This window comes from Lygodium microphyllum, chromosome 8 (assembly GCF_053477565.2).
Source record: "Lygodium microphyllum isolate KBCC chromosome 8, Lygodium_microphyllum_v1.1.10, whole genome shotgun sequence".
In the NCBI taxonomy this organism is placed as follows: domain Eukaryota; kingdom Viridiplantae; phylum Streptophyta; class Polypodiopsida; order Schizaeales; family Lygodiaceae; genus Lygodium; species Lygodium microphyllum.
In genome coordinates, this window is record NC_141142.1 from 21,678,771 (window position 1) to 21,750,859 (window position 72,089).

Here is a 72,089-nt window from a genome sequence, read left to right on the forward strand (position 1 = left end):
AGAGATCCCTTCATCCTTGGGGAGAAGAGAGAGAGAGAGAGAGAGAGAGCGCTTCGTCCTCGCATAGGAAGAGCATCGCCCACAGAGGAAGAGAGAAATGACAGAATCCTGTGGGACGAAATGACGAAAAGAGCAGATGATAAAGCACACTTCTGTGATCTCTTTTGCTTGCAAGGAATAAATATTCACTCCGAGGAGGTCACAAAAGTGCTGCTAGGTGGGCAAGCGTATCTTTCTATTCTTTGTAGTTTTTAGATGCAGCAAAGAGAAAATAACAAGTGGAGGGACACTTGGAAGTTTGAATGACAAGTGTCTTGCGCTTCTCCACTTTCCCTCATTACACTTGAGCCTTGTTTTCCATTAACGTGACCCTCAAATGTATAAAAAAAAGACAAGTGATGGGGGGCAATCCTTGTATTAAAGCCCCCCTAGTAGAATGGCATCTCCCTCCCTCAATAACTCCCATATATACTCATCTAGGGCTATGTATGGTGATTGCCTCTTGGGCGGGGCATATACAGATTTTGTGAGGCAGATCATGGGGGGAAACAGCATATAGCAATGTAGAGTGTATGCTCTTTGCATTGCACTCTCACCCACACATATCTGACCAACTCATCCTGCAAGCTACCTAGATTATATGTTGTAGCTCCTCTTTGAACAACACTCCTCCACCTAATCTGTAACTAATTTGATTTATGTGCAAGTCTTTCTTATATGTTGACTCCCATCTATATCTTGTCACTAGTGCGAATGTAGCATGCAGCTAATGTGTCTCCAAGTAGAATACTATGTCTCTTGCTCTAAATGTCCCCTCGAATCCTCCCACATCTAATGACAAGGCTCCATTACAATTCCAAATTGTTATTCTTAGGCTGGTCCCATTGTGTCGTTGAGGATGGTAGTCATGGATATAGACTAATTGTTTCCTTTCTTGGCCACTAGGATTCCTTGCTCCAATTCTTTCACATGTTTTTAAGCTTTTTTTTAGTATCTCTGCACAAGAAGTGGCTTCCTTGTTTGTTTCCCCTTTCTTTTGAAGTTGATGTACTTTCTCTTTGATTTAGTTGATCTCCTCACCACATTGGGCTGGAGTTCTCCCTCCTCCAACTTGGAGCTAAGTTAATAGCTACAAGGATTATAATAGATGCCCTCACATGATTAGTCTCATAAATACATGGCCTACAAGATCTACCCAAAGATAAATATACATGACTGGCTCTTGAGTCCTCCCAACAACTTGCCAAAGAGGGAGATACCTCATGTTGGTATCCACATATGTCATCCTAGTTTGAGCTACATGGCTTTAGCATGGACAAATTGCCCCCCTCATAAATCATGTCTCCAATAGCCATACAAACATATCCTAAAAATCATGAAGGTACGGCTTTGTCTTCGCTTTTAAATCTTAGACCAAAAATCCCATGGCACGATGCTCACAAACATGACTCGTTAGTTACAACACATACATCATCACAAACATAAGTCTCATGCAATGTAGGACCATCATGGTTACCATCATGTATCATCTCAAACTCACAACCATTAACTAGAGCCACTTCAAGGTGATCCTCACCCTACAAAGCAAAATCATTTACATAAACCAAATTACTATGATTACACAACAATGCATTTTGATCCACTTGATCACCATCAATCAATTCCTCCCATACATAAGAATCCTCAAGCATAGTTACATCACTCTTAATATCAAGTACATCATCCATCACATTAGAGAGCAAACCTAAACCTCTTTCTTCACAGGAATGACAAGCATGATTACTTGCATGTACATCAATAACATTTGCAAGAATCACATCCACATGATCATTGATACTATCAACACAATCCTCATGTGAATCCAAATCTCTTTACAACTCATCTATAACACATTCATGTACTTGTAGCTCAGCCACAGTGACATCAACATGCATATCCAAAAGTCAAAAGTTGTCCAAAACAAATCGAGATCCTTAATGGAAGCACCAAAGTTGTTTTTTTAATTCCTTTCCCTTTGCCCTGACAACTCCTTGATTGTAAAGACTGGTCAGACATGACATGAATAGTAGAACTACCATTTTTACCAGGGAGAATTCTTTTGTACAAAAGATATTTCATACAAAATATGTTTTCAACTAATGACCTTAATCCAATATAGTAATCCATGTATTTGTTGATCTGTCTCTACATTATATCTTGTATTTTTTAAGAATAGTATATAATAGTCCTATATTTTCTAATTTATGGAAATCTATCTAATATCTATATTAATGCAACATAGATCATGATCGATCACATCCAAAATAAGAGCAATTGGATGGGGGTAAAACTTGATATGATAATCCATAAAAAAATTCTCGTGTCAAGATCGACTAAAATAACATATTTCTCAAAAGGTATTAACAAGACGTTTGAATGATAGCAAAATGGCTCATACAAAATGTACTAGAGAAGGCAAAGTCTCTCAACAAACCCCAAGGCCTATATTAAGCATTGTTACTACACAACTCCAACGATTTACGAGGTTTTAAGAATAAAGGTACAAATATTTCAAGATGTGAGATGATTCTTCTTCCTCCTTTCTCCCTTATAAAGCCCGCATGCTTTTCAATACTCCCTTGATGCACCATCCCTCACTTTGAGCCACTCAAAGATTGGCATGATCATTAGGGTGAACCTCACTCAACTGGACACTAGGAGAACATGGTCACCACTAGTATAGAAACAAAGATGGCTTTCTACCAAGAGCTTCTTCTGCATACTACAAATGATGGCTTTATTGTACACTCAAAATACATGGACACCCACCTTTCACATGGGATTAGATGTGTTATCAACCAAATGTGCACCTCCTCACATCAATTAGAGATTGAGCTTGGCAAATATAGATCTATACCACCAAAGAAGCACATACATCAAATATGCTAGCTAGAGCCAAGACAAAGGAGCATTACACATGCCATTGCCGAGACGCTTTCATTATCTACTTACAAAAGGGTTTGGGCCATTATCGAGTTGTAAATTACTGTTATCAACAATGCCTTGGTCGCTTGCTCCTAGGACACTATGACTTAAAGAGAATCTGTACAACCCCAAGACACAGAACCTATCAAAAGGCATCTTACAAATTTCTTCACAAGGGAGATCCAACAAACCTCAAAACAATCCCAATCTTAGTCTGAACATGAGATCAAGGAAACCTCAACATTCACACAATACACAACCACACCAAGGGCATTGATTGATCGAGCCATCCAACTTGGCCAATCTGTAACATCCTAGGCTCCAACATACACACCAATGGCACATGCACATGCAAATACATGAGGTCATTGCTCAAGCTAGAGCTGTCCTTAGTACCTCCATTATTCCTTATCTAGGCTTTTTCACCTCAAGTCTTTTCATCCTAGATCGTAACTATAATTGTAAGTTTATGGCTTATAGCTTTCTTCAACTGCTCATTTACATTTATTGTCCTTTTTTCAAATAGTTGTATCACCACACAAATGGTTATTGACTCATGGTCTCATAGGTCATTTCGGCATTCAAAGTCATGTCATTTCGATATCATCATTGTTACATTGTGTGGAGAAGATTGTTGTGATCATCGAGGCACAACACACGTTGCAAGTCTTGTTATCCCAACAAGCATGAACGTTACAAAAATGATGCTTAACCTCGTTATCCAAACAAGCACCCTATTTGAGACAATGGACTGTAACCAAGTGCACATAAATCGAAGGGCTGTGACCCAATATCCATGACTTTTTTTTCAAAAGCAATTAACTTGTTGGCAACAACCCCCGTCCTTGTTCTATGACTATCTAACATAATATCCAAAATACAAGATGATTCACCTTGCCATCAACCATTGAGTAAATGCTTGCCAAAAATCTCATAAGCATTTAAAGACTTGCATCACATGTGATGCCATCCAAATGGTATTCTCATGCAAATGAATAGCTAGTCAATGCAGGTGTTACAAATGCTTGAATCAACAAAGACCCCAACTCGCCAATGAGTCCATGCATTTGCGATTGGCCTTGCCCGCGTTGAAAAAACCTCTATAGCATAACTTGAGAAACTAGGGATCTATATTTTGTGGTGTGCTATGTGCACAGCACGAAAAAAGACATGCTCTGAGTGGACATGCATGTGTGCGCAAAGGAGAGAGTGGCATGAGGGCCCATAAATTAAGACATGCAATCTCATTGTAGCGAAAGCATGGGGTATCTTAAAACGCATTTAGGTATCCTATTTTTTCAGCAGACAGCAAACACTTGATTATATTTTCTTAAAAATGACTAATCTATTGCTGATCAGTTGCTGATCCAACAACCTTAAGGACATGCTGAGATCTAACTTAGTGCGTAGTGCATATTGCCTCTAGGTTTTCTAAATCAAGTCCATAAATATGACCACCAACTATTCCCATCATAGAAGATGCAGAACAATCAAATATTACTATCAGCTAAGACAACTTTAACTAAACTTTATTTATAGGATTCAAGATCGTGTATACATGCTTATTACAATCAACAGATGAGGTACAAATAATATCCATCAAATCTTGGATATTATATGAAAATGACGAGAATGTTATTACTTATACATACAGCAAAGAATGTGAATAAACTAAGGCTATCACTCGAATGCTCGGTCATTGGCATGTCCAAAACAAAATCTGACTGCACTACCAAGACATACCACACAACTCCCAAGCTAATATCTGGTTTCAGTGAACAAAAACCCAAATGTCTCCAACAAATTATACCTCTACACCGTTACACCACTCATCACTCCCCACATATGTAAGGAAACAAAGTGAATTTCCTGCATCCACACCAGCGAGCAGCAATTGCTCATAGAATGAAAGATGCCCCATCTAGCTGAAAGCACTCCATGCATCTGTACTACGTTTAGGCGTCTGCCCGCCCCCAAAAGGGCCAGTGCCTGAGAAAGGGTCAGACTCATCAAATGACGTGAAGCCTCGAGCTGGCCCTGAATCTCGAACACTGCTAAATGAGTCAAATCTTGCAAAGCTACCACCATCAGATGAGTGACCAAAATCATTAGCATTGCTACTAAATGAATCAAACCGAGCAAACTGTTGATGAGTAGGTGTGTAGTTATCAAAGGGAGCGGCACTGGAGGGACGAGCTGAAGTAGCATTCGTATGCAGAGGGGTACTTGGAACAGATGCATCAAAAAAGACCGATGTTTCCTTTGTGCGAATAGGCCCAAGGGAAGGAAAATCTTCTGGAGTATCAGTGTGACGAGCTGGGCTTGAGAGCATGTCAAAAGGATCACCAAAGGCAAAGGATGCAGAGGTGGACTTTCCTGCTTGAAAACCAGTTTCAACAGCACCCTGTGCACCCAAGGAAAGAATAAAATAAGAGTCATTGACCTCAAACTACCTCTCAAATAGGATTTTATTAAGAGTATAGCTTTACCTTATTATCAGTTGTTCCCCAGGATACATTTGAATCCAGGTCATCACTTCTGTGGCTGAAAGCTGGTGCCCAATCACCTCCATTGTCACCAAAAGCATCAGCAAAGTGTGAGGTTTCATGATCATCACCACTGCAGCCACATCAAAGACATCAAGTAAAAACATAATGCATAAGCTTCACAAATATGTATGCAATGAGTTGGAAAGGAAAGAAGTGTATAAGATCCTAAATCTGTAGCAACATGTTTGTGCTTTCTTCCGAATTCCTGTAAACCAATGCAAAGCACGATCTACACTTTACGAGGTACCACAAAAGAATCAAGAGAGCACAGAGGTCAACTTCCTGTGAACCTTGAGAAGGCATAATCTTGATCAGACAAATACCAACACGAATAGATGCAGCTAAGAGGACAGACTACACACCTATGCAACTCCTTGCTATTAGCATTTGGATTGCTAAATATGCCAGAGTCTGAATGCTGAGGACTAGAAGGGGATGCATCATGATGAGGACTACTGTCACCATTCCTGGTAGTTTCATCGTCACTATCTGCTCGAGGGGATGCGCTTTCGACATTCCCATGAGGCTGCACTTCTTCAGACCGCACCTCAGCATCTGAAGAAATGTCTAACCCATCCTCAGTCATTCCATTACCATCCCAGGTAGGGACACTTTTTGGTTTTGCAGCAACACCACCTGCCGTTCCTTCCTCCATAAATTCTTGGACATAAACAAAACCTGAAAAACAAGCTGGAATGAGAATTCAATATCAAAGGAAAATCGAACTAAACTTCAGAAAGATTCCACCAGAAAAGAGTTCATTATACTCCAAAACATTTGTACATGTTGAGGAATCACAAAAAACAACATTTAAGGGGGAATACTCTACAGGACATCTGATGAGGACTTTGATGTCTGTGATAGAAGATTTCAACATTGTATGTAAGCAGTGTTCTGAAACTATGTAGAAGTAAATAACTAATTACAACATTCAAGTAGAAATAAATACTAATTACAACATTCAAGGCATGTGATTCTTAAGACCATGTACATACGTATAGAAAGACTTAGACAAACAAAGAAGGTTCAAGCACGTTTAAAAAGGATCCAAGAAACGATACTTGTCATACATAACTACACTGACCTTCATGCTAGAAAATAATAAAATGGAAAGTAAACCATATTCTAAAAGTATATATATGGGAATAACTGCCTACACCCTCCAAGACATGTGACGCTGAGGACTACAGAGACAAAGACTCAGACAAACAAAGCCAGTCCAAGCCGGTTCAGAAAGGATCCAAGAAACGATACTTGCCATGCATAAATGCTACACTGAGATTAATGTTAGAAAATAACAAAGCAGGAAACTCAAAGAGCTACATCACATCAATGACTAAGCCCTAAGTAAGAAGAGGATGGCTATCTATCTGCACTCTAGAGCACAAAGATACATGGGAAAAACATTGCAAATACAAGTATCTATATGGGAATAACTAACTACAACATCCAAGAGGTGTGTTGCTTAGGACCATGTACCTACAGAGACAAAGACTTAGACAAACAAAGCCAGTCCAAGCAGGTTACAGAAAGGATCCAAGAAATGGTACTTGTCATACATAAATACACTGAGCTTAATTTTATACATAGGAGGAAAATACACAGGAAAGACATTGCAAATACAAGTAAGAGCTTGAAGGAATTAACAGTAAAGACATCAGAAAGCCCTGATGAGAATTTGTAGGCTAATAAGAGCAGATGAACTTACCTTCATCTTCAAACTTGTCCCAGTCTTCATCCCATTGTGCGGCGTTCTCCTGTATGCCTGGTTGCCATCCTGCTTACAAAAGAGTGTAATCAGCAACAGCAAATTAAGAATATGTGCATCCAAGAAAGTTTTATGTGAACTCACCAAACGGTAACTCAAGAATAGACATTGGCTTGATGCGCAACCTCAGTTGTTTACATTTTGCATTTAAAGCTTTTCTCAACTCATCCAAGTCATTCTGTAGCCGGTCTGCACGAGCCTGAAGTAAAGAAAATTTCAGGTAACTTGTGAACACTCTTGCAGACATTCTTATGAGACAGCAGTAAAGAAATCTTAAGGTAATTTGTGAACACATCTGTGGACATTCTTTGCTCTATCATCTTCCACAAACATTCTTGATTCCTCATTATGGAGTCCTATGAGGAGCCAGATGACAACAGTTGAAAGAAAACCATTAAAACAGCATTTACAGGATTATCATGCTGTCTAGTATAATAATCAAAAAACATACATTGAGCCTTCCTACAAACTAGGACTGTATCACTTTTAGCACAAGGAAAGAAATTCCTATGTGGCTTTCAGCACAGTATTCAACCCTCATTTCAACTGAAGCAAGAAATTTGAAAGAAATTTGAGCAGTTGTTTAGGAAACACCAGCTCCCAAGACCAAACAGCCCACCAAATGCAAAACTGATCCCAGGGAAAATTGTAAAGTAATGCACATTACGATAGATGAGAAACATAGAGGCAGGGAGATAAAGCAAAAGCTTGTAAAAGCTGAGATTACTTGGAGTAGTGCATTGGTGTCCCCGCCTTGTTCCATCCTAAGTATCGCATTGTACAGTTCTAACCTTCGCTCCTGCATGTCGTGAACCAGTTTAAATTTCACTCATTGGCATTGAATCAACAAAGTGCTCAAGGTTGTACTTGCACAGGTCCCAGTGACGTTAGGACAAACCTGGACATCACGGAAGGCAGCCTCATCTGTGAGCAAACGAGACTGAGATTCCCCAGCCTGCTTGAATTTCTCATCATAACGCTTTGCTAATGATTCGACCTGCAACAATTCCCAAAAACTCCATTGTGATCCAAATGTTTTTGTAGTACATTATTTCTTGAAAATGAAAATGCAACAACCTCCTAGAGGAAACTTAAGAAAATCAATATCAACCTTGATAGTTTTATGTTAAGCCATCAATACACTTCCAGAAAATAATGAAATCCAAAAAATATTCTGACTGCTCCTGCTCCCCAGAAGCTAAAACCACTAGATTAACTTCCTTCTAACCGTAAATGCTATCTATCATAGACCTATGTTTATAACACTCGTCATTTGGCTGACAAATAGTTATGAACATTCAAAACACATGAAATCTCAAATCTCAGCATCAAACAATGCAAGGTTTACAGGCCTGAACTCAACCTCACGCTTATCAGCAGCTGCTCTTTCTGTGATTTCCGCAAGGCGATTGTCACAGCGTGTCTTGAATAGGACCTGCATATATATTGCACCATCAACAGTAGTCAAAAGCAATAGTCTCTTGGAAAGAGATAATGCATACTGAACAGAGAAGAAATTCAGACATTAAAGTATTAAAGACACACAATGTCTTGTAACTTGGTGCGATAGTACTCCATCTTCTCTTTGGAGTCCATAATCTCTTTCTCCAGTTCCTGAACCTGCTCATATAGGGTAAAAACTCCATCATCTCCATGCGATGGGACTATCTTAAATCTAAAACAGCCATACTTCCTTTAGACATTAGAAAGGATGCCCAATAAACAATATTTAGAAAGTGAATCACAGCACGCATCGAATAAGAAAGTCGTTCTTGGAATGCTCAAAAGACAACGATCAGTATAATCTGTTTCAAACTAGCACAAGATACTTCCTACTCCCAGGTTATACCTCATATCTAGAACAGCCAACGCTTCCTGTAAACATCAAAAAGAATTGTCTAAGCAATATATACCAAGTGAATTAAAGAAATTTTGCCAAATTGAGAAAGGTCATTCTTGGAAAATGTCAAAGATGATGGGCACAGGTCAAAGTAGCATATGGCATTTGTATAATCTACACAAGCAGCACCAACAATAGTATACTGTGTTGTCATTGCTTCTTTTCTCATTCTGGGGATGTATTGCTCTAGAGCCTAGCGAGCAGGTAAGGACAGCCATATTTTTTTGTTTAGGTTTCCACCCTCGGTTGTCTCTAACTGCTTCAGTGGCTGCAGTTGATTATCGTCTAATTTTAGTTTGATCAGCAGTTCACATCTGCATTTCAGTCAGCCTTCTACTCATTGTATTTACATTAAGCTTGCTTGATCAGCTTGTCAATTTGCCTAGCCTTCAAGGCTCGGTTCAGTTGTAAAAGCCTTGTTCCATTTGTAAAATGCAGCTGTCACAGCCTGTTTTGTTTGCTCCAGACCTTCAATGGCCACCACATCATCACTCATTGCTGAAAGCACCCTAAACAATGGAGCTGCTTAATGATTAAAATATTTGCTTATTTCTGTGACTAACCATTTGAAGCAAACGAAAAAGATAAAAACCTGAGGCTCAGTATGACAATTATTCAAAATTAGATCACATCCGTAGATACATAAAGATGTGGAGACAAACTAAGGGATACATAAAGGTGTGGAGACAAACTAAGGGTTGAAGATGGGCAAACCACCCTCCAAATAAGGAATATCTTTCTGCTCAACCCATGTCCCTTCAGGCTGAGCTCAGTTACAATAACTATGAGTGAGGAGAACCACTCTCACACAAGACCATGCAAAAGATGTGCACATGCAAGCTGCCCTTCTTAAAGCACATCTATGGGGACAGTACTTCATAAGCTCCTTTATGCCTTGAGGGCTCAGACTTCACCGGATCTGTGAACTTGCAGCATATGACATCTATGTTGTTGGAGCATTAACCTGCAGTCAAATTACAGAAGAGGTTGCCACCTCAAGCTAGCAACATGCATGTTTGAGCTTTTGCAGCTACAATGGTGATATGAAGATGGAAGGGAAGTGCTACTTCTACAACAAAGAGAAATCTCCAAAAGGATCCCAAGAACCTAGCAGCTTTGCAAAAGGAGAGGAAGCACCAAGACAACTCTGACTCGTCATCATATTCAGACTGCAACTTCCATTCCAATTACGCAGCCAATACTGCAATGGCCCAAAAATCTCTCTTTTTGTGTTCGAATCTATGGGAGTAGAAATAGCCTTACACCCCTCCATCTCAATAGTCAAAAGCTCTTGCACATACCATTGTTGTAAGTCTGGGGAAGAACGTGAGAATGACAATACTTTGAACTTAACCAACTTCATCAATTATCACCATGAAAAATCAAAAGATAGAGAGAGAGAGAAGAGTAGGCACCACATTAAGAAGGGAACCAGCCTCTCCCCCTTTTCAAGAATTTATTGAAACAAAATCATATACAAAAGGGCTACAAAAGGGCTGATTTGTTACGATTCTGAAAACTAAGGTTTTGAAACCCTAATTTCTACAAACTCCAGCTAGCAAGTTGATTCTCTTCTTTAGTGCTTCAATCAAATCAAGCTAAGTAGAAAGCATTTCTTAGATGAGAGATAGATAGGAGAGTACAATGCATTCCATTGAAATTTCAACATGAGAGCTTGTTTCAAATGAAAAGAGAGATCTCCAATATAAAGGTGTGGGGCTTAGGTGCTCAAAAGTAAAAATTAGAGGCTATAAATTAGAAGTGTTTGTTGAAAATGACAGGTGTAGGTAGACACACTTGTCTCTTCAATGTCCTCTTCCAAATGCCACATGTCACTTTTCTAAAGAAAGAAGCTTCTAAACCTTCTATTCTAAAAATCTCTCAAACGGTTAAGAATTTGAGAAAGCTGATGAAGACAAAATTATTCCTTGTAAAATTCGAAAGCCTTTGACGCCAACACAATTTCCATTTGAGAGACTTTTAAAAATAGTAACTTCTTAAATTTTAGAAATTGCTAAATTTAGCTTTTAGAGAGCTTCATTATATATGTTCATTGGTTCATGGTTTATTTCTTCGATCACGAGCATCTAGTTTCACTTTCCGAAATTACTCATTATATAGACTTCTAGTCAATGTGACTATCTGAGTATAAAAGTCTTAGTCGTCTGAACTTTTTCGTCAATTTGAGCGCCCAACTAAAACTTTTAATTTCTTTTGGGCATCTGATCAATGACAACCCAAGTATAATTATAGGGCATTCTGGCCATTCACCACCCTTATCTAAAACGATCAACATTTAATCATATCTTAAAATACTTAAATAATACAAATTGCCTTTCAAACTACATCAACATCAAATTGATTTGGAATCATTGAGCCAATATGTCTTGGTAATAATTGATATATAAAAGGTTTGTGACATCCCTCTCTCTTTAAATCTATCTTGTCCTCAAGACGTTGCTTAAGAGTATTTTTTATCCTATAGCTTCTTCATAAGCTACAACTATTTTCGGATAGTCTTTAAAATACTCTTCTAACATTCATTTAGAATCTAAATGAGAGTAATTTTTAAATTTCAAAATGAATTTTCTAAAAATATTTCTTCCACGTTTTCTGATCATATGAAAGACTATTTACTCCGGTTGAAGTATATCCTCATGTTCATCTACTTCAGATGGATCCTCTATTATAAGTTCCAATGGTGAAGGCCCTTCATAAGGCTTCAGAAGATGGATATGAAAAGCATTATGACCTCTCCAATGCTCTAAAAGTTGTAGCCTATAACAAATATCATCAATATTTTCAATGACTTGAAATGGCTATAATTTCTTACTACAAGCTTAGTGACTTGAAATGAAGGCTTATTAGAGCTTTTTAGACGAGCTTTGTCAAATTTCAACCACACTCAAGTCTCCTTTTTGTAAAATCAATTGTCTTCAATACTTATCTACTACTTTCTTTTGTTTTTCTTAAGATGTTTGGATAGCTCGTCCAACTCAGGCAAATGTTGTATCTATATCACGTATGAACTCATCGGCATGTAATATCCCCTCGGTTTTAAGAATAGGTAATAAGAGTGGTTTTTTATATATGATCTCAAATGGTGCTTTACCTATAGAAGTATGAACTGTGTTATTATAGACATATTCTACCAAAGACAAATATTTTTCTCATTGTTGGTTGGCTTCATGGCAATAGCACTTTAGTATATCCAATATTATAAGATTAAATATCTCACTTTAATCATCTGTTTGAGGATGATAAAATAAGAAAATGTAAGCTTTGTACCCAAATTTTCAAACAGAGCTCGCCAAAAGAGACTAGTGGTTCGTGGATCTTTATCACCCACAATGGATTGTGGCAACCCATGATACTTTAAGATTTATTGAATAAATATTCTAGCCATATATTAAGACTTGATAGTCTTTTTGACTGGAATAAAATAATCATATTTGCTAAACCTGTCAATAATAGTCTCTATGACATCATTGCCGTTTGCTTATTTGACAAGCCAAAAATTAAATCCATAGCAATGCTTTCTCAAGGTTACCTCCCAATTAGTAATGGTTGCAAAAGCTTTGCAAGCTTTTGGCGATCAAACTTAATCTTTTAGCATACAATACATTCTTTGATAAATTGCACAATGTCTCGTCGAAGACTTGGCTAAAAGAAATATATTTCAAGAGCATTGGTTGTGGCCAAAATACCACAATGAGCCATGTAGGGTGTCGCATAATATTCTTTCATTACTTTAGACCTGAAAACTTTAATAATGCATAAATTATTCTCCATTATAAGAAACTCATCTTTAATAACATAAGAGTTTACTCATTTACCAAGTTCTAAATTCTCCCAAATGATTTTAAAATCTTCATCAAAAGCATATATATATCTCATAGTAGTGAAATTTGTATGATGAATCATAAACATTGTATCAATCTGAGATCTTCTTGATAGGGCATCAACTATCTTGTTTTACTTTCCAAGAATATGCAGTAGTTGAAAGTTAAATTGTACTAAATAATTGGCCCATTGAATATTTTCAGAAATCTTTGGTCAGTTGAGAAATTCTCTAAAACTATCATGGTCTGTCTTGATGAGAAATTCTCCACCTAAAACATAGTGCCTCAAATCTTTTAAAGCTTAAATGATAGCCATTAACTGTTTTTCATAGGTAGTAGCATTTCTTTTTGCATTTTGCAACCTTCTATTTGCATAAGCAATTGCATGCTCTTCCTGGTTTGAGATTGCAAAATGCAATCTCTTGAAGTATCACATTCCACAAAGAAAGATCTTGAGAAATTAGGTATTATCAAAATAGATCATTTATTGATATAGAACTTTAGAGTTTCAAAAGCTTCCTTCTTTAGTTAGGTCGATCCAAACACCATTACTTTCTTGGTTAAATCATGCAATGATCTAGCAACCACTACCAACCATTTAATGAATCTCCTGTAATAAGAGTATGATCCCAAGAAACTTTAAACTTCATGAATACTCGTCAATTCTGGCTATTCTACAATAGCCTTGACTTTTTTTTAATCCATCCAAAATTTCATATTTGGATACAATATAGCCCAAGTAGTGAATCTCTTCTCTCTTGACATAAAACTTGTGTTTACGGAGTTCTTCATACATTATTCTCAAGTGTTGCTTATGCTCTTTTTTATCTTTTGAATAAATCAATATATCATCAAAGAAAAAACATGTAAACTTCCGATGTGACTAAAGATTCTTTCTATCATTCTATTAAAGGTTACAAGAGCATTGGCAAGACCAAATGGTAGCACAAGAAACTCATACAAACCAAAAGTTGTCATGAATGCTATATTATGAATATCCTAAGGAGCAATCATTTTATCTAATGGTAGCTACTCTTCAAGTCAATCCGGCTGAATACTTTGAATCCGTCCAATCTATCCAAGATATTATCAATTCTTGAAATACAAAACCTATTCCGAATTGGAATTTTATTGAGAACCATGTAGTCTACACACATATGCTAAGATCCATCTTTCTTTTGCACTAAGAGAACTCGAGAGTAAAAAGATGAGAAACAAGGTCTTATTAGATCCTTCTCCAAGAGTTCATTCACTTGCTTCATGAACTCCTCTTGCTATGTTGAACTCACACGATAGGATGGCCTATTTGAAGGTGAGCTCCTAGGAATGAGATCAATGTGATGATCTTTTGGCCTCTCTAGTGCTAACTCGTCAAGTAAAGTGTCTATAAAACAATCTTTATACTCCTTTAAGAAACTCATTCGGTCCTCATTCATATCTAAGATACATTCTTTAATTCTAAACTCTTTGTTAGAATCTTTAATAAAAATAAAGTATGAGGAAATAGACTTTTTCATTGCTTTACGAATTTATACATGGGATAAGACGAGAATAGAGTTTCCTTCTACTGCCACACCAAAAGATACATTTATACCCTTGAAAGGGAATCTAAACTTATTTTGATTCCAATCGATGACTCGATCTATTCTTCTGTGCCAAGGTATTCCTAATACAACATCACAATGACGAAGATCTCCCATGACAAAACTCTCATTATCTACATAATCTCCTATCTCGATTCGTAGTTTTCTAAGAACGACAGTAACTTCAAAATCCATTCCTTAAAAAGCAACACCTGACATTTTTGGTATTTCAAACCTCTCCTTTGGTAGATGTAGAGCCTCAACAATTCAAGGATGGATATAATTATATATAGCCCCTATATCAAAATAAATAAGATTGATTAGCAATCTTGCCCCAAGCCATAAAAAGCTTCCTTTCCTCTAATGGAGTTTCATCTTGTTGCAAGCATTCCTTATGTATAGCATTTGCTTGAGACATCTTATGGGACTAGTTTTCCTTCTTTACCTTATTAGAGCATTGCCCAACCATGTGTTCTTTTTCTCCACGAGAAACATCGTTCTTCTCTACTGTTGATATGTTAGCTTCTTTTTGGATGGCAAAGATGGTAAAAGTCAATGTCACTATCTGAGTGTAAAAGTCTTAGTCATGTGAGGTCTCTAGTTAATCTAATTGCCCGACAAAAACTTTTAATTTCTCTTGATCACCTCGTCAATGACGACCTAAGTATAATTACCCTCAACTAGAAAAATGAGCACTTAATCGTAGCTTGAAATACTTAAATAATATAAATCGCCTTTCGAAGTACACAAGCATCAAATTGATTTCGAATCATTAAGCCAATATATCTTGGTAATAATTAATATATAAAAGGTTTGCTGCAATTGTTGGGAGATCAAAATCCCCCTTAGAGTCCACCAAATCTCATGACTTGGAAGGAAGTGGATAAGGCCCATATCCGTCATCTCGAACATCTCGTGGAGTGCCTCCTTGGTCTGCTTGATCTTCTTGGGCATGATCACATGTCAAAATGAGATCATCCATAAAGCACGAACAATGCATATCCTTTGACTGAGGTATGGATATACAACTAGGGATCAGTAAAAAAACATCGATACTCTTAACTTTCCTTGGAGAAACAAGTCTATCTTCTCGTACCAAGCACGCAAACTTGTTTGAGGCCATAAAGGGCCTTCTTCAATCTATACACTTTGCCATTCAATGAGAAAAAGCCAAGAGACTGCTCAACATAGATCTCCTCCTTTAAATCTCCATTAAGAAATGCGAACTTTATATAAGCTCATAAATCGGCCATCTTCTATGTGGTTGGCTAAGGCAAGAAAGGTCCTAGTTGTGGCGATCTAAGCAGTAGGAGCAAAGGTATCATGGAAATGCACTCCTAGCCTCTACGTAAATCCTTTAGCAATGAACCACACCTTGTCATTATCCAAAGTTCCATCACTATGGTACTCGATCTTAAAGACCCACTTTATACCAGTCACCTTTTGATGAATGAGGTAATGCACAAGATCCCCAGTGTCATTCCGCTCAATCACATCCAACTCCTACTCCATAGCCTTCTTCCAATGATTTGATTGCAAAGCTTCCTTCACGAAGGTAGGCTCCCTATCCTATATGGCATGAGACATCAAATAGTAGTTAGTACAAACAAGCTCAAAAGAGTCTGCCTAGTTCTTCCAAGACCATCACGAGTCATCTTGCAACTACCACTCCCTAGCAACTCTATCAATCCCTACATCATTGAGTGTATCACGTGCTTAACAAGGAGAAGGCCGATACTCCCTCTGTCACTCTGCCTCTACTGAAGCCTCTAGAACGTCCACTAATACCGACTGAATGAGTAAAACTAGTGGTGAAATAATCTCCTCCTCCACTAAAAGGCACTAGCTCAAGTGCCCAAATGTCACCCGAATCTCCAAGGATGGGATGGTCAACACCCCTCTCTGCAACTGAAAACTCCATGAACCAAACATTTGGACTCGTATATAGCTCCCATAAAATGTAACCATAAAATATGTATCCCTGGGAGCAAGCTATAAATCACAAACACTGATCTTTTGGAAGATGGCTCAAACTTCTCCCTCTATTTCTTTGGGATGTGAACATAAACATCACATCCAAATACCCTAAAATATGAGACATTTGGCCTTTGACCAAAGTACGCCTTAAAAGATGTCATATCAATCGTGACTGATGTAGGGGATCAATTCAAGATGTGGACAATGGTTGCCACTACTTCAACCCATAGATACTAAGGTATCTGTTGAAGCTCCGTCATAGTCCATACTATCTCAATCACATCGTGATTCTTCCCTTTCAATATGTCATTCTCGTGAGATGTTTTTGTGTCAGCAAAGTCTCGATGAAAGCCATGATTTGCACAAAACTCGGCTAGCTTGTTGGAGATAAGCTTCCCTTCTTTGTTGAAACACAAGGACTGAAGTTTCTTGCCAAACTTGTTCCTCTCGAAGACCAACCAATTCTTAAAGTGTGACTCACACTTTAACTCCAAGAAATACGCCCACGTCATCCTACTAAAACCATCAACAATTAGCATAAAGTATAAACTCCCCTTGAGGAACTCCATCCTCATTGATCCACATAAGCCTATCGAAACAAGCTCCAAGGGCTCCTTAGCCCTACGTGAAGCCTTGCTAAAAATAGCATCTCTATGCTACTTGCCACGAATGCAAGACAAATGGCGGGTGGCTCACCCAATCTCTAGCAATCCATACACAAGCTCACCACAAGCTACCTTCCAAAGATACTCGTAGTTGAGATGGCCGAACCGAGCATGTCATAGCTTTGTTTTAGTATATGAAGAGAAAAAAAAAGAAGTAAAGGTCATGAAGTATGCAGCTTATAGACTCGATTCTTCTCATGACTTACACAAAAAACCTATCGAGAAGCTCCATCAAGAACTCGAAAACAGTCCTTATCAAACTTGACCATAAGGCAGCCAAGAGCATAGATCTAGCTCACTAAAGAAAAAAAAGATATTCCAACCATGGCACATAGAGAACCTCTAATGTGTGAGCACCACCTTGCCCATCCGAAATCAACAACATATCACCTTTGCCTTTGATAGGGACCAAAAAGCTATCACCTATGAGAATTTATCCATGCATCAAACACATCCGTGCAAGACTATCTATAGAAAGAGCCATGTGGCAAGAAGTGCTACCATCCACAATTCACTCACGAGGCTAGGGGACCATCATCATAGAATCAAAGGATATCAAAGAAGCATTCTCAATCACATCCAAATGGAGAAAGGCGACCGATGAAGAAGCAACCATTGCTTTTGAGTCCTCCACAAGTTTCTCCTTCTTGGTACCTTATTGTCCTTGTCAAGGCAATTCTTCTTCCAATGATCTATCTTGCCACAAATGTCACAAATAGACTCTTTGGGCTTTATCTTGCTTGGCCTTCTTATCCTTCTTCTTGATGTTATTCTTGCCCTTCTGTTAGAGAGGCTCACATGTCAATGCCTCTTCCGACTTGGGAGCATTCTAACCTTTGAGTTGTTCTCTTGATCTAAGACCATCAAAACCAACTACTCCCACTTAAGGTATATATCCACTTTGAAGTAATCAAGGTAGAATATAATGGATTAAATTGGGGTGGTAACTACGAAACAAAAGTTATCGTCGTGTACTCTGAGGTAACTGTCTTCTTTGCATTCTAAACCTACATATACCATTGTCAAAGCTTGTTGACATGCTCTTGCATGGAAGTGAACTTAGACGAGTTCAACGTTTGCGTCTGTGCATCCAAAGACATCCATTTCATAATGGTTATCTAATTGTAAAACTAGTCCAATTATAGCTATATCTCTGGAGCAACAATCAAATGCTCCATGTGAGCTATCAAGACTTAAGTGCGAGAGAGAAATAGGAAGGAGCAAATATGGGTATTCAATTTATCCCAATGTGTCAGTATCTTCACCAACTCAACTTTCTCATCAATAGAAAGCTTGGAGGCATCACAAGCTATAGGATGGTCGATGGCCTCATTCACAAGCTCTATCAAGTCATAGCACTCCATGATGGCAAGCATCATTACCCGCCAATTGCAGTCATTCTTCCCATTGCGCTTCTGATCTAAAGAAAGGGATAGTAACACAAGAATCTTACGATCCATGATAGCCTAAAACTCCACATTGATCTCAAAAGACATTGTCACCTAAATAACCTGCACAGAACAAGGGCAGCCCTCTCTAACTCCAAAAACACAACTTGCTAAGGCGAGCAAACACCTACAAAAAACAAGAACTTTGCTTCTTCTTTTTTCGTGCTTCAATTATTTGCCTCAACCTTGTGTCAATGCAGAGCTCTCCCATTCGCCCTCAAACATTGAAAACACAAACTTTTGTCACACCGAATCTCCCTTTTAGATCTTCCCACGATCAATCAACCCTTCAATGCTATTCTGATACAATGTCAGAGTGCAACGAATATGGAAGTGTATGACCGGATTGAAAGAAAATGAACAAAGAGAAGAAGGTCAAAGAAAAGAGAGAGTAGAACACAGAAATCTATAGTGATTCTAACCAGTGAATGAATGCTAAAATGAAAAAGGCAGATATGTATACATGCTGTCAAATGTATCTCAGCAAAGCAAATTCTCTCTCCATTGGGAAAACCAAGTGAATGTACTCGGAGGCTGGCCAGCCTATAAATAGGCATAAATTAATCATAAAAAAGATCAAGTCGGCTAGTTTAAGCCGACCAACTGCTGCAAATAAGAAATCGCAGCAATAAATAATAAATAATAAATATTGTGTCATACCACCTATGCCATGCACCATCAACACAACCTACATAGCATGCCTAATTACCTGGAAATACAAGAAATGACCAAGCAACTGCAAAAAATTGTCTAACCTATATCTAGGAAATGTGTAACTGTGCCCAAGAGTGCTAACTGTACGACAATAAACTGCCAATGTCTGTCCATGGGATGAATAAATCTCGATGGTTCGAATGGAGGCACTTCTACCAACATTTCTCTACGACATGAGTACCCTTCCCACAATGTAAACACTTGGGCTTAGACGACTTCTCATCCTTCTTGTCATCCTATTTCTTGTTATTGTTGTTTGCCTTCTTGTTCCCCTTCTTGTTTCCCCCTCTTGCACCTACGATAGAAGCTTTAGTAGAGCCGAATTCATTGGCTCCTATCTCTTTAAGACGCAGGTCATGCTCTAAGACAAGTGGAGCTAGATCCTCCCAAAGAAAAGTCTCTCTCATTCTCATGTAAGAAGGCTAGTGTAAAAAAACATCATACTTAGAAGATGGTAGCTAGGTAAGGAGAAACATCACCATATCCTCAAACGATATTATCCGTCCAAGGAATGCAACCCTCATATCCTCGATCTTGTTAATGTGGTCCTTCATAGAAGGAGAGTCATCAACCGAGAGCATAGGAAGCTTTTTTTCCAAGGTGATACAATGGGCAAAAGTCTTCTAATGATAAGAGAAGAGAGAGCTTTGTCCATACTTCTATGGCCATCTTTAATATGAGCACATGAACAAGGACAACCATGTAGACTCATCAAGAGAGAGGACTAGGCTCACAGTTGAGCCTATCCCAAAGGGTTGCATAATCCATAGATTAGCCAACAGCAAGATTCTCCACAAGCTGAGGAATAGGGATAGTTACCAAAGTCCAAGGATCAAACATATCAAGAATGCACTCCACATGCAAGACCAAAGGTAGTAATTAGTGTGAAAATATGCTAGGGTTTGCACTAAGGAAACACAACATGTACCACGACTGAAACACAAAGACTCAAACAGTAACAAGCAAAACACAAATGCAAAACTCAAAAACAAACGCAGAGAGAAGAAACTTTGAAATGAATGAATGTAAGAGTGTACAAGATGCCGAAAGGCGGAGCAATGGAGTGTCAGAGAATGACGTCCAATGGAGATGGATCCCAAGTGCTATGACAACCAGTCGAAATGATGAAAGGTAAAAGAACATCAAACGTCGATCACTAGAGAGTCAAAAAACTAAGGCAACTGCAAGGATGATGCGTGAGAAGGGTGGCAACACCAAAGAGTTGCAAATGCAGCAAAAAAGAAGCCACCAGGAGAAGGATGAATGCCAACTGCCACTTGAAGGAGAGAAGGGCCAAACACAGACAGCAGATCACCTGATGCTAGGGAAAGGCTACCACCTGACGCTAGGGACTGTAGAGTCCAAATGAAAGCAGCAGATCACCTGATGCTGGGAAAAAGCTGCCACCTAACACTAGGGATTGTAGAGTATAAACGCAAGCAGCAGGATGGGTTGACATTGACAAGGATGCCAAACACAACAACAGTGGATGAAGATGCCAAGCACTAGAGGAGCTGTGGTGTAATCCATCGTTGGAAACAACTTAGAAATAAACCAATTGTGCTCTGCACAATGAGATTCATAGTATGCTAAATGCTAAAGAATGCTCATGCAACAAGTGTCACTTGGACAATGTCTCCTGGACAAATTGTTTACTTGCCCAAGTACCCTAGTACAAAGATGATGAAATCATGCAATGCATAGGGAAAGGTACAACAAGGAAAAAAGGCCAATGCCGAAATCAAGTGTCAACACCTGTAGAATACCCAAAAGGATAGAAACCCCCTCTCAACCTAAATGTCCATGTCAAAGAAGAAAAAGGAGCCTAATTATGTCGGTCTTTGTATAGTGCCAAGAATGATGAAGCATGCCCCTCTGAATGGATGTGTGTGTAAAACTTCTAGTGGACTTAATCGTGTAGCCTTGCATAGCGTAAGAACTAGCACTCAAACTCGTAGAAGATTGGTAATCTAGGTAGTGAGATAATGTGCTGGATAAAATGGAAGTATTTGTTCAGCAACTTGTTCAAGAAGAACGTGACCTGATAGTCATCTAAGTTTGGGAAGCCAATGGTGGCGAACTCCGTGAGTAACTACCAATATTCAGCCAACTTGACTTTCAAATCATCCCCTTCCTTAATGGAAAACTCCTGAAGCTTAAAATTGAGATTGATATGTCAAGTGCGATCTCGTGCTGCATAGCGATCAATTAGATGACTCCAACACTCAAATGTGAGGGAAAAATAATGTAACTAAGAGTGGACTCATGAACCAACCCCTACATTAACTCAACATTGGCCACAGCATTGCAAGCTCTCCATCGACGGATGTAATCAAGGTGAGCTAATAGAGGGTCCAACATCAATACCAGTGACAAGGTTCCAAGGTCCCTCATATTCAAGAACTTGTTTCGTGAAGTTCGACCAAGTGATGAAATTCAACTTGTCAGAACGAGTCTTATCCGTGGAGGCATTCTTGGCTATTGCAATAGGAGTGGTAATGTTAGAAGATAGAGAAGGTGTGTACAATGGGGGTTAGGGTGGATAGAGGGGATAGGATACAGGATCAGAATACACTTGGGAAGTGATCCCAAAGTGCCCACCATACATACGAGAAGTGTGCATAGTGGTTTAAAATGTGGACATGAGCATATTGGATATGGGCATGGTACTCGCATGAGAAGCCCAAGGCGAAGGGATAGCAACACAAGGAGCAGAGGATAAAAATCCATGCATAGCAATGTAAGGATATGGTAAAGTGAAGGTATGTGTAAGGTATAGTGTTAAAGAGTGGTCTTCCCCCCAAGGATACACCAATAGGGATAGAGAATGGAGGATAGATAGATGGTGGGATGGGGAATTAGAAAGTGCTAGGAGCAAAGATAAAAGATCCAACCCCTAGTGTGCTTTGAGCAAAAGTGAAGTGTAATCCTAGGTTTTGAAATGAAGATGTGAGTAAATCAAAATATGGAGAAGATAGTAGTGGGATTGGAGAGAGTTAAGAAGTGCGGTTTACTTGCTCAAATGAAACAAATGGTAAAGATATACCTGATGAAGAGTATTTGCTTCAAGAGCCTCCCTCTATTAAAGTTAACATACTGAAAACCATCTGGATATTGCATACCAAAAGGAGAAACAAAAGAGGGTTTTGGCTCATACAACTCAAAAGGATTATACAAACCTGACACAAGGCCTAGCTATGATAAAGGAGATGCATCACTAAACATGTCAAATGTCATGGTCCCTCCAAGATCAAGGAGATGGCCAATCTTACCAATTGATCCAGAAGGAGTAGTAGCACTCGTTGGAGGGATATAAACTGAGCTATATATGATGCACAAGTACTCTTCAAACTCTTCCTTTGTAAGATGATCAAAACAAGAAAAAGAAGACGGTAAAGGTGAAGAAGTGACTACCTCCTCCTCGAGACCATAATGCCTTCCTAGGGTCTCCAATGATGTAGAAGCCTGATAGGACATCATAGAATCCCCAGAAGATGTCTGAGACATTCTCGCACAAAGACTAGCCTCCACAATCAACACAAGATACTCTTTGGAAGAGCATCAGCTCTAATACCATGTGAAGATATCCTAGGATTTGCATTGAGAAAACACATGTACGACCAAGAATGCAACACAAAGACTCAAACAATGACAAGCAAAACTCAAACCCTAAATGCAAAATGCAAACACAAAACTCAAAACTCGAACACGGAGACAAACATAGAGAGAAGAAACTCTGAAGTAAATGAATGTAAGAGTATACAGAATGCCCAAGGGCACAGTAATGGAGTGTCAAAGAGTAAATACACCGGAGATAGATTCCAAGTGCTACGACCACCAATCGGAGTAACGAAAGGCAAGGAAACATCAAACGTTGATCATTAGAGAGTCAAGAAACTAAGGCATCTGCAAGGATGATGCCTGAGAGGGTGACGACACCAAAGAGTTGCAAACATGGCAAAAAAGAAGCTACCAAGAGGATGAATATCATCTGCCGCTTGGAGGAGAGAAGGGCCAAACGCAAATAGCAGATCGCCTGATGCTAGAGAAAGGCTGCCACTTGATGATAGGGATTGAAGAGTCCAAACACAAGCGGCAAGAAGAGTTGGCAATGGCAAGGATGTCGAGTGTAGCTAGAGGGAGGGCGCCAGACAGTGGGCAGCATCAATGGATGAAGACACCAAGCACTAGAGGACCTATGGAAGATATAGCAGCCATTGCAAAGGTCAAACCACCAAGTGAATGAAGACTACTGGCTGAAATCTACACAAGAGAAGTGAGACTAAAAGGTGGGCAGCTTGTCTATTTATAGAGGTTGAAGGGTGTCCCAAAAATTAGGACTTAGAAAAATCGCTTCTCTCTTGAACTACGCATCAATTTTATGTTTTTCATTAATTAAGCCTATTTTGGGTTTGTTTAAAAATGCTAATCAGCTACAAAGCATGGTTTAGCTCAACAATTAGATCCATGCAAATAGTCTTCTTTTGGATAGAGAAAGAAAAATGGGCACTGGAACAAAAGATGCCGTCATAGGCATCCTAGGGACAAAAGAATGAGCACTATGGGAGACGTGAAAAGAGGGGGCAAGAGGGAGGGAAGAGAGGGCTGCTCTGATCTTCGCAATCTGCCATGTGATGACTCCTGTGTAGAACACAATTCTGACCTCTAATCTTCACAACAATCACAACAAATGTCAAAGGGAATATGAATAGGATCCTCGTCTGAGCCATTATAGCCTTGGAATCTGTGATAACCCAAGTATTTGGACCTCCAAACACACTAAATCTCCTGCATTTTGCTGTAAAGAGCCCAAACGGAGAGAATAATCATCTACAAAATACCAGTTGTAGATGTCCCACCTTTGTAGAAGGCAAAAAATCTATATTTTCTACAACAAAACAATAGGCTGAAAATTTGTGTTTTCAACTACAAGGTGGTCTTCTCTATAGGAAACCTTTCTGTCCTCGCTTAGGCAATGATAACATGTGAGTGTGCAATGGAAGTGAAACACAAGCATAGAGAGAGTGCATTAAATCAAGAAAGAAAGCTGAAAACAATGATGGACTGATCAATCCTTGCTTACAACCCAAAGCATCTTCTCTATAGGAAACCTCCATGTTCTCAATTAGGCAATGATACCATGTGAGAGTGTGCAACAAAAGAGAGACACAAACACAGAGAGAAAAGAAGAAGTAGAAGACAACAGGAATGGAAAAGAAACTTGCACTAAATCAAGAAAGAAAGTTGAATACAATGATGGACTAATAGGTCCCTACACATAGCCCAAAGCATTAGTGAGGGTATTATTGAGCTAAAAATGCATTACAAATTGATTAGCTCTATAAAACAGCCCAAAACATGCAAATTACCAAAAGTTTCATTAAAAGGTACACAATCCTAGAGAATTTCTGTCCCATTAGCAAAACCCTAATTTGGAAGGATCCTTTTGCATCTATAAGTAGATAGGCTGCCCACCATTCAATCCATCCTTGTTTTGCAAGTTTCGTCCATCAACCCTCTTCCACTAGCTATCCAATCCCCAATGATTGCTACTACATGGTTATAGTTGTCGCCTAGCCTCCCACTTCTGCCAATGATCAGCTACCATCATCTTCAAGTGGTTACATCGCTGTGTTTACTAATTCCAGCCCCAGAGAATGCTGTGTTCTAGTTGCCAGCCACCGGCCCTTCCATTTCCAACATCCACCTCATTTGTGTTTGCATCTACAACAAGTTATTTTCGTGTTTTCGGCACTTTTCTTCATCGGTCTCTCTCTAATTGGTGCTTACTACACTCAGGATCCATCTCCTATGGACAATGCACATCAGCACCTCCCTCAACCAGCTCCCAAGAGAGTCACCAACTATTGAACAACTCTCCCCTTGAGCATTCTATAATTTCTTTCATTCATTTATATCATTGATTTGTTCACTTCAAAGTTCTATTTTTCTCTATTTGTGTTTGTGTTTTTGTGTTTTGCATTTCACGTTCAAGGTTTGTGTTTATTGCATTACTATTTGTGTTATTGTGTTTCAGTTGTATTCGTACATTTTGTGTTTTTTTGTGCAAACCCTAGCATATCTTCACATGGTATCAAAGCTATTGCTCATTTAAAGAGTATCCTATGGCTATCATGGAGAGTTTGATTTTGTGTGAGATACACAAAAAACCTGTACCTAGATCCTAACGGTTCAAATGACTCCATCTTCGGATCCTCTGATGCATTTCAATCACGATCGTACATTTACGTTTTCTGCAACACCGAAGTGTACAATTTACAAAAGATAGAAGATGATCTACCCTAAGTACTAGGGAAGAGGGGTATAGATAGCCCCAAAACCCCAAATCTACCTGACCTGAAATCTGCACCAAAAAATATGCAGCCGACCTGCTCCAAAAATGGCTGCCCAGCCCTATCTAGTAGCAAAAATGATGGCATGGCACTCTCTGGGAAAATCATTGATGTATGGGGCGGCACAACCCCTTGCAAGGCCTAACACTATGGGAAGTAATGCACACAAAACTGAATGGAAAAGGGAGTCAAAGCTTCAATGCCTTGGTCAAACTTTGACAAAGCTCACAAGTAGGAGATGACAGACTAACTAAACAAAAAGGGCAGGCTAGTAGAAAATGCTAAACCTAAAGCTGTTCACAAGGATAAACAGCCCAAAACAATTGTTGGTTTAGTCCTTGGTGTACTAAATGAGCAGCCAAATGACCATGGTACAAGGAATAAGGTAGCTGCAAAACATTCCCACCCCAAAATGTTGTGTTTCAACAAGAAATACTTCACCCTTGGGTAGATTGTAAGTGAAGCACCACATGAAATGGCAGAATAATACATATAAAAAACATATATTCAACGGCTTTTTGATAAAAATTTGCTTTTCCCTTGGATTGAAATGCACATGTGAAACGTAGCATACTGAAATGTTTCATTAGTAAAATGCATTTCTCATTTGCAACGGTGAAGTGAGTTTCACAATTACCATAGTACAAAATTATACAAAGCAATGAAACAAGATTAGAAAAACTATGATATTCCTTGATCCTAGAGCTCATGCAAATTTTATATCTTCTAACATGGTTGCAAAACTTGGTTTCTGAGAGAATGATATGGGACCTATGGGTGAGGTTGGCACGGTATGTCATGGTCGTGTTCAACCCATGGCATGTATCATTGGAAAGCTTCATTTGCACATTCACCAAATAAGCTAACTTATAGGGTGAGTGCATCTTAGCAATAGGAGATTATCAGCCATGTACAAGAGTTGTTAAAAAAGTGACTGATTCAACCCAATTCATCTCCATATTGCTCTCTTGTTTTTCTAAGAAGGATGGTTCATGGCATACATCCTCAATTATCATGCTTTGAACAAAATCACCCTAAAAAACGCTTTCTAATTCCTAGAATCAATGATGTGACGGATAGATGGTAAGGTTCAGCCATTTTCAGCCACATTGGTTTCCAAGCATTTGACAATTATATTCAATGAATGAATTCAAGAGACATAGATCGGTCATCAATGACAAGAAAAGTGACTTCTTTTTTCATAAGATTCACTCTTTGGTGTTGAGCTAAAAATGCATAAGCTTCACTTAAACAGCCCCAAAACATGCTTAATTAAGGAAGAAACCTTGTTTATTTAAAAGAAATGTGTTCCTAGAGAGTGTCTGTGTCCCATAAGCACAAAGCCACTTGGGAGGGCCCAAACTTTCTATAAATAGGTATGCTGCCCTTTATTCAGCCTTAATCTCGTTTTTATAGGTTTCAAGTATTTTCAACTTGCTGCCTACACCCCGTTCATGGGGGACATCACAGTCCACGCTGTCCATTGCAGTCTTCACTCATCTAGTGCTTATTTCCACCCCTCCATCATCATTTTGCTGCTATTTCCAGCCAGGCAACTACTGTTGTCCACCCATCCAGCTGTCGTACAGCCTGCCACATCAACATACTGCTATGTTTGCAAGCCCCAGTCGCCACTTTGCCAGTTTTCTCTCTCTTCCAGTTGTCCCCATCATCATCTCAACCTGCATTTGCAGATTTTCTCTCTCCTCAGCCTGTGTTTACAACGCACAATCTCTCTAGACTGCTGTCTGCATTAGGTCCAGCCACACACAAGATTTTCTCTCTCCTCAGCTTGCATTTACAGCGCACAATATCTCTAGACTGCTGTCTACATCAAGTCCAGCCACACACAAGCTGTGTTTACTATTGTTCGACACTTGGAGGCTGCCTTATTGCAATTCGGGATCCGTTCGGAGTACGACATACTCTCCAACTCATTACCCCTACCTTGATCCCTAAGATACAAGAGTTCGAAGTTCAATATTCATTCACTACATAATGTGTTTGTTGCATGAGCATTGTATATTCAGTAGTCATATCACTTCATTCATTCTCTGTGTTCATTGTCTCAAAGTTACCCTCACCCTAACTGTGTTATTCTATCAGTCTATGCTTTGTCGTACGATGTTACGTGTTTCTATATTAGGGTATTACTTCACATTTGGGGCACATTATGTTTGTTGATGGTATTCACATAAATCTTGCAAAGGTCGATGCCATACATACTTCACCTCACTTGACGTATATTCATAGGATTTGTAGCTTCTTAGGGTTATCATCTTACTATCAACCACTCATTCGTCACTTTGCTGAAATTGCATCACTCCTTAATGCTTTAAGTAGAAAGGGAATGCCCTTTAGTTGAGCAAAGGCATAAATTTCAGCATTTGAAAAACTAAAAGAAAAGTTGACATCAAATCTTATGCATATATTACCGGACCTTAAAAAATCATTTGTGGTTCAACGTGATGCTTATGGCAACATCATTGGGGTTGTTCTTATGCAAGAGGACCATGTAGTTAGTGGCATATGAAAGTTGCATATTGTATGGTGTTGAAAGAAATTTTCCAATTTATGAGAAGGAATCACTTCTTATAATTCATGTCCTTTCCACTTGGAAACACTATGTTACTCAAAGAAAGTTACCTAAGAAGCATATGCGTTGGGCAACCTTTCTCTCTCTATTTCATTTCTAAATTATGAACATTGAGGATAAGAAAAATATAGAGGTAAATGCACTTTCCAAAAAACCACAAATTTCAACAATTACTATGGCATATCACTTGAAGTTGAATGTCATGAAGGAACAATGTGTTAGCTCAAATTTTACAAATCATTATACTTATCATGTACATCCATTGTTTAGGTATAAACACTTCCTTATCCACATGCACTTGTTACCTTCTAGATAGAGAATCGTTTTTTTCCCGTGTAAACACCCACTTGAGTGTGGTACTATAGTACCTTAGGGATTATAAGTTTATTTTATCCATCTTTCATTGGTAAATGTGACCTTCCAACGATCTCTCCTCTCTTACTCTTCACTATATAATGTGAGTATGCGTATGCACATGCATCTAAGTATTAACCCAATAGTGGTACAAAGATTCCACTCAAGTCATAGTTGTTGCCTCCACCGATGTCATTGAGCTTTAAGCTCGGCCTACTCTACTTCTCTCACTCTCTATTCAAGTACAATGGGTCTACTACAACCGGTTGTTCATCAACACTGGTCATTGACTTCGGCCATTTCCTATTGCTACTTAGCCACTTGCTCATGTTTGTGAACTGGCAACTACAACCTCTATGTGATCCAAAGATAAGAGAGGGGATTGCAAGAGATTGCCAACCCAAGGGAAACACAAAGAGATTTGTAGGTGCTCAATAAATTAGTATGTTTTTGGTTAAAATATGTGCAATCAAAGTATTCCACTTGAAAAAACGAGGTTTTGGCACTAGAGCAAATATGGGCACATAAGGAAAAGCTCCCAAACACTCCTTGCTGAAAGTTTAAAATTATTGACCTATGTATAAGAAATGGATGAAAGAGGACAACCTAGCAAATCGTCCTTAAGAGTTGCAACTTTATCTCAACGCACTTCACTTGGAGCCAACTTTGAATCGAGCTTTATACGCCCAACAAAGCAAGGGGTCCAAAGTACTACCTAATACTCAAGGGGGTTGTAGCACTTTCACTCCTCTCATTATGGACTAGCTCGGATATGCAATGACCCTGGAAGTACTTTGAGATCATTTAAGGTATTGTCTATTGATAATATTTCTGCCTAGACGATAACAATTCAATTTACTACTCATTGTGGATTTGGTACACATGCATACATGTATGATTTACACCTGAGCTCTAAAACTATACATTTATATGAGTTATGTGCAGAGTGCAAGTGATGTACACATTGATATACATTTGCATGAGATATATCAGATGTACATTTTGCATGAATAGCATGCGATACATCTATGCATTAAGGCATTGTTTATGCTCTTTTCTTATAATACTTTGCCTTGGCATGATCCAAACATTTTTGATTTTTGATATGTTGATCCACTACTTTCGATTCTAGTTGTGGTTATGTTTTATATGTGAGTATGGTAACTCGGTTTTGCTTGCTGGAAATTTCAATGTGCACTAGGCATGATCATGGAAATTAATGGCTGCAGATGTTGTTTGACTATGATGCCAATTGTATTTCCAATGGTAATGAATGCTCGTCTCACTGCCATGCAATCGGGATGATTGCAAGGATTAAAGGGAAGATATATAACGAGGTCGTGAATTTTTAACTTAAAGTTATGCACATGTGGCGCACATGTAAGCATAAATTGAAATTTGAGTCACCAAAACAAGCAAATCGTCACCAAAATGAGAAATGGACTTAATGATTCAATTAAAAGAAACTCTAATACTAGCACCCCTAACTCTTGACGCAATAACCATTGCATCGGCAATGAAGGATTTGACATAAAGGCATATAGTGGATAACTCTACAAAATATGTAGTACAAGGACAGTACAAAGGTAATAAGGTACAATCTAAAACTTTCATTAAATTGAAAGTTTGCACATTAAATTTGAGTTACATTGAAAGTTTCACCCAATAATAAACAACCCACTGAAGTAATTCGCATGCCTTGAGTAGCTCATTATGATCAATGACCCAAGCCCTAAATAACCCTTAATCCAACACAAGACTCATTAAGGACAAGCTAGTCCATTCTCTTCTTTGTTGCAAAAGTTGCAAGTTTCAACTATGGAACATGAGTTGACAACGTGTGCAAAGCAAAAACAACCGCCAATCTTCTTCTCTCTTGTAATTTCTTCGGATATGCATTGGCCTCTCTTTCACTCAATGTATATATAAGCACAATTTTTTTATGATGTTTTCTTGTTTCAAAATATTTATACTTGAACTTTAAATTAATATAATGCCAAGTTGAAAACTACGTACGGATTGATTGTTGTCTTTCATTTCTAGTGCTACTCATCTAGTTAAATAATGGTTAGATTTGTGAATCTATTGATCATTTGGAACCCCAAGTTCAAGCGATTGTAGACTCAACGACTTTCTTGGATCTACTTAATCCCTCTTTTCTCTCATTGAGTTGTATCGGTTTTGTGCTCATGCATATAAGATGTATTTGCACCTTACAGAGGTCTAGACCAAGTCGGTATCCATTTACTAGGTTTTGTTGTTTGGGTATCAAATGACCCTCTAATTAAAGCTATGACATCTCTTTGTCACAAATTCCTCTACAATGAAGAACCATATCAACCAAATGGAGGAGATTTAGTATAAGCTTGCATCCGTGGGAAAGATTCTTGCTTCATAGGACCAAGTTGCAACATTTCTATCACATCTCACGTCATGGAAATATGATTGTCTTCTACACAAGTCTTCTAGCCTCTCATACACATGATTCCATCAAATGGGAGGAGTTAGTCTCAATGGTGCTTAAGCAAGATGCATATCGCAAGGATATAGTAAAACTAGCCTTCCTTCTTGGAGAGGGTGGTAAAACTTTATCAAGTACTTAATTGCAACAATTAACAAATGAACATAAACTAAAATGCACACATTACCATCATAATCTTAGACATTGGACACCCTATTGGCCCTAAAACTAGTGCTCCTTGCGGTATTTCTTTAACTTAAATGCTAATGCATGGAGTACAATACAATCTCAGATTTCACGATCTCCTCTCTTGATCAAAAAGCCCTTTGCTAATGTTGGCCCTAAAACTAGTGCTCCTTGCGGTATTTCTTTAACTTAAATTGCTAATGCATGGAGTACAATCTGAGATTTCACAATCTCCTCTGTTGATCAAAAAGCCCTTTGCTGTACAACCGATCAACAAATAATTCAAGCCAATTGACCCTTGATTTTTATCCACGACTTGTACAAATGGAATCACAAACTGGCCAAATGATGCCCCAAATCACACAAGATGGGCTGGCATCTGAAATTCTTGATGGTTCCTTGAATTTTAGGTGCCCTAATTTCCCAATAAATTTAGGATTTACAACAGAATTCTCACTACTATCCTCCAAATTTGACTAAAAGCTGCTCCAAATGATTGAGAATTGCTAAGAATAGCTGATCCCAAGCTATTGGAGTTAAGAGAATGCTAAGATGAGAGAGAATGTTGAGATTCTTCACGAGAAAACCCAAAACCTAGCTGCAACCTGGTCCAACCTGCATTAAATGCAATTGTTTGCTGTCCTGAGCTCCGAAATGATGTCTGATCAGCAATGTTGTCCCTTGCCTCCTATAGGCCCCTAATGGCGGTCCACTGCAACAAACGTTGTATTCTGCACAGGGAAAACGACCAGCAGCTTCTCCTCTCTCTCTCTCTCTCTCTCTCTCTCTCTCTCTCTCTCTCAAGCTAAATGCATTGAATGGCTCACTGCAACAAACGTTGTATTCTGCACAGGGAAAACGACCAGCAGCTTCTCCTCTCTCTCTCTCTCTCTCTCTCTCAAGCTAAATGCATTGAATGGCTCTCTACCAAACAGCCTTCTCTCCCATTGCATGCGCATTTTTGCCAAGTGGCACCATTCTAATCCTATTTTCCAACAATTTCTAGCCAATTAATTAATTCTATAAATTAATTTCAATCCTTTTGACCTCGCCAAAAATTAAAATTGTCCATCCACAATTTAATTGGCTAGGCCATTTGCAACCTCAAGTAATCCCCAACCCTAATTGACCCTTAGACTAGTATTAATTAATTAATTGATGCTAGTCCCTAGTGTCACCACTCACACTTAATGGTCAATCAACTATCCTAGAGCCAAAACTGACATCAACTAGCATCCAAAACCCAGCAGGCATAACCTGTCACAACTTTTGCCTTTGGCATCCACTACTTCCTCAAGGTCCTTGGACCTTTGTCTATTACCATGAACGAATTGCCATGTGCATCACATATGCTTTACAACCTTGCACATTTGATTATTAAATTAATCAAATGTTACTAGAAAGATTAAAGCATTTCAAAAATTTCACCTCCTTGTAACAAACCTCGCGCTTGGAATCCGTGCAATCATCCTCAATTGCATTGCATTGTGTCAAATGATAGTCCATATCCCATTGTTCCTTGTAGTTGTCCTAGGAAACTCAAAGATAAAATCCATACCAATGCTCTACCAAGGCCGGTTTGGAATAGGCAAGGGCTGCAACAAGCCCAACATCTTGTCTATCATGCTTAACCTTTTGACATATGATGCATATCCTAACAAACTGCTCTATATTATGCCTCAAAGCTGCCAATAAAAGAAATGCTCCACTACTTTGAATGTGGCATCAATACCTCTATCTCTTGCATACAAAGAAGCAGGACTCTCAGTGATCACTCTAGGCCTCAACTAATTTGTGACGCATAGTCATCCATGCATCATCAGAAAGCCATCTCCAAGCACAAAGTGCTCATATCTCTAGCCATTCCAAAGTTGATCATAAACATTAGTAAAATCCAAATCAACAGTATACTACTCCTTCGTGGCATCCAACCCAGTGTAATAAACCACGCTGACAGCTGAAATCTAAGACTAATGTGATAGTACATCAGCCACAACATTCTTTTTACCATCAATGTATACAATCCAAAAATTAAACATAGAGAGAAAATTTGCACATCTTATATGCTTCTCTCACAACTTTGTCTGCGTCAGAAAATATCTCAATGTCTAATGGTCTCTCTACACTGTAAAATCAGCTCCTAATAAATAATCTTTCCACATAGATAACACATGAATTTCTTTCTCATAGACTTGCAAATTTCTCTCTATACCATGGAGAAGACAACTCTCATAAGCTATAACTCAAACATCCTACATTAGAACAGTTCCAATCTTATTTCCACATGTATTATATAAACGACAAATGACTTCCTTAGATGAGGCAAGACAAGCACAAAATTTGAAGTTATCTTTTCCTTTTAACTTTTCAAAAGCTAAAATTTCCATTGTTGTCCATCTAAATGGCACATTCTTTTTTTTGCAAAGCATGCAATGGAGATGCAAGTTTAACAAACCCGCATACATACTTCCTATAGTACGAACACAAACCCAAGAAGCTGCAAATCTCATGTACATTCTTTAAAGGTGGCCATGAGCATATTGTCTTAACCTTTGCAAGGTCCATACGAATATCATTAACAGATACGATGTGTCCCAAAAAGTGAATTTTGTGCAAAAAGAATTCACTTTTCTTGTCATTAATTACCAACATGTGCTTACACAGCTCATTGAACACAATGTCCAAGTGCTTTCTATCCTCTACCTCATTCTTTGAATAGACAATCATGTCATTAAAGAAAGTGTCCACAAATCCTCTATGTGGCCTGAAGATGCAATCCATCATCTGAATAAAAGTGGCAAAAGCATTCAAAAGTGCAAAAGGCATGACAAAAAACTCATACAACCCAAAAGATGGCTTGAAAGTTGTCTCAAGTACATCCTCGAATCTAATGCACATTTGATGATACCTACTTTTCAAATTTATACGGCTGAATATAGCTGCCCCTGCAATCTATCCATAACATCATCGATCTGTGGGATTGAAAATCAATTCTTTATCACGATTTTGTTTAAGGCACGATAGTCAATGCACATACGCCATGAATCATCTTTTTTCTGCACCAAAAGCACTGGAAAGCAAAGCGATGAAGAGCTAGGCTAAATAAGCTCTTTTTCTAACAGCTCATTCACTTGGCTCATAAACTCTTTCTGTTGAGTTGCACTAATCTGTAAGGTGGCTTATTAGGTGGACTACTTACAAGGATAATATCTATGCCATGATCTTTAGGCCTTTCATGTAGTAGTTGCCCTAAAAGTGATTGAGAGAAGCAATCAACATACATTTTTAAAAACGAAATGCAATCCTTCTCTAGCTTTGACATGTTCTCAATATTTTCATTATCAACCTTATTCTTAGTAAAAACCAAGTATGTTAAAAGGTGATTTTTCATTACTTTTGAAATGGCAGAAACCAATACAATAGGAACAAATTCCCCTTTCAACTTAACATTAAGTATATAGGCCTTGCCCTCATGCTGAATAATCATCACTTTCACATGTGAATCAATTAAAATATCACAACCCTAGAGTAGAGTAAAAAAAAACTCTTTGTTGTCCACACATCCCTGAATGTGCAACTGAAGCTTTCCAATGAGCAATGTGACAAGCTCTACATGGCCCTTGTATGCTATCCCAACTTTCCCTATGGGTCCATCTCATCCTCTCTAATGCCTAAACAAGCTGCCATATCTATAGAGATTAAGTTCACTTTGTTGAGCCAAAACACGCTTTTTAGCTAATTAGCATTTTTAAACAGCTCTTCATCTTTTTCAACCGTGCCTTTCCAAATCGCAACAATAAATAATCACCCTCTGCAAAGTGCAAAGCACGCCTATGATAATCAGCTACTCTCTTTTGCTTATCCTTAATGAAAACTAAATAAGTTGAAAGATGATTTTTCAATACTTTGAAAATAGCAAAAGCAGATACAACAAGGACAGATTCACCTTTCAACTTTACATCAAGTATGAGTACCTTTCCCTAATGTTGAATAGTGATCTTTTTTGCACAAGAATCAATCATTGCATCCATACGGTGACACCATGGCATACCAAACAATACATCACAACCCTCAAGTGGAGCAATGAAGAGCTCTTCGTTGTCCACATATCCTTGTACATGCAATCAAAGCTTTCCAATGAGCGATGTGACGAGCTCTACATGGCCTTTACATGCCATTCCAACTTGCCCCATGGGTCCCATCTCATCCTCTCTGATGCTGAGATGGGCGGCCATGTCAACAGAGATGAAGATGGCTCGTGCACCATCATCAAAGAAAATCAATGCATGCTGATCCCTAATTTTGTCCCATGCTCTGCACAACTCAATAGCATCTTCATTGGGCTGATCAATAACAACATCGGGCACCAATCCCACTGATTTTTGGACTTCTTTTCTTTAAAATCTCCTTGAATTTTTTATTTTTCAGCTTTCTGCTTATTAGGACAGTTGCATGCCATATGCCCTTCCTATTCACAAATATAGCATTTATTGGCAATCATCGGCTCCTTACATCGTGCATCACTTTTCCCACTCTTTCTCTACGATCTGTTTCTCTTTCCAACCCTATTTTCAAATCTACCTTGATTTTCACCTTTATTTTCAGATTTACCCTTTTTCTCAACCTTTGCCTCTTTGGCATGTGACTTGGCATCATCACTCATGGAATCTTGCATCCTCTCCATGCATCAATGTGTTTGGCTGTAGTAGCAGTTTCTATAAGCTGAGACATATTGGAAATTGTGGACTTAATGCAAAAATCTTGAATACCCTTTGGCAAACCACAAATATACTTCTCCACCTACTCATGGAAGGATACTGTGCGATAAGAAGTAACTGGCAACAATGCATCCCAAAACTTCTTATTATACTAATCCAAGTTCTTGCAGTCTTTGGAATTCAACTGATTCCAAGTTATCATAATGTCTACTTCAAAGATACTTGTCAGCCAATTTGAAGCAAACATTTGCTTGAACTAGACCCAAGTGGTAGGTGACTTTCCAAGAATAAGAAGTGTAGACCACCACTGCAATGCATTTCACTTCAAAGATGTGGTTGCCTTACATATCTTAGATGCCTTTGTGAAGTTGCCTCCAAAATAGACTGCATCAAACTGCTAAATAAAAAAAGTGCTTTCAACCTATCTTGTGCACCATTGAAAGGCTCAAACTTCAAGCTTTTGCCACCTTCATCATTGTCCTTCGACAGACCTATGGAAGTCAAGTTATCATAAATGGACTGCTGCAAGAAGGATGCATTGGTTGTATTTGCATAAAAACCAGCACTATCTGAAGCACCTACATGACTAGAATCAAATCCTTGTGCTTCAACTGCCCCTAGGGGTGCCGATACATATCCATATGGCCTGCTTTGTGCCCCAGGCATTATACCTATGCTACCATACATGGGATTAGGCATTCCACTTGCATTACCCGGATACATTGGATGCTGTGAGCCATGCATTGGCTGCTGCATACCATAGGGATTTGTGCCATACATTCTCGTATGCGGTGCCTGTCCAATGATAGCATGAAAAATGGTACAACCACCAAAGTATCCTTGTTGTCCCATGCTTGCATGTGCATAATTGCCTTGCTGCCCATGTTTCCATGGATTGGCATTACCAAGTTGGCCATGCAATTTGTACTTGCTGCCCAACAGATACCAATTGTTTGTGTTCATCAAGCATTTTGGACTCTTCTAAAGAAAGCTTAGGCATTTCCTTCAATTCTTGTGGCTGTCCCAAAGCTATAGAAGGTGTCTTCTTCTCTTTGCCTTTGATGTCCTTCTATGGGGCATTCAAGAATCGAGTAAAGTGGGGATCCTTTGCCAATTCAAGAAAAGATTTGCTACTTTACGCATTCGATCCTTGAAGCTATCATCAAATTCTTCAATCCCTTGCTGGTCATCAGCCTCTTTATGCATTGAAGTGCCACCATTTAGATCATTTTCAACATTTTCAACATGCTGTCCATGCTGAGAACCATGCCCAATATCAGTCATTGTATTTCCCCCTTCACCACATGATTGACCAAGAAGTAATGCATCATCTCCACTTGATCCCGTATTACCATGTAAAGACATGCTTGCTCTAATTCACTACCGAGAACAATGTTTGCAATAATGCAATAGTCCCAACTTGCAATCAAGTACCACGGCCCACCAATTAAAAGGATTTGATGGTGTCCCGGCAATGGAACCATGTAACTAGCCTTCCTTCCGTGGATGGGTGGTAAATCCCTGATAACAACTTGATTACAGCAGCAAACAATAAATGCAATTCTGAAAATGCAAATTCACCTACTGATCTTGGACAATGCACACCCGATTGGCCCCAAAATTGCCACCCCTTTCAGTATTTCTTTAGCTTTATTGAAAAAGAAGTTGATTTACGATGGGATTCTCCCGATCCCCTTCACAGTCCAAACTCCCCTTGTTATCCAAAGTGACCAGTTCAATCTGATTTGCCCCTTCATTTAGGCACCTAATTGGCCTTCACCCACTTCATAGACGATGGAAATGCCCCAAATTCAATGGCTCGCTTATCCTCCACCTAAATTTAGCTGAAATTCACCTTCAACCCTGTTGAATCCGAGTCTTGGAGACTACAATTTCTGGCACGCTTCTCAAGGCTGCTGCTAAACCCTAATTCCTGCTGTAAATAAGGGTTTACAGCAAAGAAATCAGAAATTTCTCAGCCTCTGGTGATTTCAATGCTGCAATCTTTGGAGCAAGGCTATAGAAAAGCTGAGAGATGAGAGAGAATGCTGAGAAGAGAGAAAATTCAAACTTTCTTCGTGAAGAACTGAAGAAAATCTGTCATTTACTGCTGCTGCCATGTCTCAACAACTTGTAGATGCAAAGAATTGAAGAAAATCAGCCATTTACTGCTGCTGCCCTATCTCAACAGCCTGTAGATGCTGTCACCTGCTGTTGATTGGTCTTCTCCTGCCCCTAGTTGCCTCAAAAGGTCCTTCAATGGCTGCAAATCAGACTAGCAACATCTCCTCCCTCTCTCTTGCCGGCTGAATACACTAAAAATGCCTCTCTCCAACCTCTAAAGACATTTTTCAATCTTGCATGGGCATTTTTGACAAGTGACAACCTTCCCAAATGGTTTTTCTAGCACTATCTATAATTAAAATTAATTTTCAATCTTTAAATACTGAAAAACAATCTAATAATTATTTCGATGCCCTAAAAAATAATCTGACTGGCCAATAATTAAATTAGCTAGGCAACTTTCATTCCCGAGTATCTTTGCATCAACTTTGACCATCAAATTGGCGTTAGGTGCCATTAAACGCCACTTCTCTAGTATCGCCAATTGACACTTATGGCTAAATGAATGACCTAGGCCAACAATTGACACCAAATACCACAAAGTACCTGTGCAACATAACTAATAGCAACTTTTGCCTTTGACATCCCGTGATTTTTCTAGATCTTGGGCTCATAAATTTACTATAACCCCAATTGCACCTCACATGTGCAACATTTACTTAATCATGTAATTAAAAATTAATCCACATGTTAAGTGAGGTTTCAAAAATACATCGCGTGATTCTCCCGGATCCTAGGCTCGTAAATTTGCTCTAACCCCAGTTGCACCTTACATGTGCAAAATTTACTTAATCATGTGATTAAATATTAATCCACATGTTAAGTGAGGTTTTAAAATACATATCCTCATGATGACGACACTCCACTTTCACCTTCACCTTCTTTTTCTACTAATATTCCAGATTTCACTAACATGACAGAGGACTTTGAGGAGTACTATCGCAACAAGTACAGTAATGTTTACACCCCTTCTACCAATTTTACTACCACATTCTAACCGATTGGTGAGGCTGGCCACCTCTCCAATCAAGGAGAATATACGGCATTCGAAACATGTGGCGATCCATCTTCACCATCTCAACCAAGTCCAATGTCAAGTTTGTACAATCCTTTTGAGTTGCATGAATCAAAACCCTCACATGTTTCTTCTTTTGAGATGCGATATCCGAATGGCTTTGCGTATTTGAACTTTAATAGAGGGGGCTCTCGAAGCATACCAAATTCAAGTACATCTATAGCTTCTGTTTCATTTGAGCATGGGACAAACACTTCTCAATTCCCTCCCATCCCACCCTCTTCTATATCACACCTTGATCATCTCTCTTCATCCTTTTAAAATCTCAGATTACACTCCACATTCACTTCACACACACTAGGGGTTGGATATTCCATCTCCGCTCCTAGCACCTTCTTCTTTTCTACCCCATTCTCTACCTCTTTGTACCATGGTACTTCGATAGGGAAAATGCCACCCTTTAACACAATGACTCTCACCTTTCCGCAAATGAGCACACCCATAGCCCCTGGGATAAATGTGATAGCCATCCCCCTCACTATCCCCAGATTCACATTTCACATGACCACTCAAACGCAAGGGTTTCCATCCTCAGCTTATGGTGTGTCTTCACACTCTCCTTGGGTTACACCTACGCAAGGATTTCCGTCTTCTGCTCCACGTGTTCCCCTCCCACCTCCTTGGGTTACTCATTGGCTACCATGCCCATGCCTAGTCAACCCATCCCTACCTATGAATCCACCTTGCACACTACCCACATGCTTTGGTGGTCAGTCTCATTTTTAACGGGTTAAATTTCACCACTTGGTCGAATTGCATGCAACAAGTGCTTGAGTCTCAGGGTCTTTGGGCAATGGGACCTCATCATTGGTCTAGAGCCAATGTCGGATCCTCGACTAGCTCACCCTAACTACATCCGTCAATGGAGAGCCCACAATGCCACAATCAATATTGAGCTGATTCAGGAATTGCTTCCTGAGTTTCACTCTCAGTTACAACACTTCTCGCTCACGTAAGAGCGTTGGAGTCACCTTCTCGACCGCTATGCAGCCGAGATCATACTCAACACATAAATCTCGACTTTGAGCTTCAAGAGTTCTCTATTAAGGGAATGATCTGAAAGTCAAGCTGGCTAAACATAGGCAGTTACTCGCTAAGTTCGCCACTACTGGCTTTTCAAAGTCAGACATCGATCAAGTTACGTTCTTCTTAAATAAGTTGCCTGAAAAATACTTCAATTTCATTCAGCACATCATCTCACAGCCTTGATTGCCAACCTTCTACGAGTTTTGAGTGCGAATTCTTGCATTACGCAAGGCTTCATGATCAAGTCCACAAGAAATCCTCATCACAACCTTATTCAAAGCATAGGGGGTTCAAAGCAGAGGGGATTGGTTGCCTCTTCTTCGGAAGGAAAAACCAATAGTGGCAAGAACTCGCAAGATGCGAAGGCAAGCCAATCAAAGGGTGACTCCTCTACCTCAAATGGAACCAAAGAATCTAAACCTATCTGGCAGCAACTTCCTGAGAAAAACCGGTTTTGCACACATTGCCAAAGAGCAAGCCATATGGACGAGGAGTGTCGCTCCAAGGCCCAAGGTCGTTCGTCTAAAAAGCCTCAACAGACTACTATGACTGCCCAATCCAATGGAACTATGCCTTCCGCTCCTGCTTCATATGCTCCTTCAACACCCCTTGTTGCTGCTGGACATGTGGCCCGAACACAACCTCAACAAATAGTCTCTTTCACTACCCCTGAGGGATTGGCTGATTGGTCTACAGGTTCCGATTACGTTGCACTTCATACATCCATCTCACCTTCCTCTCCACCTCGTCAGGCATTTCCTTGGTAGAGCCCTGCTACAAGACATACACGATGGTGGACACCTTCTTAGCCTAGCATGTCTCTAGGATACCCTAGGTCAGTCTAGCATCAATTTTTCGCACTCTTAGAGTCAAGCCCGTAGGATTCATTGTCCTTAGTTTTTCCATTCTTATATCTTTCACTACATTTACTCACACATATACACATTCATTGCATTGTCTTTTCAGTTAGATTTTCTCTCTATTATATTTTGCTTTGGAACATCTCACCACTTGCCTCTGTGTTTGCAAATTCTCATCTCTTTTACAAGGTTTTGTCTTTCAGTGTAGAGCTAACTTGCAGATTGCTTTGATCCTACCTGGGGGCTAGAGACGTGGGAATGCATGCCGTTCCTTTCATGGTTTCATCATCCTAGGAGTACTTGCTCTTCTTCCAACAAGGAGGTTTTTCCTCCCGAGGCAAATCGTGCAACATCTATCTCGATGCTATTATGGCGGTGACTTCTACCTTGCTCTTCCAACGAGGTGCTTCATCCACTTCATCTTCTTCCATTCCTTATGATTCTTGGCACCACACAAAGACCGACATCAAGCTCCTCTTACTTCTTCGGCATCCACATCCAGGTTGAGAGGGAATTCCTACCCTTCTTAGTATTCTAAAAGCTTCAACACACTATCTTCAAAATCGGCTTTTCCCCCCTGTTGTACCTTCCCCTTTTGCATTGCATGATTTCATCATCTACTAGGGCACTTAAGCAAGTGAACAATTTTCCCACGAGGAACCACTTGAGCGGATCCTAAGTTATTTCCACCGATAGATGTTGTCACCACACCACCATACTCCTTCATCACATGAATACCTCATCACATGTCTTTCCTCGTCATCAACACCCTTGAGTGGATGGGTAAGCTTGTACTGTTTTGTGATGTGTTGGGTGTACCCTTCCTACTCTCGTCTTAAAGGTCACTATTACTCAATCGACCGCATCCCATAAAATTTCACTCACACTTTAAACAAAAAAAAACAAGTTCAATGTGGTTTCATCCACCTTTGTAGGACTTGGTAGGCCACTAGGCAGCCGACGTGTACACCCTTTGTCCAATGCCCGTCCTCTCTGCAGTGATCACGTCGGCTCCCTTGGTAAGAAAACCATCGCCTCTGTAGTCTTGATAGGCCACTAGGTAGCTGACGTGCACCCTTTGTCCGATGCCCTGGTTGCTTTGGGATGGGACGCCTTGGGATAAGTACAAATCAAAGTGGCTGGTCTAACCTTTCGGCTTAGTTTTGGACTTGAGAGAGGGTGTTGAGCTAAAACACGCTTTTCAACTGATTAGCATTCTTAAACAGCCCCAAAACACATTTAATTAATTAAAAACCCTAAAAAGAGGAGCCGTCCAAGAGAGTTTCAATGATCCCCCAAAAGAAACCCTGATTCTTTGGGGCACCCTTCAACATCTATAAATAGACAAGTTGCCCCCATTCAACCTATCTCGTTTTTGCATATTGCAACCATCAACACACATACACACACGTAGCAGTCCAACCCTTTGAATGTTGCCTCTCTCTCTCTATCAGCCCTTGTAGTGCCTTGGCACTTCCTCCAGGCTATTGCCCACTGTCTACAATCCAACCCTTCGATTGTTGCCTCTCTCTCTCTATCAGCCCTTATAGTGCCTTGGCGCCTTCCTCCAGGCTATTGCCCACTATCTGACGCCCTCCTACCTACTGCATTTGGCCCTCCACCTTCATTTGCACCCTGTGTTTGCAACTTTTGGCTGTAGGCAACAATTGGCAGCCCTCCTCCATCAGGCAATCTTTTGCTACTACGTTTGGAGCTCTCCATCACATGGTAGCAACTGGTGACCGTCTTCCTCCACCTGGCAATTGCATTTACAGCCTTTTGTTGGCGCATCATCAGGCATCATCCTTTGCAATTGCCTACACTCTGGTAATCAACGTTTGGTGTTTTTATCTCTTCACAATTTGACTAGTGGTCACAAAATTGGGATCCGTCTTCGATGGACATCACTCTCCGACACGCTACTCTGCCCTTGAGTATCTGTACACTCTTATGTTCATTTGTAGTATTCATTTACTTCAAAGTTGTGTTCTTCTTTCCCTTCTTCTGTTTGTATTTGAGTTTCTGTGTTGAGTTTTAAGTTTTTGCATTCAGGGTTTGAGTTTTGAGTTTGCGTTTAGGGTTTGAGTTTTGCTTTCTATGTCTGCGTCTGTCTCTTTGTGTTTCTATCATGGTCGTACACTCTATGTTTCTTCAGTGCAAACCCTAGTAGTTTTCTTCACAAGCTTGTGCATCATTATCAAAGAACATCAATGTATGTTGATCTATGATTTTGCCCCATACTCTACATAACTCAATATGCAACCATTAATTCCCTACGTTATACCAACGATTTCCAACCCTTACTTTGTTGTTTTGGTCTCTTTTCAAGCTGATTTTCAAATCTATCCCTTTTCTCAACCCTAGACAACTTTTTATTTGGCTTCTCCCTACTGGAAGCCCGAATCCTTCCCCCACAACAAATCATCGACTGTAGCAACAATCTTTATGAGCCAAGACATGCTAGACAAGATGGATTTTACAACAAATCCCCTAATTTCTTTTGGGCAACCCACATACATACTTTTCCACTTGCTCATGAAGGGGTATCAACGAACGTATTCCAAGCTGTCATGATGTCCACCTCAAAAGTACTCGTCAAGCAACTCAATACAAACATTTGCTTGAATTGTACCCATGTTGATAATGCTCTTCCTTGCACAATGTGGACCACCATTGCAATGCATTCCCCTTCAAGAAAGTGACTACCTTCCAAATCTTAGAGGATTTGGTAAAGTTTCCCCTTGAATACACTACATCAAACTACTAAATGAAAGTCAAAGCTTTCAACCTATCTTATGCGCCATTGAAGGACTCAAACTTCACTCCTTTTCCCCTTCATCATGGTCCTTTGTTGCCCCTTTGGGAGTAAAATTGTCATACACTAGTTGCTGCAAAAAGAGAGCATTTGTTGTATTTACATCATGACCAAGCCCAAAAGAAGTATTTGCATGACCAGCACTCATTCCTTGAACCCCATAAGATTCAGAGGTGTAGATGCATTATTAAACATACCACTATGTGCCCCAAGTATCAAACCAATGCTATTGTATGTAAGAATTAGAAGGATTATGCACATTTCTAGCCTTACCCAAATACGTTGAGCCTTGCACACTGTGCATTGGCTACTACATACCATAGGGAGTGGGAGGTTTTCCAAACCACCCCTCCTCTGCAACCTGAAAGTTAATAGTACTGCAAGGAGATTGATTGATCGATGTACAGTAGTAGTCAGTGTCTCAGCCCAAAACTACTATGGTAAGCCTACCTGGCTAAGCATACTATGAACCCTTTCTTGTATTATCACGTTCATGTGCCCAACCATACCATTCTCGGGTGGGGTATATGAGGCAGTCAACAGGCGCTTAATACCCCTCTCATCACAAAATTGCTCGAACACTTTAGAGACATACCCGTATGCAGTCCTTGTCCAAACATTGTATGAAAAATCATGCTACCACCAAAGTATCCTGGCTGCCCCATCATTGCATGCATGCTTGACTGCCCAAAATCCATTGGAATAGCATGATGGCCTTGCACTTGCACAACTTGCCCAATACGAACCAACTATTTCTCTTCATTGCCTTCTTCGAAAGCTTCAAGTGAAGGCTTTGGCACTATCTTTAGTGCACCTTGCTATCCTGTAGATGTAGAAGATGACTTCTTTTTCCTGCCCCTGTTGTCCTTTGTAGAAGCATTTAAAAATCGAACAAACCGAGGACCTTTGCCAATTCAATAGAAAGATTTGTTATTGTCCTCATCCAATTCTTGAATTGGTCATCAAATTCTTCTTCCTCTCATTCCTGGTCATTAGTCTCATTTTGCCTTGAAGGCCCTGCATCTTGCCCAACAGTAACATTTTCACTTTGCTGTCCATCATGTGAGCCTTGTCTAAGAACAAGCATTGCATTTCCTTCTTCCCCATGTGAAAGCCCATACTACGAGGCATCATCATTGATTGATTCCATCTCACTGTATGAAGACATCTTGCTGTAATTACCCCATTGAGCATAAAAATCGGTATTAGCACAAAGCTTTGCCTTGCAATAAAATGCCTCGACCCCACCAAATTAAAGGATTGAGTAGTGTCCCGGCAATGGAACCATGAAACCAACCTTCCTTCTCAAAGAGGGTGATAAAACTTAATCAAGCACTTAATTGCAGCAATTAACAAATGAACATAATCTGAAATGCAAACAATACCATCATAATCTTGGACATTGGATACCCTGTTGGCCCCAAAACTAGCACCCCTTGTGATATCTCTTTAACTAGAATTGATCATGGATGAAGTACAGCCTAAGATTTCACAATCTCCTCCACTAATCCAAAAGTTCTTTGTTGTACAATCAATCAGCAACAATTTGGGCCAATTACCCCTTAATTTTCACCCACGACTTGTACAAATGGAGCCATGAATTGGCTGAATAATACCCCAAATCACACAAGATGAGCTAGCATTTGCAATCCTCGACAATTCCTTGAATTTCAAGTGTTGATCTCAATGTCAATGCCTTTACTAATGGCGTGGGTCCCAAGGTGATTGCTAAACCCTAATTTCTCCGCAAATTTAGCGTTTACAACAAAATTCTCACTACTATTCTCCAAACTTGATTGAGATTTACTCCAAATGGTTGAGAATTGTTGAATGGCTAAGAACGAGCTAGAGGAGGTGAGAGAATGTTGAGATAAGAGAAATTTCAGATTCTTTGTTTCCCTACAGCCATCTACCTCCTATAGGCCCCTAATATCTGTTGCTTGCAGCAAATGTTGTGTTCTGCACAAAGAAAATGACCATTAAGCCCCTCCTCTCTCTCCCCCTCAGGCTCAAAGCACTAAATAGCTCTCTACCAGCCTCGAACAGCCTTCTCTCCCATTGCATGTGCATTTTTGCCAAGTGGCAACATTCTAACCCATTTTCTAGCATTTTCTAGCCAATTAATTAATTTTCAACCAATCAATTAATTCTAAAGATTAAAGATTAATTTCAACCCTTTCAACCCTACCCAAAATTAAAATTGCCCAATCCACAATTTAATTAGCTAGGCCATTTGCAACCTCAAGTAGTCCCCAACCCTGATTGACCCTTAGACTAGCATTCATTAATTAATTAATGCTAGTCCCTAATGTCACCTCTCACGATTAATGGTCAATTAACTATCTTAGGGCCAAAACTAACACCAACTAACATCCAAAACCCAACTAACATAACTTATCACAACTTTAACCTTTGGCATCCATTGCTTCCTAAAGTCCTTGGCCTATTACCATGAAATAATTGCCATGTGCATCACCTGTGCTTTACAACATTACACATTTAATTATTAAATTAATCAAATGTCACTACCACGATTAAAGCATTTCAAAAATTTCACATCCCCATGACAAACAAATTTTTGAAGAGCCAATCCACAAAGCCGTGCATTTGCGACATCTTCATCAAGTAAAGAAAAGTTTGAGCATAAGCAAGAAAAGGAGAAGAACCTTCTCCTTCAAACTTTTGATACCCACACCAAGAAAAGACACAAAGAATATCTTGAGTGTCCACACTCTGGGTCAAATTACTTTTCTTAGCAAGAAATAATTAAAATATAGATTTTCAAATTTTATTTTATGAAAATTAATTTGAGAATGAGAAAATGGATTAAGAAGGTTGCCAATTGGCAAATCTTGCCCATGCAAGTAAAAAGATAGCTATGGGAGGCTAGAGAAGGATCATTCTAACTTGTGGAAGCCTTGGGTGGGTTGGGGGGAAACGGGAGGGACGAGAGGGAAAAAGAAAGGAGAGAGAGAGAGAGAGAGAGAGAGAGAGAGAGCTGACAAAGCTTGTAGCTAGGAGTTTGAGATAGATCTTAGCCATTAGAGCAACGAATAAATATCAAAAACCCTACAACAAGCGACAACAACGAGAGGATTGTTGCAGCTAGGTGATAACATTCTTAATATATTCGAGTAGTTATTGACAACTTTCATGGCTGTATAGACAAGGAAGCAACTGATTTCTTCCATTTTCTCGTGATGAAGGTCTAAATTTTCTCCCTCCAACATTCTCTCTCATTCTCCAACCATTTATCATCTTCCCTCAGCAAACTCTAACAATTCCAACCATTGGAGGTGAAGATTTTAAAGAATCTCTATCGTAAACCCTAATTTACAACAAGGATTAAGGTTCATCAGCTCTTCAAGAAGTGTGCTCACATTTGCCAACCTAGAACTTGAATTTCAAGCTTTTAGCCACTAAAATTGAAGAATTTCAAGAGATTCGAGAGGCCAACCAGCCAATGATGAATTTGGGGCTAAATTTGTCACCCAAGGAGCACAATGAAAGTCAATTACCCCAAGCAAACCAATGGACAAATTGGTTTGAAGGCTTGCTTGTCAATTCTGACAGCAAGAAGCAATTGAAGAGCAAAGGAGATTCAAGGAATCCCACTATATTCCATCCAATTGCAATACAAGATTTGAAAATACCACAAGGATACCAATTTTGGGGCCAGTAGATTGTTCATTGTCCAAGATTAAGTGGTAATGTTGAATTTCAGTTTCCGTGAATTTTATTATTGCTGTAATTATTATAAATCAAGTCATTACCACCCTTTCTCCAAAAGGAAGGCTGATCTCACTTGGTGATCTTTTATGGCTTCACTCAAGGTACTCAAGCTGCTAGTATATATATTATTCAAACTTCTAAGATATATTTGTATTGGTCACATGACATTTTGGTACTATGGAAGGAATTCATACTTGCTAGCACAAACTTCTCTTTTTTTTTTTGTGGGGGAAGGAGCATTTTTTCAAGACTCCCTTATCTTCCATGAAATTTGGGATTTGCCAAGTGTTGGAATTGCAAGGAGTATTCTTCGCCATGATCTCTTGAATTTCTTTGCTTCCGATCACAATTGGAATCGCGCAAAATGATGCACTATGCAAAAAATTGAAAATCTAGTCTCTCTCTCTAAACCATCTTCACAATGGGACCGACTCAAGGAGTTTAATTTGTACTTTGAAAGCTTTCAAGTTGGTTGTTGCTTGGAAATTTTTCAAATTGAAAGCATGAGATGAAATTACATGACTACATAGGTGCACTCATACATGGTACAAACTAATCCATACCATATGATCCATACTATATCGTATAGTACATAGCTGTATAAATCCACACAAAAAACATGCCTCTTTTTTCTTGGTCATTCATTGTTGACTAACCATTGATCTGATTGTCAAGTGATTATTTTTTGCCCATTTTCGGTCCCTTTTTAACTATTTTACAACTAAACTCTATATAAACTCCTCCTTTCCTCAAGCCTCAAACAGCAAGCTCTCACTCTCCCTCTTCTAAGCAAGTAAGGACTCAAGCACTCACTCTCAAATGCTCTCCCACAACTGCCCCAACCTCACATGGCAAGTTTCCTCTCTTTGTGCCAAGTGGAAATTCTGCCCATGCATCCTCAACCTCTAGAACCAAAACACTTATATACCTATCATAATTGTACATTTCATTGTATTCATCACCCATGAGCTAAGAGAGGGTATTAAAAGTGTGCATGTCTTAGGTCTTAAGTCCTTTACAATGTTGTCATTTGGTCACCTGAGTGGGCAGCTAGGCAACTGAATTTATGGCCCGCCTATTATCTTGAGTCTCTTCCCAATGACCTCTTTATATACACCTCTCCACCATTACTTGTATATTGCATCATCATGCATCCTTAATACCCTAGTGGTATTATAATGTTCATCTCATACTTTGTCTTATGGATTCCATTGCCTATTAATTCTCAGTTTCTTGTATTCATCTCTTTGTCACTATCCCATACCCAATAGTTGTCCCCATTCCCCAACCACCCCCTATCATGTCCCTTTGTTAAGGATGGCTAGCAAGGGATGTTTCTGAGAAGGATTCTTTTATTTTTTGAAGTTTTGAGGCTCTCTTTTTTTGAGTTTTCAACCCTTTCTTTCAAAATGTTTGATATGTTAATTATGTTTCTTTCAAAATGTTTGATACGAATTATATTTCTTTATTCCCCTTTTCTCAAATATACAAGTGTACATGCATACAAAATCAGTAGACTCCGATGTGGAGTCATATCAAATCAGCTCAAATCACGCAAAATTTTTCTAAAATGGATACACAGGCACATCTTCCATGATAGTACACATCCACCCACCACATCACATGCATACATTTGGTGACTATGATATTTAAATGTTGTTTATGTATGCAGTCTCATCCCCCATCCCCTGCTTTAGGCTGTTTCCCATCCCCAACCCTGTCCTTGTCCCCCGTTTTTATGCTACTATGATGCTGAGGCATTTCAAAACAGCAGTGTGAACTTCTTTCAAATGCTTGCCATGAGGAATGTGGCAAACCTTCTTTTCTGCATCCGCTGCTTCTTGATGCTTCGTCTGAAGTGTTAACTGATCATCTGCATTCAACTGGTTGACACGATGCTTCTCAAGCACCGGAGCTTTCGACTTTGGTTGAAATGTTTGGCTGGGAACACTGCCAGCACCTGGTCCTGGCTGTACTAGTTGAGTAGGGACACCTCCTGGAATGGGTATTGCAGGTCGCACTTGTCCTTGTAGTACCAGCCGAGGTGGTAAACCTCCTGGGACACCTGGACCTGCGGGCTGCAGTACACCTGCCAAAGACCACCCAATCAATTTGAAGATAGCCAAATAGACAGCAAGAGAGCTTTAAAACAATATTCTACATGTGTGAGGTATATGTGTGTGTGTCTGTGTGTGTAACGTTCCCAAGCTTAGGAATGTTAAACGTATAAGTTGAAAATCAACTAGTAATAAGTTAATGTGCACAAGCCTCATATTGTGATTCATACTTGGATTATTCTGCCACGCAGGTAAGTTATATCCTGCAGAATTCTGATTAACAGCAACTTGGGCTTCTGCAAGACGAAGAGCTTGAAACCCAGATTCGTCGAAATATAATGCTGAAGGGCTGGCTGCAGACAAGGGACGGCCTTCCCTAAAACGTTCCATCAGATAAAGAGCAGTGCAAAACTCCCGCAAAGAGAGCATACTGTCATGGTCTTGGTCAGCTAGATCCCATACTTGCTTCAAAACCTCTAAAAGAAAAAGCAACAACATAGAATTGAGTATGAAACCGTGGCTTTTCATAGACAAAACCATCCTGTAACTTACAAATCAACAGTGTACAGTGACTCTCCCAACCTCGCGGAAGGTGCCAACTGAGGAAAAGATCATGAGCTTGGTTACCACTAATCTTCCCATCTTTGTCAATGTCCACTTCAAAGAAAATCTTAGTGTAACGGCGTACAACTGGATCTGACATTTTAGGCCAACTTCTTGTGACATCCATACCAGGTGCAGTTCCATCAGGTCCTTGCCTTTGCAAAGCCGGTCTGATACCCCCTGTTGGCATGCCAACAGATTGAATTTGTTTATTCGGGGCAGCAGATGCTGCTGGCACAGAGCTAGGAACAAGTGCAAATGTTGATGTGTCTGGTTGAACAGTAGGTTGAAAGCCTCTCTGAAGTGGTGCTGACGTAAGTGGCTGGGAAGTAGCCACAGGTGACGTAAGTGGCTTAGCAGCAGCCACTGACAAATTTTGCGGAGTTTGAACCGGTATAGCTGGTGCTTTGACTGGGACAGCTGTGAAAACGTCACCTCCAAAAAGGTCAGGTTCACTGCTGCTTGATTGTGGAGCCTTGCTTGCAGCAGAAGTAGCTCCAGCTTGGAATGTGTTACCTCCAAAGAGGTCTTGCGTCACAGAAGGAGAAGAGACTGGAGTTGAAGGCTTTGCTTGAGCATTCTGGCCTGATAAATTGCTGTTAGTGGCTGGACCAGACCATGATGATGACTTGTTTGTAAGCCAGTCAACTGTGTTGCCAGTCAAACCACCAGGTGTTTGTAGGGCTGGAGGCCTTGGTTGAGGTGTCAGAGTACCTGGTCTCAGGCCACCTTGGGCAGCTGCAGGTGTGTTGTATTGCGAAAATTGTTGCGAAGGCGGTCCCAATGGACGAACAGGCCCAGGCCTCACTGCACCTACTGGTTGAGGACCAGGAACAGGGCCAGCCACCGATTGAATATGCGGTGCAGGAATTTGTGCAGCAGCAGGTCCGTGCAAGGCACGGCTTACAATAGCAGGAGTCAACTCCCGTCCTGTCTGAGCAACAGTGACAAGCTTAAGCGCATTGTAGAATTCGGCCCTTGAAAGGAAGCCAGTCTGCCCTTGATCAGCATACTGCCAAATCTACCAACCGCAACATAGATCCGAGCAGTAAGTGCAGTGAAACTTCTCAATAGCATATACAAACAAATAAACCAATATTCAGTATGTGTCCATGCGGGTGATATGAGTGATGCCTCATTTTAACATTCATCTGTAACTGAGGAACTTGACCTCAATCTAAAAGAAAGGATCCATATGCCTGAATACACTTGATCAGAATCGACCATTCACAATCATCATGAATGGGATGTGAGGATCTGGCTTGCTTTTAACGACATCATCAAACAAAACGCCTAAGCCATACAGCTCTGATGGTTAAGACAAAGCTTTGAGCAGGCATAAGATGGCGATACATGTGTTACTGCCAATAATGCACTTACAAGGCTACATTGTCATCTGTGACAACAGGAAAGGCAACTGCATCTGATGCATTACAGATCAGAAACAGACACCGTATCATTGCGTGGCAGAACGGGAGGTGAAACAGACCGAACGAGGCTCGGTAAGCCCTAATGGCGGCAGAAATGGTTGATCGATACCATCGCAGCTCACGGACGAAACATACACAGAGAGAGGGAGAAAGGTAAAGGAATGGATGCGCGTTTACCTTGGCTAGAACTTCGCGGTTGAGGTTAGCCCCCTGAAAGAACGCGACTGCCTCTTGTCCGCTGATGCGGCCATCGCGATCGGTATCCGCCCGCCTGAAGTAGGCATCGAAGAGATCAGGCGCAGCCATGGCGATGGTGGAGGCAGCAGAGGGAAGGAAGACAGATCGAGTGCATCAAAAATACAGAAGAGAGGATGAGAGAGCTGAAGAAGAAGAAGAAGAAGAAGCAGCAGCAGCAGCAGCCACCGAGGAAAGGAAGGCCAGGGTTTCCAGCTCGCTCTCTCTCTCTCTCCCCCCTCTGTGTCGACTCGATGGGCTGCCTAAACGTTTCAGAGCTGGCAGGGATATGAATCTTTGGTTTCGTTGTAGTTGGTGTTATGCTGCCTCGCCCTTTTTCCGTCCGCCCGATCCCCCTCCCTCTGCTTGAGAAAAGGGGGGAAGCTATAGCATTTGTGATTTGTGAGTTAACGACGGGGCTCCATAGTTCTTTATTCTTAAAGTTGTGAATTACACAAATGTTTATTTTCTTTATTTGGTTCTGATATTGGCCTGCCCTCTTCTCCTCCTTTTGGGCCTTTGCATGTGTTTTCAAGGGCCTTCACACGTAATCTATGTAGGTGTTTATTGCCATGTCATTCTAACCTTTGCATGACTTCTCAAGCTATTCCCTGCCATTAGGGGCACATGACCTAATGCAAGCATAAAAAGGTTTACCATGGTGTGACTACTTACCTAATATGGCAAGCAAGCTTCAATTGAACCATGACCTCCACGAGTACCACAAGGAGATCTTATATTCTCCTATCAACCGCAGATTGAGTAGCATTGTTATAGCACATGTAAAATTTAAATTCTTATGGATTCTCACTATTTGTGAGATGAGGTCCACTTCTTTGCTCATCTCATGTGCCCAAACTCTAGCTTTTGGTTTACTATAGTTGAACTTTTTAGCTCTACTATAGTTAATCTTGAAGACATGTGTGAGGCATATGGGGTGGAGTTTATGTCTAATGCACAATTTTTTTATTCTTAGTATACCAATAAACCATGGCATGTGCAAGATCCTTATTTGCCTATTCTATGCATAGTGTTATTTAGCAGTCATTATCAGTTCATTTTTGTAATGAAAGAGACCTAGCTAGCCTAACTAAGGAAGAGAAGAGAGAGAAGGACTGCATGAAAAGAAGAAGAGGAGAGAGAAAGATAGGGAGAAGAGAGAGAAAGAGAGGAAAGGGAGAAAGAAGAAGAAGAAGCCATGAAAGCTTGTGAAGGTGAAAAGAGAGATTCTTGATAATTCCATGATGCCTCAGAATACCCTCTTACACCTTATATACCGTCAATGTGACTGGTATGTTCCCATTCCATGTTTCCGTGTCCCCTGCTCGTTACAAACCATCCAATCTCATAGAGTTTTTATCCTCAAAAACAAAGGATGAACCGGAAAAGAAAAAGTGGAAGCTCCCGAGTACGGCTCTGCGCATGATGCGATGGCAATAAGCAAGGGTGGCGGGACAGAGAAGAGAAATGGGGCGCCAAAGGCGTGAGGTATAGGAGGCCATATGGGAAGGTCTCGCCCGCATTATAATCCACCATTTCATGATAGACAATACCCTGGACGGGGTGGACAGCATGGTGTCCTGTAGGGGTCTGCTGTAGGAAATCAACCATGACTTTGTGTAAAAAACTCAGAATGGGACAAGTGAGGTGTCATTACGGAGCCCACGAGATGTACTTTCAGTCCATGTGGGTGAAGGGGGGTTGAAAATACATCAGGACCAAAACTGTTGCAGAACAGATGGCTATCCAGAAGTAACTAGTGTGCTGTCCAAGACAGTATGGCTGGAGAAAAACAGCCATAACTTCCTCTAGGAAACCCCGATTGGGGCAATGAGGTGTCGTCGCGGAGCCCTTGAGGTGTACTTTCAGCCCATGTCTGGGAAGTGGGGCTAAAAATGTGTTAGGACCAAAACTGGTGCAAAATAGTTGGTTGTCCAGACGCAGACTGCAGCCCAAAACAGGGGATCAAATGTGGTTAAGTTCCAGCCAATATAGCCTCCTTGAGGTGTGGAAGCTCATCCAAGATAGAGGTTGGGTGCCAAGAAGCTTCTTCTGTTGGTAGGCCTTGCCATTTGATCAAGTATTCATGAATAGAATGGGTACGCAGTTGCTTTTCACGCTGCCCAATGACCGCTTCAGAAATATACTGAATAAGGCCCTCCTCATCTATGGGGGGTAGCTCCTCTACATAATCTTTGGGAGTGCCAATGAAAGGTTTCAATTGGCTCACATGGAAGACATTATGGATCTTAGTAGTGGGAGGGAGTTGGAGACTATAGGCCAATTCCCCAACCTTCATAATGATTGTGTAGGGCCCATAGTAGCGATGTGCCAACTTGTTGCAAGAACCATCCTTGAGTATAGCATAACGTGACTTGGGGACCTTGAGGAGTACCAATTCACCCTCTTGAAAGTCAAGGTGTCTCCTTTTTACAACATGAAGTCTTTAACATCTCACCATAGGCCTTTCTAATGAAAGCTTTTTGAAATGTGGTCATATGTTTTGAACACCCCTAAGTGGCCAGCAATCAGTGAAGAATGCATCTCTTCAAGTATCCTTTGGGTAAAAGGAGAGGCATGGGGGATTACGATACAGCCATAGATCCAAATGAGGCCATTGTGGAGCTGATATTGAGAGTTGTCATCCATAACACCTTGTTGTAATTTCTAAAAAAGAGGGCTAAATTCAGCATCAAGCAAGTAGGCCTCTTGGAGCTCTTCAAACCAATCATGGTGGAGTTCAATGATAGATGAGACATTGTATGCCCACATGCAAGAGAGTGCATCAACCATTATATTGTCCTTGCCACGGGTGTGGGTGATCTCAAAGTCATAGTTCTATAGGGTAGATACCCATCTACGTTGTTTGGGAGTGAGGTTGGGCTGAGTCAAGAAGTATTTGAGCACACGGTGGTCACTTTTCACTTTAAATTTATTGCCATGCAAGTAGTGGTGCCACTTTTTGATAGCATGAACGACTGCCAACATCTCCTGATCATAAACATGCAACTCTCTCTCTCTTTATTATCCAATTTTCAGCTCTCAAATGCTATTACACCATGTTCTTACAGCAAGACTGCACCAATACCCCATCCACTAGCATCACACTAAATGGTAAAATCCTTTGAAAAGTCGGGGCATACGAGGATGGGGGCTGAAGTGAGCAATTCTTTCAGCTGCTTAAAACTGCGATCAACCAAAGCATCCCATAAGAAGGCCTCTTTTTTCAGCCTGTTAGTTAATGGTGCTGCAATTGTGGCATAATGGCAAATAAATATCCGATAAAAAGAGGAGAGGCCAAGAAAACCATGCAAGGAGGTAGTGGTAGTGGGCGTGGGCCAATCTCGAACACACTCCACTTTCTTAGGGTCAGCTTGGATGCATTTCTCACTAACAATGTGTCCCAAGTACTCAACCTCTGTTTGCATGAAGACACACTTGATTTCCTTGGCAAATAACCGGTGCTCTCTTAGTATATCAAAAATTTGTCTGACATGCTTCAAATGCTCATGTAGTGACTTGCTGTAAATGAGTATATCATCAAAGAATACCAACACAAATTGGAAAAGCCATGATTGCAATATTTTATTTATTAGGCTCTGAAACATGGCGAGGGCATTAGTGAGCCCAAACGGCATGACAAGGAAATGGTACAAGCCACAATCAGTTCGAAAGGCTGTCTTAACTTCATCACCCACTCTCATTCTGATTTGGTGGTAGCCTGATCGCAAATCAATCTTGGTGAAGTAGCATGCTTCCTTGAGCTCATCAAGCAAGTCATCGATTCAAGGGATGGGATATTTATTTTTGATGGTAATCTTATTGAGATCACGATAGTCAATGCACAATCGGAAGGATCCATCCTTCTTCTTAACTAATAGAACTGGGGAGGCATAAGGGGAAGAGCTAGGCTCTATGAATCCCATTTCAGTGAGCTTCTTGACTTGCTTAGCTACTTCCTCCTGTTCACATTTAGAGAGCCGATATGGGGGTTTATTGATGGGCTTGGCATGGGGCTCCAAGTCAATTGGGTGATCCACCGATCTCTGAGGTGGAAGAGTGGTGGGGGTTGAAATAGGTCCTCATATTCAGCCAAAAGTGCTTTTAGTGCTGCATTTTGCTTCCCTAAGGTGTGCTGGTCATCAATATCCTTATGCAAATGCAAGACAAATATCTGTGAGCATTTCTTGAATTCCTTTTTGAGTTGTCTTGTTGTTATAAGCTAAAAATCTGCAATTTCTTTGATGCCTTCCAAATGTACAAGATGCCCATGCATTACAAACTCCATATACAACTGAGAGAAGTCCATAGAGATTTTTCCCAATTGCTGCAACCAACCATAACCTAAAACCACATCCATGGGGCCCATATCAAGGGTAATTAAGTCCACCTTTGCTGCATAATTTTCGGCCAACATAAGAGACACTTGTGTGCATACATGGGAGCTTATTTCCTCGCTTTTGTTAGCCACTTGAACCTTAAGAGGTTGCTATAATTCAATAGGAATACATGTCAAATGGGCAAGAGTCGATTTATTCACAAACTGTGCGTGATGCCACTGTCTATAAGAATGTATACATTCTTGCAATCAATGTTACTATGTACCCGTAGGGTGTTCGGGCTCCTAGAGCCAGTCCATGCATCCATGGAGATCGAGCAAGCTGATATAGTGGTAAGTGTGGAGTGCAAAGGATCATTCCCAAGCATGCCATCTATGGGGCAGCCACAGGGGTCAAAAGGGAACCCATCCGGTGAGTCATAAAACTGATCGGTGTCAAGATCCTCTTCATATTCAACATTTTCAGCAAGTGTCATCATGGGAGAGGTGTCATGCGAGTCCTCTTCCAACTTGTCACTATCTTCTAACACATACATGCTATTAAACTTGACAATGGTGTTCTTAAAGGGGCATTTGGATGCATGATTAGCCGTGTACTTATCCCCACATTTAAAGCACAAGCCCTTAGCCTTGCGATCCTTGACAACCTCGGGAGGAATGAATTTTTGACCATTAGAACTGAAGCCATTCCGTGTCTTATTTTCAGCATACTTTGGGTCACTTTTGGAAGGGGGTGCTATCCCAAAACTGCCATATTTCCTTTCAGCATTAAAAGTGGGGTAGGTGGGGATTTTGGGACTACCATTCCCTACATTGTTGCTGAGGTAATTACCAACATATGGGGGTTGCCTAGTAGGGTATCTTTGCTATCCTGCAATTGGTTGCATGCCCTCATTGCGACGGTATTTTCGGCCATACCGTTTAGCCAATTCTATGGCTGCAAACAAAGTGGCTGGCTTTTGAGCCATTACATCAGCTGAAAGATGCGCATCTAGCCCATAAATGTATTTATGCAATTTGGCCTCATACTGACGGTCTCAACATACATAGATGGGTTCATAAACTGGTTGGTATACTCCCTCATGGTGAGATTTCGCTGATCAAACTGATACCATTGCCTAGCTAAACGTTCTTTCTCTACCGGGGAGACAAAAACTTGGACCATATACATCTTGAAATCTTTCCAATCATGAAACTGCTGGTTTTCTCTTTGAATAAATCTCCACCATGTGTGGGCAAAACCCTCCAGGTGAAGGGAGGAAAAAATAATATTTGCGTTGTCAGTACGGGGATAAATGAGAAAATAGGCTTCCAATTTAGAGGTCAATTCCTCTAATTCAGTCGAGGATGAGGATTGCCCATTAAACTTAGCAAACACAATCTTGTCACGCAACTCATTTGGGCCTTGTTGTCCATGTATGCCATGTGCTACATGCTGCCCATACATGCCTTGCTGTCCAAACCCAGTGGCTGTCCAAAATTTCCATGTGGGCCATGCTGCCCATGCATTACATGAGGACCAAACTGCATATTAGGACCTTGCTGTTCAAAATGACCATACTGCCCATGCATTAAATGCGAATTGGGCTGAGCATTGGCGCCTTGCTGCCCAAAATTGCCATGTGCATGCTACCCATATACACCTTGCATTCCATGTTGCCCAAAATTTGCATTAGGCCCTTGCTGGCCATTCCCATGAGTGTGCATATAGCTTCCATTACAAGGGAGCTACTGTCCCAAGGATGGGCTCGAAGGGTTTGTAATGGGGGAGGGAAGGATGGGTTCATCATGTCGAGTGGAGGGCTCGCCCGTCTCATAAGCGCTATGGGAAACGCCATGGGTGCCACCAAAACCTTGTGGGCTACGCCCGATCTCCAAGGGAGGAGGGCGGTTGGCCTCACGGGGAGGGACATGCTCCTTGGGTCGATCCGAGGAGGGTGTGATGGCGGGAATGAGGGCGCCCATGCACTCAATGAGTAAGTCCATCTTGGCCATCATCTTGGAATGACGATGATCTTGGCTAGTTTCCATCTCCCTATGGCATTGTTCCAACTCTCGATGTCGGTCGGCATGATGGGTCTCATGTTGGCATATAGTATAGTTAAGCATAGACAAGCGGTCCATCTCGGGGACACCATCTTCAAACATGTCTTCACGATCCTCTTGGGCTGAGCTAGGATCATTTATTGAGGCACGGGAGTCCCTTATTTCACGTTGGAAGTCCTCTTGGGCCTTTACTTTACCCTTGTACCTCTAAGCACAAAATTGGGCGTATCTCCCAAACCGTAGGATGGAATGGGGAGATTTTTGGTTCAGATTGAAGCGGGGATACCCTCTTCGAATCAAGCTATGGGGCTCGTGCTCAGTCACATAAGAAGGCTTTGTTCTAATTGACTTTTGCGGGCTGACTGTGCGGGACTGGCTGTCTACAACACCTTGCAATAACTCCTTCAATGAGCATACATTATCCCAATGCTGAGGTGCTTATTTCAAGACATCCTGGGCCTCAATGGTGGTTCTCAATGCCACATAGAGCCATACATCATTTGCATCAATAGTTCTCTTGCTGAGACCATTTCTTGACTGCATACCTTGCCCATCCTGCATGCATCCATCATACATTCCCAAGTGATACATGTCATTACCAATACATCTACAAGGTTGTGGAATGTAAATGATCGGGGCTTGGGGTATTCATTCAAGTGTACCTGTACCTGCAAGAAATTTTGGGCTCCGAATCACCAGGAGGTGGGCAAAGTTCCCTCCGAGCCAGGTTGTGCACCCCTTCAGGGTCTTTGATGACAAGGGGGGGTCACCCCTCTTTTGTCTTGCCACCTCGCCTGGCATCGGGCTTTTCCTCACCTGGAATATACATGGAAAACATTTATTATTAAGCAACCAGCGTGATATGCATTTACAATTTGAGGATTGGGCCTTTCATGATATGCATGATCGATAAGGAAAACGGGATGGGAAAAGGGGTTACCTCTGCAAATCAGTGACTCATTGATTGCATGACTTACCCTTCTTACAAATTTCTTTCTTATCGGTCGGAGTGAAGATAAGAGTACAGTTAAGGATTAGAGTAAAATCTTGATCAATGGGGAAAGAAATTTAAAGAGCATTCAACCATGCATGCATTTCAAGGGTGTGGAATGGGGATGGGAATCCAATTGGCACTCTCAAGCTCTAAAAAGGCATGCAATTCTTCCATCTCTCTCATCAAGTGGCTAAGCTCAACAATTGGATGTAAAAGAGAGAGCAAGAACCAATTGACATACCTTATTCAAGCTCGAAGAAGAGTTAATGGTTGCCCTCTCCAAGAAATTTGTGGTTGCCCTTCTTCTTGCAGCCCGTGGTTGTATGGGGGCCTTCAATGTCATATATCTTCACTTGTTGGAGCTTTGTGGCTGCTCCCAAGGCTCTCGGGGGTAAAAAAAATTGAAGGGGCTTCAGTGTGCCATGAGCTTGGTTGAAGGTTTCATGGCTACCATGGCTGCTGCCCATAGTAGGGTTTGAGATATATCAAGAACTGGTGGGAAATCTCAAAAACCGTGCTCAAGCCTTGCCTAGAAGTATGCCAAGAGCTGGAGGATGAAGCAGGGAGTGCTGAAACTGAGCTGGAGCAAGAGGAAGAGAGCAGACCACTTAGCACAAAATGTGCCGTAAATTTCGGGCTGGCCTCAGGAGGCTCCATGCAAGGCAAACAAGGCTCATGGGTGCTCTAGATGCTGAGCATGAAGCGGGGAAGGCTCTAGGATAAGCCATTCAGGCTGAGGAAGAGGGGGGAGCAAGATCTCTGCACTTCTTGAGTTGAAGGTTCCATGGCAGCTTGAAGAAAGAAGGAGAGAGAAGGTTCTCTTGAAAAAGTAACTGTGCTTTTGGGCTTCTCTAACTCTAGTACACTCTTCATGAAAATTAGTGACGACCTGCCAAATTTATCTTTCTACCTCCAGATGTGTCCATGGTTCTTGGGAAAGCTCCAATAAAGGTTGCCATAGTCTTCAAGAGGGCTGACACCTTGCCTGAGTACTCCCTATGTACCTGTGAGAAATATGTAACTGAGATTTTCTAACTGTGAGAAACTGTAAGAACCCTAAATCTATGGGAAAGAGAAGGATCAAAGACAAAGCTATGATACCACTTGTAATGAAAGAGACCTAGCTAGCCTAACTAAGGAAGAGAAGAGAGAGAATGACTGTAGGAGAAGAAGAAGAGGAGAGAGAAAGATAGGGAGAAGAGAGAGAAAGAGAGGAAAGGGAGAAAGAAGAAGAAGAAGCCATGAGAGCTTGTGAAGGTGAAAAGAGAGATTCTTGATAATTCAGTGATGCCTCATAATACCCTCTTACACCTTATATACAGTCAGTGTGACTAGTATGTTCCTATGCCATGTTCCCGTGTCCCCGCCTCGTTACAATTTTCATGCATGGTGTGTTATTTAGCTATGTTACTTGCACTTAGTGAGGGGATGATGTGCATGTAGCCTTGGTAGATTTCCATATGATGGGTGGTTGTGCATGTTGAAGGATATGGTTTCGTGGTTGCCAAATTTGCCAATGATGTCGAATCACCTTATTTGCCATGGCAAAGTTTGAGTATGTCTCTTTCTATCTCTCTTTTCTTAGATACTTTTGTGTGGACCTTAGTGTCCAAATACAAGTTGGCTTCCATGGTTGCATACTGCTTATAAATATTGATGCCATGAGGCATATTCCACGGTTATTTGCCGAGGCTTATACACAAGGTGGATTTCTTGTGCGAGAAGCTGACAGGGATGCTTGTGTTATCAGTTCATCATGAGACAGCCTGTAGAGCCCGTTCGTTCCAAGAGCTTCGCCTTCGCGCGAGATGGCAAGCGATTGGAAGCTCTTGATTTGATTCCAGGAGGCATATTCCATGGTGGATTCCATGAGATTTTGCAATGGCTTTTATAAAACTATATTTATTTGCGGGGGTCGTATACAAGGTGGATTCCTTGTGCAAGAAGTTGACGAGGACGTATGTCCTTTTCGGGCGTCATGTTAATTTAATGTGCACATGGGTGATTCCATAGTGGGTGATTCCGTAAAATACATATTTAAATTCATGGACGTTTATGAGTTTAGAGTGCACTCGTATTAAATTAAGGTTATGACAGAGTTCCAACATATTTATTTATTTTGTAGCTAAAGGCTACTAGGCATTCACTTTTGTGAGTTTAATTTTATTATTTCCTAACAATTGTGATTGTTTCAGTTGATGTGTAGAGCAGGGAGCAGTGGCATTGGGAAGCACTAGGCGATAGCCTGTATTCAAATTACCTAGAAGAAATTGTCATTTTTGATGGACGCGTGTCTTATCATTAAAGATGTGGCGCTAATATTTATTTAGGCGCACTTATTTATTGAAGCGCTTGACAAATATTTATTATTTTATATATACGCATGGGCACTCGGTTTAAATATTTCATTGTTGGACATTGTATTTAGTCACAACCCTGACATTTGGGCCACCCAACCACTTTATTCTTTATTTGGACAAAAGCAAACACAAAAGCCAAATCATGTTAATTGTAAAATTGGGCTATTTTTGAGCTTTGAGACGAATAAATTTATAAATGTATGCCTTGTGAAGCACTCACGCAAGGCATAGGGGGAGATTGTACCCAATTTGTCTCTTTTTTTTATGTCATGCAAATCTTCTTTCTTGTTTTATGAGCTTTAATAGAGTTCTTTTGTTCTTGGGGACCTTCCGGTGCTCGCTACGTACACATCCAGTATCTGATTTACGCACTATGATCTCAACTTCATTTTGATACCACTGGTGCACATATCAGATGTTGTATGCGTGCGTAGTGAATGCCGAAAGGTCCCCAAGAACAAAGAACTCTACAAACCTTCATAATTTCAAGTACAAAGCAATAGCAAATTTACATGACATGAGACAAAAAGACAAATTAGGTACAATCTTCTCCCATGCCTTGTGTGAGCGCTTCACAAGGCATGTATTTATAGATTTATATATCTTCAAGCCTAAAAATAGCTCACTTTACAAATAGAATGCTTTTGCTTTTACGTTTGCTTTTTACGAAATATAAAGTAAGACGTTTGGGCGTCCAAAAGTCGGGATTGTACCGAAATACAACTATCAAATAATGAAATATTTAATCGAGCACATATGCACATACAACATAATAAATGTTTTGTCAAGCGCTTTAATAAATAAGCGCACTTAAATAAATATTGGTGCCATGCCTTTAGTGTAAGGCGTGCGCCCATCAAAATAGTAATTCTTATAGGCTTTTGGATTTACGTCATCGCCCGGTGCTACCCAATGCCACAGCCGCCTCCTCTACACATCAACTGAAGCATTCACAAATATTAGAAAATAATTAAATAAAATCCAACAAAAGTGAATGCCTAGCATTCTTTATCTACAAAATAATTAAATAGGTTGAAACTTTGTCCTAACCTTAATTTAATTCGAGTGCACACTCTAAACTCGTAAACGTCCATTAATTTAATATGTATTTTATGAAATCACCCGCTATGGAATCACCCACGAGCACATTAAATGAATATGACGCAAAAAAAGGACAGCGTCCCTGTCAGCTTCTTGCATAAGGAATCCACCTTGTGTACGAGCCCCGGCAAATAAATATAATCATGGAATCCACCATGGAATATGCCTCCCAGAAAATAAATATAGTTACGGAATCCACCATGGAATATGCCTCCTGGTATTTGTCGGGGCTCGTACACAAGGTGGATTCCTTGTGCGAGAAGCTGATGGGGACGTTTGTCCTTTTCGAGCATCAAATTAATTTAATGTGCATGTGAGTGATTCCACAGCGAATGATTCCATAAAATACATATTAAATTAATGGACGTTACAAGTTTAGAGTGCACACTCGAATTAAATTATGGCTATGACAAAGTTCCAACCTATTTAATTATTTTGTAGTTGAAGACTGCTATGTATTCACTTTTATTGGGTTTTCTTTAATTATTTTCTAACAATTGTGAATGCTTCAGTTGATGTGTAGAGCAAGCGATGGTGAAGTTGGGTAGCACCGGGCGATGACATGAATCCAAATACCTAGAAGAATTACTATTTTTTATGGGCGTGTGCCTTATCACTAAAGGCATGGCACCAATATTTATTTAAGTGTGCTTATTTATTAAAGCGCTTGACAAAATATTTATTATCCTGTATGCGCATAAGCGCTCGGTTAAATATTTCATTATTTGATATTTATATTTGGGCACAACCAGACTTTTGGACACCCAAACGCCCTACTTTATATTTGGGCAAAAGCAAACCTAAAAGCAAAAGCATGCTATTTGTAAAGTGAGCTATTTTTGGGCTTGAAGATATATAAATCTATAAATACATGCCTTGTGAAGCGTTCACACAAGACATGGGGGAAGATTGCACCCAATTTGTCTTTTTGTCTCATGTCGTGCAAATTTGTTTTTGCTTTGTACTTGAAATTATGAAGATTTGTAGAGTTCTTTGTTCTTGGGGACCTTCCCGCATTCACTACGCACGCATACAACATCTGATCTACACACCAAATACTCCTTATATCTCAAAATTCTTGTGATGGTTTTGCAACTATGCCTATGTTTAATTATGAAATGGTGTCTGTGCAGGCTAGTCACTATGTTTTCTCATGGTATATAGTTTCAATCTATCATGAAGTGACTAGATAATATGCTTATTGTTTAATGGGTGAGGTTGGTATGAAATTTGCATATTAGTACTAACATTTCAATTTTGAAACGATGTTAAGGATTGAGTGTGTGACATGACCAAAATTCTTCCACAAAAAAACCACAATCAAATATATGAGTTTTGTGGGATAATGGATCCGAGGTACTCTATTGCCCAACTTACTACACAAAAATTAATTGTTTGCTTGCCTTATCCATTTGAAAAAGGGAAGGCTGTCACATGTTGTGAGACTGTTGGAGTTCCTATATCTTGTGTCTGTCTCTTTCTCTTGCTCTTGCTCCTTCCACTGTAGCCCTTGCTTCCACTCCAGACTCACTCCCTTCAACTGGTATCAAAGCCAACCATTTGAGGAGCTTCTTTACCCCTTAGCTTAGCCAAAATTCAAAGCTTTAACTAAAGGTTTTATGGCAACCACTGTTTCTTTCTCTTAAGGTATGCATTGAGTCTTTCCTTCTTTTGACTTGTTCCAACTTGCTTCATGTTTATTGAGGAGCTTCCCAAGGCTTAGCTAAGTCTTGCTGAGTGCTCATTGAGTTGAGGAGGAGCCATTTTATCCATTTTTGAGTGGATATAGAGCATACTGTAGAAGTCATAAACAGTTATAGTAGCTCGACAATACTGTCGTATTTTGGCCATAACATTTGCATATGGTATCAGATTTAGGAAATCTATAGGTAGAAACGAAGAGCATGACGAAGGCTAAAAATTTGAGCACTCATATAGTTGATTTTGTGCAGTTTTCTCTTCTCTATTTCACCTAGAATAGAGAAGTTCTGGTTTGAACAGCAAACATTAAATTCCATAATGCATGTTTGATGCTTCAGGGGTGCTATTTTGGTGCCGAGATGGTATGGTTATGCTTGTGGACCAATTTGAGCACACATTTGGCTCAGTTTTCTCAAAGATTTCATTGCTATAATAGCAAGGTTGGATATCATTTATCTCAGAAAAGCATATGTCTCTTATCATTTGATGCTTCCGAGGCTTAGTATTGATGCTCAAATGTTAGTTTAAAGCTTGGGGATGCTCGACACATGTCTTGGAATGCTCGTGGTTTTTGATTAAGCTTGCATTGGCTCAATTTTAGCAGAGATTTCAATGTTTTTCAGTGTGGATAGCAAGTAGTTGTATAATAAAGATTATGCTCGTTATACTTTCAAGCTATGCAGGTATCGTATATTGGATGTACCAACACTTTGGCTGTCATGCATGCGTATGGATATATTTATGACATGCTTCTAAGCTGAGACTAGAACTTGGATGCTTTGCATTGGCTGTCATCCCTATCCTTGGATGCTATTTAGATGCTATAGTCTGAGTCTTATAGACTACTTGGATTCAATGCTTCTGGGTAAATGCTACATGGATATTGGATGCTTGAATGTCATTCACACGATGTTTTGGGCTTTGCTTGCTCCTTTGGCATTGGAATTTTGCTTTATTGGGAGCTACTCGGATTTATTTATTGAGTCACATTGGCACTTGTTTGTACTACAACATTTGATTTGTGCAGTTGAGCTTGAGCTTATCACAATGAGACTGTGGGACTCATTGTGACATCTACATGCTCTCTTGCTAATTATTGGATGTAGTTACCCTATTATGAGCTAATTTGATCTCTTGGATTGGACATGGTACTTATGGATGTTAGGGTGCTGTCAATGGTATTTATATGCTTCTGGATTATGTATTGACCTTTGTTCAGTGGGTTATGTATCTAGCAGTTTTCTTCATTTACCCTTGAAACCTACCCTGTGCATGATATCAATGCCTATTGCATGTATGGTTTCTGGCACAATGTAGTTGTGATAGTCTTCAGTGCTTGTTGTTCCTAGATTCTTCTTTCTTGGTTGGTCATAGTTGCAGTTGTTGAAAGGGAGAGACAGATCGAAGGTTGGACTCGAGAGCTATGGCAGGAGAGCAAGAGCAAGAAAGGGAGAGACTAGAAATGGGAACTCCAACAATCACAATGTGTGACCGAGCCTTCCTTTATTCAAACTGTCACTAAAAGAATAAAGAATAAAGTGAAGGTGACGGGTGTCCGCCCCCTGCAGTGTGCAGTGGCGGTGACTGTTAGTGTAGTAATACACGGGCGGCTAGGCAGAGGCGCCTTTACCCCCAACAACCTCCCACTTAAAGGCAAATCTGCCCTAGTGAGGAGTGAAAAGAAAATGAAAAAAGATAGTACAACATGTACACATGTACAAGAGGATGAGGAAAGACGTCATCTCATCCTATGCCCATCAACCTCCTGAGGAAGGCAAAGCGCTCTGTAGAGAGGCTTTTCATGAGCAAATCTGCAGGATTCTGGTCTGTCGAGATCTTGATAAGATCAACAGACTTGTCCTCAACAACCCCACATATGAAGCGATACCTCACCTCAATGTGTTTCGTGTTCACATGGAAGACCGGGATTCTTGGCTAATTGAATAGCACTCATAGAATCCAAATGTAGTGTAGGGATATACCAAGGTCATCAACTAAACAACCCAACCAAATGGCCTCCTTGCAAGCCTCAGTGGCTGCAACATACTTAGCCTCTGTAGTAGAAAGGGTCGTGCATTTCTGCACCCTGGACATCCAAGAAACAACACCTCCAGCATAGGTGAATACATAGCCAGAAGTGGACTTCCTACTATCTGCATGTCCTGCATAATCAAAGTCAGTGTACCCCACAACTCCTGTATCCTAGCTCCCAAGTGTAGCCATATAGCGTGCCACAACACCAACTACAAAGGCAATATCTGGATGAGTGGCTATCATGGCATACATAAGACTACCCACTACGGATGCATAGGGAATCTTGGCCATCTCGGCCCTTTGCTCATCTGTCTGCGGACAATCAGCCTGTGATACCTTCGCATAAGAAGGCAATGGATAACCGATATGCTTTATGTCCTGCATGCGGAAGCGCTCAAGGACTTTATGAATGTACTCCCTCTGTGACAAGTAGAGGAGTCCCTGATGCCTGTCGCGTGTAATGCGCATACCAAGTATGTGAGCGGCCTGTCCCAGATCTTTCATCTCAAAGCTCTTCTTGAGCTGAGCCTTAAGAGCATCTAGCTCATCATGAGCTTTCCCTGTTATCAGCATATCATCCACATAGAGTACCAAAATCAATAAAGAACCATCACGGGCTTTCTTCGTGTAAAGACACGAATCCATAGCACTCCGACTGTAGCTTTGTGACTGCATAAAGGCATCAAACTTATGATACCACTCCCTAGGTGCCTGTTTTAAGCCATAAAGACTTTTCTTCAATTTGCACACTAGGCGCTGCCTGCCAGGTTTTGCAAAGCCCTTAGGCTGCTCCATATGAATATCATCATGCGAGTCCCCATGTAAGAAAGCTGTCTTGACATCCATCTGGTATAAATCCAAGTCAAGCTGAGCAACCAAAGCCAAGACTAAGCGCAGGGTGGTCATCTTAACCACAGAAGAAAAGACCTCGTCAAAGTCCATACTATGCTCCTGCTTAAAACCCTTTGCTACCAATCTAGCCTTGTATGCCGACTTGGGGTGTCTAGGGGTACTTTTCAGCTTATACACCCACTTGCATGGCAAAGTCTTCTTGCCCGTAGGTAAGGAAACTAAATCCCAAGTGTCATTCTTATACAAGGAGTCTATCTCAGACTGCATAGCCCTCTCCCAGGAGTGACTGTCACCCTTGCGCATAGCCTCATCATAAGTGAAAGGCTCTCCTGCATCCATAACCAAGACATAATGCATCGAGGGCTGAAATCTATCAGGTGGACGTCTGTCCCTAGTAGACCGTCTCACGACAGACTCTGCTGCCTGCCCAGCTGCCTGTCCAACACCTTGACCATGAGCATCGGCTGTAGCTGTAGGCTATCCAACTGACTATGCGGGAGCTCTCAAATCCTCCTGAAATATGATCCTGCGAATCTCAACAACTCTCTCAGGCTGCCGATGCATCTTGTCTTCATGAAAGACTACATCATGACTGCGGATGACTTTTCGCACCTACGGATCCCAGAGACGGAGGCACATAATGCAGTGCAGAATACATCCCGTGACTCATTAAGAGTACCAAGCAAGAAAAGAGGAGTGAAATCCTCTGCAAAAGTGATGTCCTCTGTGAAGTCAAGTTCTTGAGTATAGCATGAAACTGGCTCAAGTGAGCAGACATAGTCACATTCTCCTTCATGCGACGCAAATCCATAAGCTGCTTCAGTCCAATACATCTGACTCGTTGGACTTTTCTTGTCATAGAGATTCTTGATTTTATCCCACAACTGCCATGCACTCTGTTCTTCCTCAAATACATTGTAGCGAACCTGTTCTGTGAGAGATAATATAGTGGACTTGCATAACTCATCAAGCTCAAGCCATTCCTCATCTGGCATAGTTGCAGGCGGATGTCCGCTCAACCTCAAAGGTTTGATCTGCGATTTCTGCACCAATACCTGCCAAATCTGGCTCTTCCAATAAGAGTAATTCGTAGCATCAAGCTTAGTGATGTTGAAAATATCAGTGGATGAACTCGCCATAATGCAGGCTGAAAGACTGTAGACAGTTCAAAACTGCTTGATGTTTACTGCAATAAATGACAAAAAAATCACCAAAATCGAGGAAAAATGGCGAAGAAAGTGGAATCAAAGCTGTTGCCCACCAAGTACTAGTGAAAGTACATCATTTCATAGTGTTTCAGCATGAAAAATCCATGTCAGTCCATACATATATGCTTGTTGTAATAAATTTCAGATTTCAGTAAAAGAGAGCTAACAGTGCCAAAATCGGATCCCAAGGCAATCAGATACTGCCAAGACCAAAGCCGGCATCATGCAGGCATAGCATAAGCATATGACGGTCGATAAGCATGAATCCAACACCCAAGTATGCCATACAAACATTTGCCAGTGAGTAGGCACACCCCCCAGGCAATGGGGCAAAGTGTTCCTACCACTACCAATACTTGATACAAGTAGGTGTCAGTTCACAAAGATACGGATCCAAAACTGAGACTTAGCTCATAAGCATACAGTAAACCAAGACATCTGATGTATCATCCCAAAAGGTAAGAAGTCCCAATGTCTCAAGTGTCTGTAACTGCTCAATAGCATGTAATGGCTCAATGCATAAAAGTACCACCTGCTCAATGTCTGATAAGCATTCAAGAATGCTCCCACTGGCACAAAATCCATATGTACGAGCTCAATAGCTCAAGTCAAGGCAAGACACAGTGCCAATGACATAAGTCCAAGACAATACATCAATAGTACATCTCGAATATGTAGGTAGTAGAGCATCTGTATGTGGCATCTGTAAGCATGTAAGACATCAAATACATCCCAATCCAAACTTTGACAAGCCAAGTAACATCCAAGACTACTCCAAATAATCCAAAATTCATCCAAGGTGGAGCTTCAATGAGTACTCAAGCTCAACGTATGCATAGGGTAATCAACCGTGACATGAGCATCAAGCCATAGGCAACAGGTATGCATAAACCCAAGAAGCATCATTATCAAAGCATATACCAATGCCAATAAGTGCGGACTAAAATAAGCTCAAGCTTCCAAAAGCATCCGGATTCAATGACAAGCTCAAAGTTGTCCCTCGATGATCAATACATCATAGGATAACCCAAGATATACATCCGGAACCAATAGGCATATGTCAAAGCATGAAAGATAGCTTCAGTCCAAGAGTATTCAACATGTACTTACTATTATAAACTGTGTATTTTCAGCCCCAAAATCAAGCCAAAATCATAGCATTACATGTAGCTTCAATCCCCCAATCAATCGGGATGCAATAGGCATCAAATCGGTTATGTAGTCATGCCCAAATAAGCACAAGCATACAAATACATGCTGTCTCAGACCTGAAATCTGTTGTAGAAGATTCTGCCATTATAATTTGGAAAATCCAACATCACCATCGCGTTCGGAGCATGCCAAAACCCCAACTTAGACTCTTACCTTGCCTGAATCGAGTTCCGAATGCTCGAGATATGACAAAAGAGTGATTTTTGGGCTAAATTTTGAAACAGGCACAAAAAAAACGTGAGCTGGCCGGGGGGGTCTGCTGTCCTACGTGTTAACAATGGGGCCCAAAGGGGGCACAAATGAGGGCCAAAGAAGGCCTACACCAAGCCTCATCAAGCCTTGATAGGCTGGAAGCAAGATCCAGGTGAAGGAAGCTCCAAGAGGTGTGAGCTATGGCTACCCACAACTTGTTTACAACCTGTGAGGCCTGAGAACTGAAGTAAACCCTGAAGAAAATGATCAAAATACCTTTGATGTAATGCCATGAAGGTGCCCAACAACTCCAGGAAGGTGCTCGGGAAGCCGGGGAGTGACGGGAGCTCGAAGGAGTCAGATATGGCTGTTGGGAAGGAGACCCAATGCAAGTAGGGAGTCGATGGGATGCTGAGAATGTCACGAACCAAGCTTAAGAGTCAGAAAGCAAAGCTATGATACCAGTTTAAAGGGAGCAACGGATCGAAGGTTGGACTCGAGAGCTATGGCAGGAGAGCAAGAGCAAGAAAGGGAGAGACTAGAAATGGGAACTCCAATAGTCACAATGTGTGACCGGGCCTTCCTTTATTCAAACTGTTACTAAAAGAATAAAGAATAAAGTGATGGTGACGGCCGCCCGCCACCTGCAGTGTGCAGTGGCAGTGACTGTTAGTGTAGTAATACACGGGCGGCTAGGCAAAGGCGCCTTTACCCCCAACAGTTGTGATAATCTTCAGTGCTGGTTGTTCTTACATTCTTCCTTCTTGGTTGCTCATGGTTGTTCCTAGATTCTTCCTTCTTGGTTGTTGGCATATTATTGGAGTTTGATACAACAACTTGTCATTTCAGTTTTATGCATTCTATTTGAGGGCAGTCACTTGGAATTGACAGTCTTTTGCTTGTGGTTTGTGGACAACTCATTACTTCGGCAGTATCTCCTATCTCTTGCTTGATTTAGCAGTGGTTTTGGGGCTGATTTATAGGGTATTACAACAACTCGTCTTGCCCTTCTGTATACTTTCTTAGTTTCATTATGGCTAGTGATTCTCACGATAATACTATCTTCAATATTGAGAAGCTAAATCGGACCAATTGTAGCTATTAGAAGACTCGGATATGGCTATTTTAGTGCAAAAACTGCAGGTTTGACCACTCAAAAATGGGGATGTCAAACCTAAAAACATTGCACCTAAGGAGTGGGACAAACTGGATGAACTATGCAAGTCCACAATCATTTTATCACTCTCAAGCAAGTTCATATAATGTTGTAATTGGAAATCAGATTGCATATGAGCTTTGGATACAAAGTAAGAATCTTTATGACAAGTAGAGTCCTACATCTCAAATGTATTGGTTGAAAAAGTTGATGGACATTCACATGAAGAGACTTCTATGTCTACAAACTTGAACGAGTTTCACTCCATCATCAGCCATTTAGCTTCACATGATATTGAGTTCAAGGATACTTTACATCCTTTATTTCCTCTTGGTACTCTATATAAGTTGTGGGATACTTTCCATACGGCTCTTTGTGCTAAGGATGGGCTAAAATTATAGGATATTGAGAGTGTCCTCTTGATAGAAGAGGTGAATAGAAAGAATGTGGATGCTTCCTATACATCCCATGCATTGACTATGAGAGTCCGACTGATGGAAATGGCCATGATAGAGACTCTAACATGTCTTAGTCTAAGACAAGTAGATAGTCTCATAGTAAGTTATGTGGTTGTAAGTCTGGTCTTACTTGTCATTATTCTGGGAAAGTAGGTCATATGTAGCCACAATGCCATAAAATGCACGAAGACAAGCACAAGGAAAAGGGAAATGATAAAGTGTAGGACAAGAATAATGATTGCAGCATTGTGCCTAGCAAGTGTAGTGTCAAGATTGAGGAGATTAATGTGGGATGCAGCCTGATGTATCTGATGATCTTATCTTGGCAGCTTCTTCTTTGGATACTTCACATTTGATTGATGCTTTGTCAAGATATACTCAATGTTGGTTGATAGATTTAAG

General features: G+C 40.5%; 1 protein-coding gene across 1 annotated transcript; it reads right to left on the bottom strand.

The window, feature by feature from the left end:
* Positions 1 to 4,577: 4,577 nt before the first annotated feature.
* LOC148032046 (uncharacterized) lies at positions 4,578 to 52,412 on the bottom strand. Its single transcript, XM_087682663.1, has 13 exons — positions 51,978 to 52,412; positions 50,350 to 51,391; positions 49,998 to 50,243; positions 49,528 to 49,799; positions 8,827 to 8,901; positions 8,645 to 8,716; positions 8,180 to 8,278; positions 8,009 to 8,080; positions 7,366 to 7,480; positions 7,222 to 7,290; positions 5,876 to 6,191; positions 5,454 to 5,583; positions 4,578 to 5,368 (listed from the first exon to the last, which is right to left on the bottom strand). The coding sequence occupies exons 1-13, from the start codon at positions 52,104 to 52,106 to the stop codon at positions 4,886 to 4,888; spliced, it is 3,120 nt and encodes a 1,039-aa protein (XP_087538789.1). The 5' UTR covers positions 52,107 to 52,412; the 3' UTR covers positions 4,578 to 4,885.
* Between the last annotated feature and the right edge of the window lie 19,677 nt (positions 52,413 to 72,089).

What these genes read in the sequence shown, in the direction of transcription:
- LOC148032046 (XM_087682663.1), bottom strand. Translation starts at nt 52,106, where the DNA reads ATGGCTGCGCCTGATCTCTTCGATGCCTACTTCAGGCGGGCGGATACC. An exon ending in CAGCGGATGCAGAAAAGAAG is followed by an intron (nt 8,902 to 49,527) that starts GTTTGCCACATT and finishes CTATATGAGCAG; the next exon opens with GTTCAGGAACTGGAGAAAGA. An exon ending in CAGCTGCTGATAAGCGTGAG is followed by an intron (nt 8,279 to 8,644) that starts GTTGAGTTCAGG and finishes GAATTGTTGCAG; the next exon opens with GTCGAATCATTAGCAAAGCG.